At 36.2% G+C, this 72089-nt stretch overlaps 4 protein-coding genes and 1 long non-coding RNA gene across 5 annotated transcripts; 4 read left to right on the top strand and 1 right to left on the bottom strand.

Moving 5' to 3' along the window:
* Positions 1–16984: 16984 nt before the first annotated feature.
* On the top strand, positions 16985–31415 carry LOC127087184 (uncharacterized). The gene is made up of 2 exons (XR_007789793.1): positions 16985–17552; positions 31219–31415. It is a non-coding gene; the product is annotated as an uncharacterized LOC127087184 (long non-coding RNA).
* Positions 31416–34989: 3574 nt separating this feature from the next.
* LOC127087185 (scarecrow-like protein 14) lies at positions 34990–37526 on the top strand. The gene has a single exon (XM_051028052.1). It carries the CDS (start codon positions 35092–35094, stop codon positions 37276–37278), a length of 2187 nt encoding a protein of 728 aa, XP_050884009.1. The 5' UTR covers positions 34990–35091; the 3' UTR covers positions 37279–37526.
* An 8005-nt stretch (positions 37527–45531) lies between these two features.
* LOC127087187 (scarecrow-like protein 30) lies at positions 45532–47825 on the top strand. The gene has a single exon (XM_051028053.1). The coding sequence runs from the start codon at positions 45790–45792 to the stop codon at positions 47758–47760; it is 1971 nt and encodes a 656-aa protein (XP_050884010.1). The 5' UTR covers positions 45532–45789; the 3' UTR covers positions 47761–47825.
* A 188-nt stretch (positions 47826–48013) lies between these two features.
* Positions 48014–51920, top strand: LOC127087188 (scarecrow-like protein 33). The gene has a single exon (XM_051028054.1). It carries the CDS (start codon positions 49882–49884, stop codon positions 51850–51852), a length of 1971 nt encoding a protein of 656 aa, XP_050884011.1. The 5' UTR covers positions 48014–49881; the 3' UTR covers positions 51853–51920.
* A 713-nt stretch (positions 51921–52633) lies between these two features.
* LOC127087189 (uncharacterized) lies at positions 52634–54377 on the bottom strand. The gene is made up of 5 exons (XM_051028055.1): positions 54209–54377; positions 53963–54066; positions 53498–53579; positions 53301–53386; positions 52634–53115 (listed from the first exon to the last, which is right to left on the bottom strand). The coding sequence occupies exons 1-5, from the start codon at positions 54242–54244 to the stop codon at positions 52863–52865; spliced, it is 561 nt and encodes a 186-aa protein (XP_050884012.1). The 5' UTR covers positions 54245–54377; the 3' UTR covers positions 52634–52862.
* Positions 54378–72089: the final 17712 nt, after the last annotated feature.

The following is a 72089-nucleotide window of genomic DNA, read 5'->3' on the forward strand; positions in this document are numbered from 1 at the left end:
AACACAATGCAATACAAAGATGATATCGGCACAAGCAACACTATAGAGATAATAGACCAAGTAATTGCTCAAGAAAATGAAAGGCATAGACCCCAGTCACCACTAAAAAGGGTCTTAAGCTTATCCATTTTTGAAAGTGATGAAGATGAAAGAGAGTCTGAGGTGCTCGCTATGATGGAAAAATAACCTGAATGGATTAGATCTAGACCACACCGGTGGGAAGATCTAAGACCACCACCATTAGATGTCACTGAAGAACCAAAAACAGGGGTGAACCTGAAGCAGTTACAACAAATCTGAAGTATGTATTTCTAGACACTGAAAAAAATGCCCAACTATTATCAATGCTAGTCTATAGAGTGTCCAAGAAGCAGAACTCATTCAAGTGCTAAAAAATACAAGGGTGCAATCGGATGGGCAATTGAGGACTTGAAAGGTATAAGCCCGATCGTTTGCATGCACAAGATCTTAATGGAATATTATCACAAACCGGTGGTGCAACCACAACGAAGACTTAACCCAACCATGAAAGAAGTGGTACGCAAAGAAGTTGTAAAACTCTTGGATGCATGCCTAATCTACCCTATTTCTGATAGCTCTTGGGTAAGTCCAATCCACGTGGTACCAAAAAAAGGGGGCACGGCGGTGATAAAAAATGAAAAGAATGAGTTGATTCCAACCCTAACTGTTACAGGTTGGAGAGTGTGCATCGATTACAGAAGACTAAACGTGGCAACACGGAAGGATCACTTCCCGCTACCATTCATTGATCAAATGCTGGAAAGGTTAGCCGGACATGATTACTATTGTTTCTTAGATGGTTACTCGGGGTACAACTAGATTGTTGTTGCCCCTGAAGACCAAGAGAAGATTGCATTCACATGCCCCTATGGGATTTTTCTTATAGAAGAATGCCATTTGGATTGTGCAACGCAGCGGCCACCTTTCAAAGGTGTATGACTTCAATCTTTGCTGACATGCTCGAAAAGCATATGGAAGTGTTTATGGATGACTTTTCAGTATTCGGTTCTTCATTTGATAATTGTTTGACTAACTTGTCACTTGTGTTAGAAAGATGCCAGCAAACAAATTTGATCCTGAATTGGGAAAAATGTCACTTCATGGTACGGGAAGAAATAGTCTTGGGACACAAGATCTCCAATAAAGGTATCGAAGTGGACATAGCAAAAGTGGAGGTAATAGAAAATTTACCACCACCAGTAAATGAAAAAGGCATCTGAAGCTTCTTAGGACATGCGGGGTTCTACCGCAGGTTCATAAAAGATTTCTCCAAGATTGCCAAACCACTGACTAGTCTGCTGGTAAAAGATACACCATTCTTATTTGACAAGGAGTGTAGGCAAGCCTTCGAGGCCTTGAAGAATGAGCTAGTGTCTGCCCCCATAGTTATTGCCCCCGATTGATCTTTTCCTTTTGAGATAATGTGCGATGCGAGTGATAACGCAGTGGAGGCAGTACTAGGGCAACGCAAGGAGAAGCTCTTGCATGTGATCTATTATGCAAGCCACGTACTGAACCCTACTCAAATGAACTATGCAACCACAGAAAAAGAACTCCTGGAGGTGGTATACGTGTTTGACAAGTTCAGATCCTATCTGTTGGGATCAAAGGTAATTGTGTATACTGACCATGCTGGTTTAAAATATCTTTTTGTCAAACAGGAAACAAAGCCAAGGCTGATGCGATGGATCCTACTACTATAAGAATTCGACCTGGAAATCAGAGACAAAAAGGGTAGTGAAAACACTGTTGCTGATCACTTGTCTCGGATGACCCCGATTCAAGAAACAGAAGAAACGTACCCCATCAGAGATGAGTTCACAGACGAATGTATCCTAGCCGTTACGCATATCCCATGGTTTGCCGATTACGCGAACTTTGTGGTAGGTGGACTAATACCTGATGACTTTGACTCTAACAGAAGAAAAAAGTTTTTGCATGATTGCAGGTTTTATGTGCGGGACGATCGATTCCTTTACAAAAAGGGATTAGATGGCCTGGTCAGGAGATGTGTTCCAGAGGAAGAGCAGAGGGACATCCTAAAAGTCTGTCATAACTCAGAATATGGAGGACATTTTAGCGGAGACAGAACCACAACAAAAGTCCTCCAGTCGGGATTCTACTGGCCTACACTATTCAAAGATACACAAGTAGTGGTAAAAGAGTGCGACAGATGTCAAAGAACAGGAAACATATCCAAAAGAAATCAGATGCCTCAGAATGCCATGTTAGAGGTCGAACTGTTCGATGTGTGGGGGATAGATTTTATGGGACCCTTCCCACCGTCATTTGGAAAGCAGTACATTCTGGTCGCGGTTGACTATGTGTCGAAATGGATGGAAGCAGTTGCACTGCCCACAAATGATGCAAAAGTGGTAATCAATTTCCTCAAGAATTGTATCTTTGCATGGTTTGGGGTACCAAGAGCACTGATTAGTGACGAAGGTACCCACTTCCTCAATAAGCTGATGGAGAACCTACTGCGGAAATACAATGTCAAGCATAGAATCGCCACACCATACCACCCCCAGACTAGTGGACAGGTTGAGGTATCAAATCGGCAGATCAAGCAAATCCTAGAAAAGACCGTCAGTGCCTCACAAAAAGATTGGTCAATCAAGCTCGATGACGCACTCTGGGCATACCGAACAGCGTTCAAAACACCAATAGGTATGTCCCCATATCAACTGGTCTATGGTAAAGCTTGTCATCTACCACTCAAACTTGAGCATAGGGCGTTCTAGGCTACCAAATTCCTCAACTACGATCTTTCCAAAGCGGGTAAATCTCGGATCCTCCAATTACAAGAGCTGGAAGAATTCAGAAATCGAGCATATGAGAATGTCAAGATATACAAAGAGCAAACCAAAACATGGCATGACAGGCGCATTCAGAAGAAAGAACTTCAGGAAGGACAACTGGTTTTATTATTTAACTCAAGGTTGGAGCTATTCCCAGGGAAACTAAGGTCACGATGGTCGGGACCCTTTGTGAACAAAAAGTATTTGCGCATGGAGCCGTTGAACTAAGAAATCCCTCAAACGGAGACACGTTCAAGGTGAATGGGCAGAGAGTTAAACCGTACATACAAGACCAGGAGGGTGGTCCAATCGATAAAATCCCTCTCACCTAAGCAGACGGAGGACCGTCGAGCCATGCGACGTTAAACGAAGCGCTTCATGGGAGGCAACCCACGCTTTTTATATCTAATCAGTTATGTGTGTTTGTAGGTTTACACAAGAGCTCTACAAGGAGGAAAACATCACGTCAACAAAAGTCTAAGTCATGCAAAAGAATGATCAACATGGCCAGCGATACCAGCAGTTAAACCAGAGAGAAAGCCAAAAAAACGGCAAAAAGGGGCAGCCTGACACGGCCACCCGTGTCAGTAGGGCGCAAAAAAACAGACAAAATAGTGGAAAAACAGTGGCCTGACACGGGCCGTGTCAGGAGCACTGAAGGTGACAAGGATTTCCTAATCAGCAGTGGCCTGACACGGGTCGTGTCAGGAGCACTGAAGGTCATCCCTAACCATGTTTAAAAACAGTAGCCTGACAAGGCCGTGTCAGGCAGGCGAAAATTTTGAATTTTTTTTGAAAATTTGAATTTTTCGTGGGACCCACCCACTTAATCCACCATTAACCACAACTTTTTCCCTTTAACCTTATAATTATCAGATTTTCTCTTACCATCTCATCATTCTCTCTCATCATTCTTACTCTCTTTCTCTCAAAAACCTTTCCACCTCCATTAAACTCACAAACCTCACAACCTAAAACCTTCCATAACACATACTTCCACTCACCTATAGCAAAAACTCCTTTCACTAATATTACTCCACTCTCCGCCCCCGTCCTAACCATGGTTTCGGAATTTCCTAACTCAAAAGTTCAAATAATTTCTATTTTTTTGCAGGTCCAAAATGCCCCCGCGGAGAATTCTCACCAGAAAGCAACAGCTCACGGAAGCGCCCGAGTCGGAATCCAAATCCACACAACATCGTGTTTGATAATCCGGAACAAGAACGGAGATACCAAATTCACCGGAAGCGCAAACTCACGCCGACGACGTACATGTGTGAGCAGACTCTGAACACTCTGGGGCTTAAAATAGAGGTATATCGGATGTTCCATGTTTTAGGGATGCTAGAGTTCATGAGTTTGGAAGAGCCAACATACGAGCGCATTACTCTCGAATTCCTCAGCACGTTGGAATTTCAGCTTGAAAAGCGGTGGATAGACACAACCAGGTATTATTTCGGCACTTTGCGTTTCCGGTTGTTTAATAATTATCATGAGCTGTTTATTGAGGAGTTAGCAGCAATACTCTGACTCCCTCTGTACAGACCAGGAGCGGTCCCAAACGGGTTCTCACCTAAGGATTTATGGATTTCCATCACTGGGAGGACGGATTACACCTCCAAAGGTGCTAAGGCCTCGGGCATCCAGAATCCATGTTTCAGGTACGCTTAGAAGGGTTTAGCCTATACCCTGTTTGGAAGAGGCGATAGTACATGGGTAGCTACTCAGAGAGAGTTATTCTTTATGTACTCGATGGCTCAAAACAAAGCCATCAATGTAGCTGCCTTTGCAGCAGACTATCTGGGCAGAGTCGGCCGAGCCGACTCCAAAGGCATATCCGTAGGGGGAATGATCACTCAAATCGCTGAGCATTTCGAGTATCAAGCTGTTTTACTTGAAGACACGCCAATTGTAGGTAAGACCAAAATTGACATGTCTGCTCTAATTTCACAAGGTATGGTTGTTGTTGCCCCTACTTACTATTCCGTACTTATCCATAAGAGGTTTATTATCACTCTGTCGGATCCGGACAGAGTTGCTATTATTGACTGTGGTAATTGGTTGTATGTGAGCGCTGACCCTGACGCGGATGAAGGCCACAAAACTGACCATTTTACTGCAGGTGAGCAATTTATGGATGACCAGGTGGAAGGAACGGAAGCAGAAGAAGAAGAAGAAGAAGAAGATCCTTAAGCACCTCCTGAGAAGTTTGTACCACCACATCAGGAACCCACCCAATGGGAGGCTGGTTCATCATCCTGGTCCACTGACCAATGGAGCTGGGTACAAACCGAAATAGGTGACTTGAGGACGGAACAACAACGGCAAGGCATCGAGCAAGCCCGTCAGGGGGCGATGTTGGATGAGATGAGCAGCATGATGTGACAGTTGATGCTGCATTTCCCGCAACCACCTCCTCAGTAGGATACTGTGAGTGCCCTCCTTCGCTCTTGTTCGCAAACATTGTGGACACTGTTGAGTTCAAGTGTGGGGGAGATTTTATGTTTGTTATTGGTATTTTAGTATTTTATTCTCAGTATTTTGTATTTTGTTATTTTACTTTTGTGCATTCTAGATTTGATTTTTTTGTTTGAAGGTACATTATGTTGCGAATGTGTCAAGTCTGTGTTGATAGGTCGGAAATAGTAATGATCACGATTAAGAGTGGATGAAAGGATCACGCCATTCACCATTGCTTGTTGTGAAGGATCTCCCCAGGAAGTTGACACTGCTGAAAGTAAGATCGGACGCAACGTATACAGCTTAACCGACATGAGTATCATGTACATTCCGAAATAAGGAAGAAATCGCACCAAACTAAAGAGTATTGTGGATCCTGTCAAAGCTAAACCAAACAGAGTGAGTCATAAAAATCCAAACACATTGATCATTATGAGCGACATTCAGGTTTGTCTTTATCACTCTAAATTTGCGTAGACTCTCTGGGACTGTCACTGCATGATACATACACTGAGGCACGTTTGAAATTAACCTCGAGCCTTTTTAGCCATCCTAAATAATTATATCCTTCGTTAACCCCATTTGCGCCTGTATCCATTTGTTTGTTTAAACCCCATAAATATACCCCTTGGCCAAAACACTTCCTTACCCTGTTCAGGGTCATGTTAATGCATTCAAACTGTGTTGAAAAGCTAAGTTTGGGGTAAAAACCCCAAAAGCTACCAAAGGCCCAAGAAAGTGCGAGAACAAAAAAGGAAAAAATTGATGAATCGAGAGAAAGAAAGAAGAAGAAAAAAGAAGAGAAAAATTTATAACTCGAAGATTCAGAAAGAAGCACGAAAAAAGGCATTCGATGAAGAAAAGAAAATAAGAAAAGAAAACTGAGCAAATAAGAGAAACAAACACAGTATGTAACATCGACTCTGAACCAAAAATACACTTGTTTTCCATTTTTGTTTGAATAATCCATACCCTAGCCCAAGCCAAGTTACAACCCGAAAGACCTCAAAAGTGTGTGTGTTGTGTGTAGGTGATAGGAAAAGAGAGACTATTCAAACTTGTGAGTGATATTGCATACTCTGAATTATGAGTGAAAACAGTTGACCCCGAGAGAATTGGTGAGAATGTGATATAAGCTGACAGGTGAAACGGTGCTTTGAAGTGGAAGTGCGAAGGAAGACTTACAAAGAAAAGCAGGACTTGTGGAAGGAAAAGGGAAGACGTTAGCGAATGATCTCAGCAGTGGTGGGAAACATAAAGAATTCTGGGGAGTGACAATGTTGTCTGAAACATTACTTGGGACAAGCAATGAGCTAAGTTTGGGGTTGTGATCAGTCACCATTTACATTGAGTTTTCGTTACTGATCCGACACGAAACAGAGGCTTTTGACACACTGTGCAAGCATTTATGATACGTTTCGAGTTAGTTTTACTTCCGTCATTTTATTTAAGCATTTTTATCATTGTTATGTTTTACTTATATTTTAGTGATGTTATGCGTAGGATAGTTGTGTTTTTGTCCGACAGGTCCAAGCAGAAGAACCAGGGGACTCAGAACGAGACAACGTGAGATTCCGGCAAGCAGAGAGGCAGAAAACCCCGGTACAAAAGGCCTGACACGGCAAGGAAGGACGTGTGAAGAAAAACAGTAGCCTGACACGCTCACCCGTGTCAACTGACACGGGCTGTGTCAGGCGCCTCCTCCAGCCGTGTCACCCCATGCCCGGGGCGTGTCAGCCATGACAGTAGGCTGACACAGCCACCCGTGTCAGCCCAAGCCCAAAAATTCAGTTTTCTCGGGCTTTTGTTCGTCAGGCTTTTTTGGACATGTCGAACTGCTGCTTGGAAATTTCACTATAAAAGAGGGTCTTCTGCCAAAGGAAAAATCATCTTGGAATACGGAAAAATACAGTATTGTGAAGCAATCAAGTATTACAGAGATCAAGGCATTCAGAGAGCTGAAGGTTTTCATGAGCGGGAGCGATTGAAGATCAAAGTCATCCAATTACTTATAATGTCTAATTTTTATCTTGAATTTGTTTTAAACAATATGAGTAGCTAAATCCCCCAATGTTAGGGGTTGTCCCTGATTTAGAATTACAATGAATTTGAGTTTATATTTGCATTTATAATATTGTTTTTACGGTAACCTTTTGATGTGTTTATTGCTTTCTCTTTCGGATCAATCGAGATTGATTTGTGGTTATCAATTAGGCTGAACCGCCATTGATAAGGTTTTTATAAGGTTACTCTACAGTAGATATCACCTAGGACTAGGGATACCCTGTATGAACCAGAGTATTCTTGATATTATACAACTTAACTTCATCCATCACCAAGGACTTGGGAGAAAATACCCTTAAAAACTGGTAGTAATTGATATTTGTTGATGCAATAGTGACTCAGAGTTGTTACAGAGATAAATCATACACCTTCCCTGGCATTGTCCCCTTTTCCCTATAAACCCTTATTTTCATCTTTCTTTACCTTTACTTTTATTATTATATTTTTACACCTAAAAATCAAATTAATATTTTTTGTTTAATTGAATGATAATTTAAACTCAATATTAACTTGAAGTCCTTGAGATCGACATTCAGGGAATTTCCCCATTATTACTATAAAAGGCAAAATAGTACACTTGCTATTTTCCCGATCAATACAACTTGTAACAAACTCATCTTACCCATAGCCGACGAAAATACATTATTTTAACTTTGCATCCAACTTGAATCTTTCATCCTTTGGAATATACACAAAATCCTTACAACCAAAGACTCTCAAATGACCATACTTGACATTCTTTCTAAACCAAATTTTGTCTAGAACTTCACTGCTCAAAGAAACCGTGTCACACCCCGATTTTGACCCTGAATCTCGATTCAATACATTCATCATAATGCCTAGAATGTCAGTCGAAATAAATTTTCTAATCTATAGGAAAATCGGTTGAATCAATTATCAAATGTGTGTCAAAATAGCGGGCGGAAAATTTCAAAATCAAGCTTGGAGACATCAGTTTAATTAATCTACGTTTCGCGTAGTTTAACTTGGTGTGCTCGATTTATTTTTCGGCTAATTTTTCGGTCACATTTTGGTTGTCTAGGCGTTTTAACTGAGCGTTTTCCATTTCAAAATGTGACTAAAACTTGTATGTTTCTGAAGAGATTTATATCGAGCTGATCATTTTGGTGCATTCAGTTTAATTTTTCGGACACTTTTACGCCAGATTTCTATTCATTTTGTGTCATATTAGTTTTTTTTTTCAAAACGTTCGAAATAAATAAATATAATTTTGTATGTTTTTATTTCGAATAAATTTTAATTATTTAAACTAATATAATTTTATTTGATTCAATTTATTTTTAACTAATTTTAACACTATTAAAATTCATTAAGGATATTGTGGACATTTGATTTTAAAAGAAAACCTTACTGAATTGATATAAGTATCAACTTGTTTGCAACGAGGAAGCAGACCGCCAATAGAAACACTCTGCGCAACGCAGAGAGAGAGAATTCAATTTATTTTTTTAAATTTAGAAAGGAGATCGGTCTCTCTCAAAATGGAAAGTTGAGAAATGGATTTTTTTTCTCTCCCTCATTGCCTTCCATCCGCCTCAGCATAACCGTTACCACCGTACAAAGGCTTCTTGCAGTGTCATTTTTGTTTATTCTTATAGTTTTTAATTTATTATTTCTAGTTTGTTTTCTTTATGATAATGGAGGGAACCGTTATTTAAAAGACGCAGAAGAAAATTTACTACTTTCTTTTTGTTACACCGTCTTAGTCTTGTTCTTAATCATTCATTATTAAATGAAAATAATAAAAGTTGTAACACTTTTATTTTAACTTAAAACTATATATATTACTTTGTTTTGTTTATATATATACTTACTGGTTATATATATTTTAACACATTGTTTTTTTTAAAATTTATATATACTTACTATTTGTTCTAAGATATATATATATATATATATATATATATATATATATATATATATATATATATATATATATATATTAGTGTGTTAATTTTATTTTATTTTAGTTCTATTTCGATTTCGTAACAATTCAGATTTATTGTGGATAACACGTGTGTGTATTAAGTTTTAGTTTTATATTTTTCGTATTCTTTGAGTTGATGTAAAAACTATAACACTTCTAGAATAATAATATTCTTGATTATTGTTTAGTTTATTATTGCATTGCGATTTTAGAGTTAAATTGAATTTAACTTTTGAAAATCATTTGGATGCATAGATTTTCGCTCGACTTCTTATAGAGTGATTCTTACATGAATCCACTCTAAGTTAGACTTATAATTAAATTCAGTTGGCTTTCGATTTCGGTTGGTTTCTAGTTATGTGGCTTACTGTTGGGCCTTCTTACAATGAGCACTTGATCAACATCAAGTTGGTTTTTAAAATCTCGTCATTTTCAAATCATTTCTCACTTACACCAATCAAACTTCGATCAAACATCGAGTGACTTTTTCCAAATCAAATGTAATATTAAATCTCTTTTTATAAATTATCGCGGCTGAAAAATGACATAGTCGCCACCATCCTTTATTCGTTCCTAAGGAATAGGGAAATAATGATAAAACCTATAAACTAAGGGTAAGACGCGGGGTTCGGGAGTCGGTTAAGTAAGAGGAAGATGTTGGGCACCCCTTACCTCAATTGTAATCAATTGGATCCTCCTTTAATTCTAGGGTTATTGTGTTTCTGTAGCGGTGTATTCGTCGCTATATGATTTATTGATTAAACCATACGCAATGCATACAATGAATCGAGTCGCCACCGCACTTTTATTTATCCTAAGGACTGGTTAAAAAGCGAACAAAAACCTAAGAAGTTTTACACGTAGAAAATCAATGAAAAGATCAGAGAATCTGGGTAAGGGGTAAATTACGCAATGGGAAGGTGTTAGGCACCCATCACGTCCTAGGTACTCCTATGGAGCCCTTTTCACACTTGTTGTATAAAAAATGTTTATTTGTTTTGACATATTGTGCAAACATGAATGGGAAGATGAGAAAAGAATGTACAAATTAGTTATTTTTGTGTTCGAACGGATGAACCCGTTGCCTACGTACCTTCCATCAAAGGTAAGGATCAAAACGCCGTAGTTCGGCTAAAAGATTTCCAAAAATTAGTGAGTTCATTTTTTAAGACACAAGCACTAAGGCTTTTCATTACCAATGGGAGAAAACTCAACCAACATCAACAATCCACCATGCGAGGACGGCTTCAACATACTAGTGAGGGGTTAACCCTATAATAAGTATGGAAGACTTACAATCAACTCACTAAGGAGAAGGTAAGATTTACATCAACCACTATGGTAATTAAAACCTAAGGCTAATGCATGAAAACATATTAACAATGGACAAAGCCAAAACATTTGAATGGATGAAGTTAATTGATTATGATTATTCACAAAATATGGTCAAAGCATGATTAGGATTGATTCAAAGAAGTGTTATGAAAAGTGAAGTTTGAAAAGTCAAGGACTTAGGGTCCAAGTTTCTAATTTGAAAAGAGGTGAGAATGTTTGCACAACAAGTCAAGATTTTTTGAAATCAAAGTGTGAAAAGGTTTAGGACAAAGAGGGTATGGATGATGGAATGTAAAACTTCTTATAAAGGTTCACCTCTTGAAATCATATAGAAGATGATTCAAGTGTGTCCTTAGGAATGAGGCAACAAAGCAAGTAAGATAAAAGCAAGGTGATACCGGATGCCATCAATGGTCTTATACCAATCTCACAAACAAAAGCGGATATCAGATATCAATAAATGGGTTTACACCAATCTCCTAAAACAACAATGATACCGGATGCCATCAATGGTCTTATACCAATCTCACAAAGCAAAAGCGGATATCGGATACCAATAAATGGATTTACACCAATCTCCTAAAACAAAACAAAACTTGGATGTCAGATGCCAATCTATCTGGGCTTACTCTAACCTCCAAAGGATGATCATAGGAGTACAAATGCCAACAACATGGTCTTACAATTGTATCCTCACATACAACGAACAAACAAGCACCAGGCTAAGAGGATATGAGTGACCAATGAAATGGTCTTACACTCTATCCCTTCCAAATCATAGGAACAATGGCCAAAGAACATGGTCTTACAATTGTCCTCAATGGGTAAACTCAAACATGGATCACAAAGATATGCAATGATGATCATGCAATAATGAACAATCAATGATGATAAGTGCACAAAGGCAAGCAAGCATGTACAAATGCAACAAGCAATCAATCAAACAAAGTCATTTAGCACCCACTATAACCAAACAATTAGGCTCAATCAAAGGGTTAGACTTAAAAGTCCACTAGAATAGGGTACATGGCGCTCTTAACCTTGACATTGAGAGCCAAGGTGAAGCAGATGAAAGGATATGAGGGGTGTGCCTCATCACTCTTATCCCTGGTCAGGGAGAGCATTGAATATCAGAAGGTGGGGGAGTTCAGAAAGATGGAACTCTCTCCCCAAATTAGACTCGATAGATCTTGGGTTTTACTCAACATGCATCAAACACAAGTAGTGTGAGCAATGTGAGTGACTCACAGAATAGTAGGAGATAAGCTACATATCTCTTTTGTCTACCAATTGCCTCACATGAGGTCTTTACCTGCTTAGGGACAAAAATAAACAATCACAAGCATTGCCTCTTAAGGAGGACTTCAGACAGTTGCCTGGCTAAATAACAAGCCAGGTCTTCCAGACTACATGGAGACGAGAGAGTCTACCTCAATGCTTAAGCAAAGCAAAGCAATAGCTAGTTCTCAAGGAACTAAAGCGACTATGGTACCTGAAATCAATCAAATATAATCAGCATCCCAATCACAAAGTCAAAACAGACAACATAAGAATCAACAAACAACACAATCAATCATGTGTGCAAAGCACAAACTCAAAGCTCAGATGAGCTAAGCACCCTACAAAACAAACAAGTTAGTTTACAATAGTCAAATGAAACAACTCAATCAACTTGCATTAATTCCTTTAAAGCACTTTGCTTCTTAACCTGAAAAGTCAAAGTCAAACTCAAACATGAGAAGTAAGACCACTAGGACAAGCCTAGGGTCAAAAAGGAGGGAAAATCTTAAAACAGCAAGTGAAACATGATCAAAACCAAGATAATTCAATTAAGAAGAAAGTCTAATTGGTCTCATATCAAAACAATACACCAATTTCATTTCATGCACAATTTAGGTTAAAGTAAGCAAGTGTGAACCACCTATGAGTAAAGAGAATGATTACAATCAAACAAATACCAAAACAGCTCAATAAATTCCACAAAAATTCCAGCTCAACCAAAACACATTCAATGAGCAGCATATCAAATTTCATAGCATTTGGACAAGTGGAAGTAGGGGAATTAAATCAGGAAGTCATGGTATGCAAAAATCAACCTAAACAAGGTCACAAATCATGTGTCAAATTCCATCAAGTGTAAAACAGTGAAAACAAATGAGAAATGAATGGGACCAAAGCCAAAGTGAATCTAAGCATGTCAAGAAACACTCCACCAAATTTCATCTTCATATGATAAGGGATGAGCATTTTACAAGCTATGGAAGTCAATCACTCAAGAGAAGTCCAAAAAATGGTAAACAGCAAACAAAAATGCCAATCAAATAGGAAATGTATCAACAAATCCTACAAACAATCATGGTTAAACCTAACATGTATATGATATCACATGCAAAATTTCAGAGCCATAGGCATAGCATAGGTATGGAAAATAAAATCAGGAACATGGCATAACATAGTGTGACACACATTGTCACACTCAAAAAGATCACATCATATCTCTCTAACCAGGGACTTAAAAATATCAAACTATATACCAAAATCACCAGGAAAGAGTCAAGATTATGCCTGTAAAATTTCATTCATTTTGGATAATGCATCATTATTTTATGAAGGAAATGGTGAAACATATGCACATATCATACATGATCAAGATCATTAGGTAAATTAAAAAATGCACCAAGCACAACTTTAATTATCATGCCTAAAAAAACTAGAGGAAATTTGGAGTTCAACAAAAAAATCCCCATGGAATTTGGATTAGAATTGAATTAATTATGATTTTTAGAAGTTTAATGATGAAATGAAATAATTATTGAAGATTTAAATTGATTAATTAAGTGCGAATGGCATTTTTGTAATTATCAAGGCCAGAGCCAAAACGCTGCAGTTTCATTAAACTGCATGGCGCGTTGTGATTGGTCCAGGCGCGGCGGGAAACAAGATTTGAAACGGAGCCATGCACAGCGCGGATCAAATCGCGAATTGCAGCTGTTCTCGAGGCGTTCATCGTTGTTCTTCATATCCAGAATTCATGACGAACGAATTTGCACGAAAATGTACAAATTATACACCGTTGGAACCGGCATTCAATCAGGATCATAAATATGGCCACGAAATTGTCCAGAAGTTATTATACAAGAAGATCTAATCAAGAAATGTTTTGACATGCAATCTTTATTTCCAAATATCTTGACGAATAATGGACGAAATCACACGATTCAAGCACCAGTATACTCTATGTTCAAGGATCTATTCAATCCACATTTTGATTTCAAGAATTGGAGGTTTCGAAAATTTACCTCTTGATGATTACAGTGTGAAATCCGCGCGTGTTTGGCTCCAATTCAGTGAAATAGATGGCCTCCAATAGTTAGGAAGGTGATTGGAAGGTTCAGCACAGCTCAGAAACGCACGATCATGAAGAATTTTCCAGCTGCCATTGATGAGCAAGCTTTGCAACAGTTGGTTTTTGGCACGATTCTTGCTTCAATTGCTTCGAACAACACTCCCAAATTACCTGCAGATGATGAATGCTGCAAAAGAAAGCACAAAGAACAATAGATTTTTGAAGAATTGGTGAAAAAAGTGTATGTGAAAAATTGTGAAAATTGAGAGAATTTGTGAGATTTTGGATTGGATCTGAAAAAGTGATTGTTGATTTCGTTTTCTGTTATGATTAGGCTTTTATACTATCACTTAACCCATGCCTTAATCAAGATTAACCAAAAATTGGATGATTAGCAAAATGAAGCTTGTTATGGAAATTGGCCAATTTGCCCTTGGATAGCTTGAACCAATGGAACAGTGTTTTTTCACTTGGAGCAAATCTCAAATCACATTTAGAAGCTATTCCAATTGGTTTCATGTGGAAATTCCATGTATTTTAAAATTTGGCATTTTTTCCCACCAAAAAATTAAATGGTTCACTTCAAAAATGACCCTTTTATGTGAAGGTTTTTGGTGAAATGTGATGATGGATTTGGATAGTACACATCAAATGTGGTTTTCTCAAAGAAGAACCATCCAATTTGGCCTTTCCATTCAAAAGTTATGGCACTTTGAATTTCAACTTTTTCTGAAAATGATTTGATCATAACTTGCCAACCATAAATGAGAAATGAGTGTTCTTGGACTTTTTTGGAAAGGCAAGAACAAGATATTCAACTTTCATGTTGGATTTGATTTGAAGCTTGTTTGGACATGTAATTTTGAGGAGCAAGACTTTCCATTTTGGGCAGGTGAAAATTACAGGTCATTTCCATTTTGGGAAACTTTTCGCCTGACTTCAAATCCTTCAATCTTGAACTTTGAAATACCAAATGAGGTTTATATGGACATGAATGAGACCTTTCCAACCATCTCACACCTTCAAATCCCTGATTAAATGCACAGTTGACCACAGTTGACTTTGCTAGGGTTTTGGTTGACTGAGCCATGTTCTGATGAATTCCAAGCCTCTTCCACTTGAGACCTTGATCCAAAATGATTTCACAACTTAAATGAACCTCTTATGAATGATCATGGTGCCCAAATTCTTCAAGAATGACCACCATCTATTGCTCAATGACTTGCCTGACTGATTGACTGATGATTGCTTCAGCTGCAAGCAACATGGTTAGATGACAATATTTTTGTACTTTTGGTTTAGTAAACAAATGAAAAGCAATGATATACAAATGCAATACATGCTTGGTGATCAAGAACCACACTCACAAGATACCCACCCACTAGGAGGGAAGCAAAGGTGCACAATGATCCTTGAGGCAATGAATGATATGATATGATGCCTTGAGGGCCATGAGGGATCTTAGGGCAAAAATTGGGGTCTTACAGTTTCTAAGAAATGTTTGCTTTAATATTTGTTAATTTTTTTAATTATTTATTTATTTACAAAAAAAAAAAATCTTAAAAGGAAGACCTAAAAAGATTTTTTGATTATTATACTCGTTAGATTTTACAACTCTATGCCTATGTACCCTCAAATTTATTAAAGGATCGGAGCCCCGTAGTTTGTCTTAAAAAATGTTGGTTGGTTGGTTATTTTTATCCCTTAAAAATTTCTCACGCATCAGGGATGGAGAAATATTCAATTTTGAAAAATTTCTCAATGCATAAGGACAGAAGACTTACAGTTAGAGGTGTGTTGGGTTTGATTTTATCCCTTGGTTATTTGTAAAAAAAGAGTATTTAATTTATTTAAGAAAATAAATTAGTGATCATAATTAGGTATTATACGCGACCTTTTATCACGATTTTATCCTCAATTTAACCCTTGAAAACCCCATAATTTTATCTCATATTTTATCTCATGTCCTTATCTCATTTGATTTGCAAATATAGTTTAATTTAATTAATAAAATCAAATGAGATGTAATAAGATATATCTCTTATCCCTATTTTATCCTTAATTTTCATCCCTTAATTTCTAGAAGTTATCCCTAAAATTATCCCTAATTTCTATCCCTTAAAACCTTAGAAATTATCCCGAAATTTATCACATGTTTCTTGATTCAATTAACCTTAATATAAATCCCTAATTTCGTTAAATGTGAATATTATAATTAATTAAACGAATTAATCACAATTTAATTAATCAACCTCCTCCAAATAAATGAATTAAACTATTAAATCATGAATAATTAAAATTTAGAAAGAAAAAACCTAATTGCTGGTTTGAATGAATTAATCCCCATATTTTTAAATTAATAACTTCAAATTAATAGTTAATTAAGTAATTGATTAACTAAAATAAATAAAAATGGGGGTGTATTTTGAATTGGATTAGTAATGGGCCACTAAATGGGGGGTGAGGATAGCACTGAGAGAGAAAGGCTTATTCACCTCTTTGAGCCCAGCGCGCCCAGGGTCCACCCAGGAGAGTCTACGGTTGACTCTCAACCGGGTGTTGGAGGATGATCCGAGGGCTCCTGAAAACTCCCCATAATGACCCTCAGTTTGGTTGACACGTGCAAGTGCAGTGGACATATTGACTCAGCAGCAGGATTGGCTGAGAGAAAGCCAAGGTGGACTGAGGTGGCCATGGATTAAAGGAGTATATATGTGTGAGCTTTCTCAGACCTCCCTCATTTTTATTTCTTCTTTCTCTCTCTTCACCTTTCTATCTCTTTCTATTTTCTCAACTACTTCTGAACCCATGAACTCCGAGTTTCCCTTATTCTTTACCCCCACCGTCCAAACCACCGCACTCTTCAATTTTCCGGTTGAACTTCAACCGGAAAATTCAAACATTCAAGCACCTCATCCCCAGAACCCTTAACCCAACCCAGAAACCCTCGCATCCCCAAGAATCTTAACAAACCTTATGAACCCTAACCCCCCAGATGAACCTTAGGGTTCATCATATGAACCTTAACCCTAATATTATGAACCCTAACACTACCTTTTTCCATATTTCACATTCCCTCACCCAGATCCACATCAAACCGTGGTCGATCCATAAATCGACCTTCCCTAAAACCCAATCAAACCTCTAAATCCTAAAATCAACTTAATAGTTCTCTATCCTAACTCTAAATCCTTTTTCAGTTTACCTCCAAAATCAAACCATAAACAAAATTATCACAAACAAACAAGCACCGAAATTCAACAATATATGTCAGGTTATACTACGAAGCAAAACGGGGAACCAACCTATGGAATGGAGAAGTATTTCGATCAATCGAGGTAAATGATCCTTCTGTTGTCTCTTTATGCTTTAGCCTTCTCTTCTCTTTCTCTTTCTGACCGCTTCTATTTTGTTCTGTGTGAGGTGTCGATCTGTGTCGTGGTTTAGCTCAAGAGAGTTAGGGTTTAAATGTTAAACCTTAACCTCTGTTTAATGGGAGTTCTGGTGAATGTTAAGGATTGCAGAAGCAATAGATTTTTAGGTTTTTTTCCTCTCCTTAATCCATTTTTAGCATTAGGTTAATATAAGTTAGAAATTAGGCTAAAAATTAGTTAGATTATCTGTTTTAGGAAGTTTAGAATTTGATTTGTATCAGATTAATTCTAAATTTGATCTTGTATGAAAATAGATCAAATATATGTTTAACATCGTCTCGGACGACATTGTTGATTCGTGGGATCAAATATATATAATGCCATGAAATATTTACAATAACATATTAATATTAAAGTAACTTTCTATTATCATTCAAATAATGTGATATTCAATTTTTTCACTTGTTTATGTAGACGTTTAACGACATGACACTTTTCTCTCCCGATGAATTAGACGATGTCAGTAGACGTTGGACGTTTATTTTCAATGCGTTAGTCGAAAAGGGGGGTGGTACTATATGACTTCGTCTTTAATGGTTGTAAATATATTTATTGCTTAATTTGATACTTTTTTAATAATTAACTAATTAATATACAATTAAAAGATACATGTTTAAAATAAAATAAAAACAAAGTATTTAATCACTATATTTATACAACCGTTGTTATAGATAGAGCGTAAAATATTATAAACCATACAATCACTGGGTTTCAAACCCATGGCCTTTCGCTTTATATCACAATGGTTGTATACTTTGACCGTTGTGATATATATATATATATATATATATATATATATATATATATATATATATATATATATATATATATATATATATATATATATATATATATATATATATCACACTACCTAGTTTATCACAACAGTCATACGCCCGTGGTGGTAAACATCAAACATACAATCACAAATTACCTCACAACGGTTGATCGGACGTGATTGTATCATTTTTCTAACCGTTATGATAGTTGGTTTTTGTAGTAGTGATTTATACCCTCATTGCACCATAAATTTCAAACTCCAAATGCTCCGCCACACATAGCTGTGATTGTGCCCAATATTTGAATCAAGGAAATCACATTTTGGATAATACTTAGCCTTGTAGAGTCAAGTGACTAAGTTGTGAGGCTTTGTCATGAGACTCCAGGCTTGTTTACTAGGCATAACATAATTGAAGGCACTCAGATAATTTAGACTCCATCAGTTTTAGGCATAGACAAACGGTCCCAAGATAGCCAATGGATGCCTTTAGCCCGATCTCGATTGTGCCCCCACTAAAAATAACTCATCTTTCTCTCAATCTGATCACTTAAAGAGGATGGTAATAAGAAGAAACTCATGATATAAGTTGGAATAGATTAAAGGACAGATTTAATGAGGGTTTCCCTCCCTGCTTGAGATAGACTCATGTTACTCCATGAATTAATATTTTTCCAAATTCTATCTTTAATAAACTTGAAAGTAGCTTTTCTACTTCTACCAATCATAGATGGAACACCGAGGTAATTACCTGTCCAAAAACTTGTTGAACTCCTAAAGTGTTAGCCAATATATTCTTTATCTTAGGATCAATATTCCAATTACAAAAGAATTCATATTTTTGAAAATTGACGGCTTGACCCGAAGCTTCTTCATAAGTGGCAAGAATATTTTTCATCACGTATGCTTCATTTATAGTCGCTCTGAAGAATAGAAAATAGTCTCCGGTAAAGAGTAAATGTGATATAACAAGAGCATTCTTACAGATTTTTATTTCGTGAATATCTCCTCTAGATTCAGCTTGTTTGATGAGCGTTAAAATCCCTTCAGAACAAAGAATAAATAAGGGGATAAAGGGTTACTGAAATTCTGGCATAGTCAGAATTCAGATGTTCTACTCCAAGTCATGACATTTGATCCAACATTGTCACTAATACAGCAAGACAAATATACAATTTAAACCCTGTAATAATATACACATGTACACAGATGTCACGACATCTGCTTCTATGTCACCCTAGAATGGAGGAACACCTAGTTCTGTGCATCTGGTAGAAAAACTCAGTAGAGATCAACCATAGCTCTAACTTCTGTTATTTTCCTACTCAGTTATCAGCAAGATGTCTCAATAATGATTTGAACATCATCTGTTACATTATTCTAGTTGGCTGGCCTTGTACTTGTATTTCCTAAAATAAAGGTTGAACAAGTTAATCTAATTTCCACTTATTAGGGTGCTAACGAATAGGCTATTTGTTAGGTTCATTACATGTAGTTCAGTTGTTAGTTTCTTGGATTTTAGCCTGAGAAAATGACTGAAATAGAAAAACTAATCATCCTACAATTCAGCACATGCACACATCCACACATCCACACTCTGTGTCAGTCTCTCTTCTAACCAGAACAGACAACCACTTCACAAAATGTTCTAACATAAGTTAGGACATCCTTCACAACATAACAAAGGACACCATCTGATAATCTTCAGATATCACTGAGTCACCAGCTTGTCCAAAAGAAACCAGACACACATTGGGACATATACATTCTCATCCCATTACAAGAGATAATCTTCCATAGATAGCTCAGAACTCCTACCACAAGCTCCAAGAGATGAATAGAAAACACCTCCTATTGTCTTCAACTTACTACTTTTCTGCTCAAATGTAATTTGTCTCAGACTTTTCCTCAAGAATAATCAGCTGCCATATGTTGATTATCTTGATTCTTCGAACTCACTTCTGAGATAGACCAAAGGCCACTGGTTGATTACCTCCTTCATGAATCCTCATATGAAAAAAATCAAATGCCACTTTTTGACCTCTCCAAGTTTATCAGACTTCTCCCAAAGATATTCTGACCTTCCAAGTGAGACTTGAACTTCAAGCTACATGTTAAACGACACTTAGATTCTCTAAGACATGAACATGTAACATCTTCTCCATCCAGCAACTCCAAAGAACTTCAATGAGAACGATCTTGTTGAAGTACCCAATCTACACTCTGTAGACCCTTCTATCTCAAGTTGATGTGCCACTTCACCAACTAAGATTCTGATGTTGAACCAAATGTCACAACAATGTGTTTTAACATTTAGTTGTTGAATTCAGCTCCTTCTTCTGCCACTTGAAAGAACTTCCTCCCTACACAGAACAAGAGTTCAATGCTCTTATAGACTTGATTGTGGAACCAAGTTTGAGTAAACAACCTCCATCCTGCAGGTTTGCAGTTAAGTCATCCAAGCTCACACCTTGATGAATCCCTGCTTCTTCTCCAAAGACATCAGACACTCTGATGCATGAGTCTTCAGAAGGACCAGTTAGAGACTAACCCTTCAGCTATACCAAGGATTCCACTTCCTAAAGCAAGGCTGTTTCCATGATGTTAAGAATGCTGCCACTTGTTCTTAACTCCACAGTGTGCATTAGCCAATGTACTTCCTTACTTAGATCAGAGATAAACTGATCCAAGTAACCACCATCAAGACTATGATATCTTCTTCTTATTGAACACACCAAGGCTGAACATGTTTCTCACCAGGAAACCTTTTCAGAGATCATATGCTTTTGCTGCCACCAAAGAGATAGATCATAAACCAATGTACTATCCTTCCTGTGATTCTGCATAGGGTCTTGAAGAAGAGATGTTCCAACATCTTTAAGAACATCAGTTATTTGGAGCTCCAAGGATAATCAATTAAGTACTTGTACTTGGCACAAGTAGACATTGATCTTAAATCCTTTCTCAATTATCCTTTCAGATACTTCCACCATAAGAATACTTTGAAAATATTCTTCTTGTGTCAACATCTTTTGCTTGCAAGCACCTCAATAGATTTGAGAATCTTTCCAGATTAGATTCACCCTTAGGAAAGAGAGAGATGAATCCTTCCTTGCAAATGTGTCACACAACAACCAGAACCTATGTGACACAGGTCAACAGCCAACCAGACCCTAGGCTGACTAAACGTGAGGAGGTTAACTAAAACTCCCCCTCAAATTAACAATCATGGAGACTCCACACCAATATCCATGCATTGCACACATACACCATCCCTACCAGTGGCAACTAACTCTATGAGTTATACCTATACATACTCCAATCACACCAATCAGACTCCAGCTGACCATAAGTACTAGTGAAGACAACAGCACCAGTCAATAGTAGATGTGCATTGCCAGAGCATACTACCTCAACCAACCTCTGAATCTTCATATTCTCACTCCTTGAAAGAACTACCACTTCAGAGCATGGTGTTTGAATAACAAGATTCAAGGTCCCAAACCTCTTAGATGAAATAGCAATCAGGTTACCCCATTATTGACTTCTAACATCCAGGGGACTTGTCTTTCAACACAACATAGTGCTTCAGGGAACAACTCTTCAACCCTGATCAATCTACAGGAATAAGACAAACACCAGGAAATTGCACAATGTCACATCTCAACCAGCTCCACTTCTAGAGATCAGACTTCTAAGAGTGACCTTCTTGAGCACATACACAGTTGACTCTACCCTTGTCAACTTAGCACACACAGATGTCTCCTCTTCCAGGTCAGGAGTAGGTTCCAAACAAAAGTATCCCTTTGTTTGACACCTAAAAACATCTGCTCTTCAACTAGTAGCTGTATACTTGTTGAACAACATGTTCTAACATCACATAGAACATTAGTTCCACCTCCATGGAGCAAACCCTACTTGAAAGTCTTCAAGGTCTTCATATACACTACCCAAGAGAGTAACAAAATCAGTGATCAGGTGATTCTTACCATCCTGAAGTGAGAACGTCATGATGAATGGACTTGAGGAGACTCAAGTGTCTTTGACATCTTCAGTAGATTATGATGAAATCTTGAATACATCAGCCTTTCATCCACATGAGGGGAAACTACATCAGAGTTTGAGTTTTGCCAGGTATTATGCAGCGGAAGTCATAATACAACTCAACCTATGAACACACACTTCACCAGATCAGCCTCCAAGACCATACCAAGTTTGAATATGATTCAATACTGGCACAACTGTCCCACGCAAGGGCCAATTGCCAACCTCCAGAGACAGGTCCACACATTTCCTGTCTTGAATAGTCCATCCACCTACTTCAAGAGACCATTCAGGGACATCACAGAACCTTCCACAGGTTCCAACATCAGTACTAACACAACTCCTTGCAAGATACCAGAAAGTATCACCCATGGATCTCATCCAGAAACAGAACAGGATGCCTTCTCTGATACCAATTGAAATTCTGGCATAGTCAGAATTCAGATGTTCTACTCCAAGTCATGACATCTGATCCAACATTGTCACTAATACAGCAAAACAGTTATACAATTTAAACCCTGTAATAATATACACATGTACACAGATGTCACGACATCTGCTTCTATGTCACCCTAGAATGGAGGAACACCTAGTTCTGTGCATCTGGTAGAAAAACTCAGTAGAGATCAACCATAGCTCTAACTTCTGTTATTTTCCTACTCAGTTATCAGCAAGATGTCTCAATAGTGATTTGAACATCATCTGTTACATTATTCCAGTTGGCTGGCCTTGTACTTGTATTTCCTAAAATAAAGGTTGAACAAGTTAATCTAATTTCCACTTATTAGGGTGCTAACAAATAGGTTATTTGTTAGGTTCATTACATGTAGTTCAGTTGTTAGTTTCCTGGATTTTAGCCTGAGAAAATGACTGAAATAGAAAAACTAATCATCCTACAATTCAGCACATGCTGTCAAGAATGAATGTTACAACATTCAATTTGACAACCAGAACATAAACCTCATGCTGATTCAGTTATGTTCCTGAAAACCGACTGTGCTAAATTTGTTGTACTGCAAAAGACTAACCAGTCTCTACTTCAGTATCAGCATACATGACTGACTGTCAAGACATCCAGTTTGACAGTTTCACAATGATCCTTTGCCCAGGTCTGTTATCCTCTTGATAACCAGACTGAAATAAATACTGAACTGAAGCAGAAAGACCAACCTGCCTATTATTCAGTATATGTTGTTAATGATGAATGTCAAAACATTCTAATTGACATTCAAACAGAAGGCTATGTATCAGGTCTGTTATTATCTAATAAGCAGACTGAAAGACAAGCTGAGTTATGGCAGACAGGATTATAACATGCAGAAGGTAAACAAACACAGGAAATTGTTAACCCAGTTCGGTGCAACATCACCTACTCTGGGGGCATACCAAGCCAGGAAGAAGATCCACTATCAACAGTATTAATTCAGAGTTAAACTCCCCCGTTTACAACTCTTCATTTAATCCCTACCCAATGCAATCTATACCTAGGAACTCCTAGATAGAAACCTCCAGTTTCCATTTCTATCACTACAAATACAACGTAATCTTAAACAACTTGAACTTGTTTCACAACTTCATTCAAGAACAAACAACTCTTACCTACAGACTTTGAGTTACAAATACTCTCAGCTTTGAACACTGAGAAACACATGGTAACCTTCCCACAGGTTGGGAGGTTTACCTCACACACACCCCTAATTTTTCAATCTATGAGGCTTATAAAAACTAGGTTACAATATGCTATTTATAACCTAATCACCCAACTGGATTTGGGCCTTCAAAAATTGCAGCAAACTTCTTCTTTGCTGTTACAAATTTAGCAGAAAATTTCTGCTACAAATAAGGTCTTCAATCTTTTAGTTCCTAAAATCTATCCATATATATCTCCATATTTAGAGCCTATATATTCTGATTGAGTCTTTAAGACCTCCACATGGGAGTTAGGATATTCACCAAATATCCTCACTAATCCCAGAATATATACTGAATTAATTAATTCAGTTTTCTACACATGTACGATGTCACAGACATGATGTCGTGACATCGTACATGACATGTTGGTCCAGATGTTGAACTTCTTCAACCCAACATATTAAAACAACAGAGATGATTACATTATTTGTTTTACAAAATTAATGCCAATCCTAAGGTATTAACAATCTCCCCCTTTGGAAATTTTTAGCTAAAACAAATAAACCTCTGTTATTATCTCCACCACCACAAACACCAAAGTTGGTGTACATGAGGAAGTAGAGGTACAAGAATCAGTTGCATCATAACCCTTCCCCTCAATGGTAGAGCTTCCAGAAGAATATGTAATGCTGAGTACATAGATAATGTAACTTAGATCACAAGACACAACTGTCCTCTTAACTTAGATCACAAGACACAAGTGATATGCCCAGTAAGTGACTTTTGTGCCTGAAGCCAACTTCTGCTTGCTACCACATTTTACTTGCTTTTGGTACATTCTCAGGACTATATTTCTCTCCCCCGTTTTAGCTAAACATTTGTAAATGAACCCCTCACAAAACCAGATCCAGGCGCAGTTTGCCCAATCCTTAACATACCCCATGGTTTAGAGGGAATGGAGTGTTTCTCTTGTGAGAAGAAGAGTGCTATTACATCCTTTAAATAGTCCAGCCCGTGCTTAGGAATTAACGGTAGGAATAAATGCTTGGTCAAGATTCATTAATATTTGCTGAGAAACAGTTAGAGAATCACCAACAAAATCTCAGACTATCTTTGAATACCTTTTATAGCTCTTGACTGTTTCTTTTCCAAAACAACAGTTCCAGTGCATGGAGACTATTCCCTATATGCAGTCAGACACGTTGCACGCGATGTCTTAACATTCAACGTGGCTTTTGCCTGCATTCTTCAAGTATTCTTCCTATCAACATTTCCTAAGACCACTTTCGTACCTCCAATAGAAACTTGACATCTGGCACCACTAAAGCCAAAATCACAATCACTAGTAGATGGTTACTCCCCCTGTACCACACAACTGTAACAATCAGGCTTATTCTAATTTATCATAATTAGACACACCACATCCATATTTCCTCATGGCTTTAAGATTCAGAAGGAAATAACAGCATTGTCCAAGGTAATGTCATGATATCCGGTCAGACATTCTTCTGCTCACTCAGCCTTGACACACACCACATCATCCCAATAACTAACAAGGTGCCATACCTTGTTATCTGAGAACTCATAGACCACAAGCTTAATGATTACTTGTAGCGCAAAGACAGAACTCCCCCTGTCATGAACAACCAACTCTCCTCTTGAAACTTGGAGATCACACATTAACATATCCAACACCCCAAAGTTGGACCTGCACATACTTCCTGATTCAAAGAGAACCCATACTACTTGATGAATGGAGAACATAAGACGCATCTTCATGTCTTCAAGAGCACACTCTCTGTTCAACCCTCTTGGCTGAACACATCCACACTCCCCCGTTTACAACTCTTCACTTAATCCCTACCCAATGCAATCTATACCTAGGAACTCCTAGATAGAAACCTCCAGTTTCCATTCCTATCACTACAAATACAACGTAATCTTAAACAACTTGAACTTGTTTCACAACTTCATTCAAGAACAAACAACTCTTACCTACAGGCTTTGAGTTACAAATACTCTCAGCTTTGAACACTGAGAAACACATGGTAACCTTCCCACAGGTTGGGAGGTTTACCTCACACACACCCCTAATTTTTCAATCTATGAGGCTTACAAATACTAGGTTACAATATGTTATTTATAACCTAATCACCCAACTAGATTTGGGCCTTCAGAAATCGCAGCAAACTTCTTCTTTGCTGTTACAAATTTAGCAGAAAATTTCTGCTACAAATAAGGTCTTCAATCTTTTAGTTCCTAAAATCTATCCATATATATCTCCATATTTAGAGCCTATATATTCTGATTGAGTCTTTAAGACCTCCACATGGGAGTTAGGATATTCACCAAATTTCCTCACTAATCCCAGAATATATACTGAATTAATTAATTCAGTTTTCTACACATGTACGATGTCACAGACATGATGTCGTGACATCGTACATGACATGTTGGTCCAGATGTTGAACTTCTTCAACCCAACATATTAAAACAACAGAGATGATTACATTATTTGTTTTACAAAATTAATGTCAATCCTAAGGTATTAACAATTACCTTGTCTCAACCCACGACCAGGAACAATCAACCCAACCATATTACCATTCATGTCTGCTGAGTAGTCTACTATTTCCAAACACAACATGATCCACCCTATCCATTTCTGACTGAAGCCCATTATGATGAGAGCGTCCTTTAGATAATCCCTATTAATCCTGTCATAAGTTTTACTAATATCAAGTTTAAGAATTATTTCCCCATTGCTTTCCCTTAATTTTAGACTTCATATGATGTACTACCTCAACAAATGTGATAGTGTTATCCAGAACCGATCTCCAAGGACTTGGGAGAAAATACCCTTAAAAACTGGTAGTAATTGATATTTGTTTATGCAATAGTGACTCAGAGTTGTTACAGAGATAAATCATACACCTTCCCTGGCATTGTCCCTTTTTCTCTATAAACCCTTATTTTCATCTTTCTTTACCTTTACTTTTATTATTATATTTTTACACCTAAAAACCAAATTAATACTTTTTGTTTAATTGAATGATAATTTAAACTCAATATTAACTTGCAGTCCTTGAGATCGACATTCAGGGAATTTTCCCATTATTACTATAAAAGGCAAAATAGTACACTTGCTATTTTCCCGATCAATACAACTTGTAACAAACTCATCTTACCCATAGCCGATGAAAATACATTATTTTAACTTTGCATCCAACTTGAATCTTTCATCCTTTGGAATATACACAAAATCCTTACAACCAAAGACTCTCAAATGACCATACTTGACATTCTTTCTAAACCAAATTTTGTCTAGAACTTCACTGCTCAAAGCAACAGTGTCACACCCCAATTTTGACCCTGAATCTCGATTCAATACATTCATCATAGCTATTGCACATCTGCATAGCATAACATGCATTACGTACCGCATAACGCCTAGAATGTCACTCGAAATAAATTTTCTAATCTATAGGAAAATCGGTTGAATCAATTATCAAATGTGTGTCAAAATAGCGGGCGGAAAATTTCAAAATCAAGCTTGGAGACATCAGTTTAATTAATCTACGTTTCGCGTAGTTTAACTTGGTGTGCTCGATTTATTTTTTGGCTAATTTTTCGGTCACATTTTGGTTGTCTAGGCGTTTTAACTGAGCGTTTCCCATTTCAAAATTTGACCAAAACTTGTATGTTTCTGAAGAGATTTATATCGAGCTGATCATTTTGGTGCATTCAATTTAATTTTTCGGACACTTTTACGCCAGATTTCTATTCATTTTGTGTCATATTAGTTTTTTTTTTCAAAACGTTCGAAATAAATAAATATAATTTTGTATGTTTTTATTTCGAATAAATTTTAATTATTTAAACTAATATAATTTTATTTGATTCAATTTACTTTTAACTAATTTTAACACTATTAAAACTCATTAAAGATATTGTGGACATTTGATTTTAAAAGAAAACCTTACTGAATTGATATAAGTATCAACTTGTTTGCAACGAGGGAGCAGACCGCCAATAGAAACACTCTGCGTAGCGCAGCGCAGAGAGAGAATTCAATTTATTTTTTTAAATTTAGAAAGGAGATCGGTCTCTCTCAAAATGGAAAGTTGAGAAATGGATTTTTTTTCTCTCCCTCATTGCCTTCCATCCGCCTCAGCATAACCGTTACCACCGTACAAAGGCTTCTTGCAGTGTCATTTTTGTTTATTCTTATAGTTTTTAATTTATTATTTCTAATTTGTTTTCTTTATGATAATGGAGGGAAAGACGCAGCAGAAAATTTACTACTTTCTTTTTGTTACACCGTCTTAGTCTTGTTCTTAATCATTCATTATTAAATGAAAATAATAAAAGTTCTAACACTTTTATTTTAACTTAAAACTATATATATTACTTTGTTTTGTTTATATATATACTTACTGTGGTTATATATATTTTAACACATTGTTTTTTTTTTAAATTTATATATACTTACTATTTGTTCTAAGATATATATATATATATATATATATATATATATATATATATATATATATATATATATATATATATATATATATATATATATATATTAGTGTGTTAATTTTATTTTATTTTAGTTCTATTTCGATTTCGTAACAATTCAGATTTATTGTGGATAACACGTGTGTGTGTGTTAAGTTTTAGTTTTATATTTTTCGTATTCTTTGAGTTGATGTAAAAACTATAACACTTCTAGAATACTAATATTGTTGATTATTGTTTAGTTTATTATTGCATTGCGATTTTAGAGTTGAAATTGAATTTAACTTTTGAAAATCATTTGGATGCATAGATTTTCGCTCGACTTCTTATAGAGTGATTCGTACATGAATCCACTCTAAGTTAGACTTATAATTAAATTCAGTTGGCTTTCGATTTCGGTTGGTTTCTGGTTATGTGGCTTACTGTTGGGTCTTCTTACAATGAGCACTTGATCAACATCAAGTTGGTTTTTAAAATCTCGTCATTTTCAAATCATTTCTCACTTACACCAATCAAACTTCGATCAAACATCGAGTGACTTTTTCCAAATCAAATGTAATATTAAATCTCTTTTTATAAATTATCGCGGCTGAAAAATGACATAGTCGCCACCATCCTTTATTCGTTCCTAAGGAATAGGGAAATAATGATAAAACCTATAAACTAAGGGTAAGACGCGAGGTTCGGGAGTCGGTTAAGTAAGGGGAAGATGTTGGGCACCCCTTACCTCAATTGTAATCAATTGGATCCTCCTTTAATTCTAGGGTTATTGTGTTTCTAAGAAATATTTGCTTTAATATTTGTTAATTTTTTTAATTATTTATTTATTTACAAAAAAAAATTCTTAAAAGGAAGACCTAAAAAGATTTTTTGATTATTATACTCGTTAGATTTTACAACTCTATGTCTATGTACCCTCAAATTTATTGAAGGATCGGAGCCCCGTAGTTTGTCTTAAAAAATGTTGGTTGGTTGGTTATTTTTATCCCTTAAAAATTTCTCACGCATCGGGGATGGAGAAATATTCAATTTTGAAAAAATTCTCAATGCATAAGGGCAGAAGACTTACAGTTAGAGGTGTGTTGGGTTTGATTTTATCACTTGGTTGTTTGTAAAAAAAGAGTATTTAATTTATTTAAGAAAATAAATTAGTGATCATAATTAGGTATTATACGCGACCTTTTATCACGATTTTATCCTCAATTTAACCCTTGAAAACCCCATAATTTTATCTCATATTTTATCTCATGTCCTTATCTCATTTGATTTGAAAATATAGTTTAATTTAATTAATAAAATCAAATGAGATGTAATAAGATATATCTCTTATCCCTATTTTATCCTTAATTTTCATCCCTTAATTCCTAGAAGTTATCCCTAATTTCTATCCCTTAAAACCTTAGAAATTATCCCGAAATTTATCACATGTTTCTTGATTCAATTAACCTTAATATAAATCCCTAATTTCGTTAAATGTGAATATTATAATTAATTAAACGAATTAATCACAATTTAATTAATCAACCTCCTCCAAATAAATGAAGTAAACTATTAAATCATGAATAATTAAAATTTAGAAAGAAAAAACCTAATTGCTGGTTTGAATGAATTAATCCCCATATTTTTAAATTAATAACTTCAAATTAATAGTTAATTAAGTAATTGATTAACTAAAATAAATAAAAATGGGGGTGTATTTTGAATTGGATTAGTAATGGGCCACTAAATGGGGGGTGAGGATAGCACTGAGAGAGAAAGGCTTATTTACCTCTTTGAGCCCAGTGCGCCCAGGGTCCACCCAGGAGAGTCTACGGTTGACTCTCAACCGGGTGTTGGAGGATGATCCGAGGGCTCCTGAAAACTCCCCATCATGACCCTCAGTTTGGTTGACACGTGCAAGTGCAGTGGACATATTGACTCAGCAGCAGGATTGGCTGAGAGAAAGCCAAGGTGGACTGAGGTGGCCATGGATTAAAGGAGTATATATGTGTGAGCTTTCTCAGACCTCCCTCATTTTTATTTCTTCTTTCTCTCTCTTTCTATTTTCTCAACTACTTCTGAACCCATGAACTCCGAGTTTCCCTTATTCTTTACCCCCACCGTCCAAACCACCGCACTCTTCAATTTTCTGGTTGAACTTCAACCGGAAAATTCAAACATTCAAGCACCTCATCCCCAGAACCCTTAACCCAACCCAGAAACCCTCGCATCCCCAAGAATCTTAACAAACCTTATGAACCCTAACCCCTCAGATGAACCCTAGGGTTCATCATATGAACCTTAACCCTAATATTATGAACCCTAACACTACCTTTTTCCATATTTCACATTCCCTCACCCAGATCCACATCAAACCGTGGTCAATCCGTAGATCGACCTTCCCTAAAACCCAATCAAACCTCTAAATCCTAAAATCAACTTAATAGTTTTCTATCCTAACTCTAAATCCTTTTTCAGTTTACCTCCAAAATCAAACCATAAACAAAATTATCACAAACAAACAAGCACCGAAATTCAACAATATATGTCAGGTTATACTACGAAGCAAAACGGGGAACCAACCTATGGAATGGAGAAGTATTTCGATCAATCGAGGTAAATGATCCTTCTGTTGTCTCTTTATGCTTTAGCCTTCTCTTCTCTTTCTCTTTCTGACCGCTTCTTTTTTGTTCTATGTGAGGTGTCGATCTGTGTCGTGGTTTAGCTCAAGAGAGTTAGGGTTTAAATGCTAAACCTTAACCTCTGTTTAATGGGAGTTCTGGTGAATGTTAAGGATTGCAGAAGCAATAGATTTTTATGTTTTTTTCCTCTCCTTAATCCATTTTTAGCATTAGGTTAATATAAGTTAGAAATTAGGCTAAAAATTAGTTAGATTATCTGTTTTAGAAAGTTTAGAATTTGATTTGTATCAGATTGATTCTAAATTTGATCTTGTATGAAAATAGATCAAATATATGTTTAACATCGTCTCGGACGACATTGTTGATTCGTGGGATCAAATATATATAATGCCATGAAATATTTACAATAACATATTAATGTTAAAGTAACTTTCTATTATAATTCAAATAATGTGATATTCAATTTTTTCACTTGTTTATGTAGACGTTTAACGACATGACACTTTTCTCTCCCGATGAATTAGACGATGTCAGTAGACGTTGGACGTTTATTTTTAATGCGTTAGTTGAAAAGGAGGGTGGTACTATATGACTTCGTCTTTGATGGTTGTAAATATATTTATTGCTTAATTTGATATTTTTTTAATATTTAACTAATTAATATACAATTAAAAGATACAGGTTTAAAATAAAATAAAAACAAAGTATTTAATCACTATATTTATACAACCGTTGTTATAGATAGAGCATAAAATATTATAAACCATACAATCACTGGGTTTCAAACCCATGGCCTTTCGCTTTATATCACAATGGTTGTATACTTTGACCGTTGTGATATATATATATATATATATATATATATATATATATATATATATATATATATATATATATATTATATATATATATATATATATATATATATATATATATCACTATCTAGTTTATCACAACAGTCATACGCCCGTGGTGGTAAACATCAAACATACAATCACAAATTACCTCACAACGGTTGATCGGACGTGATTGTATCATTTTTCTAACCGTTATGATAGTTGGTTTTTGTAGTAGTGATTTATACCCTCATTGCACCATAAATTTCAAACTCCAAATGCTCCGCCACACATAGCTGTGATTGTGCCCAATATTTGAATCAAGGAAATCACATTTTGGATAATACTTAGCCTTGTAGAGTCAAGTGACTAAGTTGTGAGGCTTTGTCATGAGACTCCAGGCTTGTTTACTAGGCATAACATAATTGAAGGCACTCAGATAATTTAGACTCCATCAATTTTAGGCATAGACAAACAGTCCCAAGATAGCCAATGGATGCCTTTAGCCCGATCTCGATTGTGCCCCCACTAAAAATAATTCATCTTTCTCTCAATCTTATCACTTAAAGAGGATGGTAATAAGAAGAAACTCATGATATAAGTTGGAATAGATTAAAGGACAGATTTAATGAGGGTTTCCCTCCCTGCTTGAGATAGACTCATGTTACTACATGAATTAATATTTTTCCAAATTCTATCTTTAATAAACTTGAAAGTAGCTTTTCTACTTCTACCAATCATAGATGGAACACCGAGGTACTTACCTGTCCAAAAACTTGTTGAACTCCTAAAGTGTTAGCCAATATATTCTTTATCTTAGGATCAATATTCCAATTACAAAAGAATTCATATTTTTGAAAATTGATGGCTTGACCCGAAGCTTCTTCATAAGTGGCAAGAATATTTTTCATCACGTATGCTTCATTTATAGTCGCTCTGAAGAATAGAAAATAGTCTCCGGTAAAGAGTAAATGTGATATAACAAGAGCATTCTTACAGGTTTTTATTTCGTGAATATCTCCTCTAGATTCAGCTTGTTTGATGAGCGTTAAAATCCCTTCAGAACAAAGAATAAATAAGGGGATAAAGGGTTACCTTGTCTCAACCCACGACCAGGAACAATCAACCCAACCATATTACCATTCATGTCTGCTGAGTAGTCTACTATTTCCAAACACAACATGATCCACCCTATCCATTTCTGACTGAAGCCCATTATGATGAGAGCGTCCTTTAGATAATCCCTATTAATCCTGTCATAAGTTTTACTAATATCAAGTTTAAGAATTATTTCCCCATTGCTTTCCCTTAATTTTAGACTTCATATGATGTACTACCTCAACAAATGTGATAGTGTTATCCAGAACCGATCTCCCAGGAACTAAAGTCGGTTGGTTATCTAAAATACACTTGTCGATAAACCTTTTAAGACAATTTGCTAGAACTTTGGCTATCACTTTATACAAGACATTTCATAGTGCAATCGATCTCCAATCTTTCAAGGAAGTTTGAATTTCTCCTTTTGTAATTAGAGTGATATTAGTCCTATTAAGGCTTGGAGTAAAAACATCACTCTCCTACCAAGAGCAACTTGCATTAAAAAAATTTATCCCACAAGTATCCCAAAACTGATGATAAAAACTCGGATTAAAACTGTCAGGACCACGACTCTTGTCCGCTTGCATAGAAAAAATAGCTTCTTTAAATTCCTCAATAACAAATGATATCGTCAACATATTATTATCCTCATCAAAAATGGAGGTTCCAATAACATGTAAGACCCGATCTCGAGAACTTGGCTTCTTTTGAAATAAATCAGTAAAATAATCATGAGCAACTCTACACATCCCTTTGGTCAAAGTACCAACCTCCCAATTTTTATTTGTAGGGGAAAAAATAGTATTGACTTTCTTCCTAGCAGTTGTTGTAATATGAAAAAATCGAGTATCAAGATCGTCATCCTTGTACTAGTGAATTTTGCTCTTTGCTTCCAAAGCAAATCATATTTTACCAAGAGAGAGTTCATATAACGTATTTTGAGAGCTATGAAATAATTAATATTTCATTCATCAATATGATGACGAACTCTTTCAATCTTCCTACAAAGACTCTCAATTTCCTTTCTAATACCGTGACAATCATCTTTGCTCCACGTCATCATATTCTCACCATATTTTTCCAGTTTACCCACAATATTATCATTCTAATATTTGTGCCATTGTTCCATAACAAAGTCGTTAAACTCTGATTCAATTAACCAAGCATTCTCGAATTTGAACCCCTTACGAGGCCTATGCTGCATCGAGCTCGCTTCAAAACATAACAAAATTGAGCGGTAATCTAAAGTAGTAACCGTTATTGTTAAACATTTCACATTTGCTTCTGGGATTAACATACACCCATCACAGTTAGACATAGCTCTATCTAATTTTTCTTTATCTATGCTCTTGAACCATGTAAAAGAATACCCTTCCATGGACATCCTTTAAACTTGTCTAAATCCACTTATTAACTAATTTGGCCTTTTCACTCTCTCTTTTTTTTCTCTAAAAATATGTTAAAGTGTCCCAAAATACACTATTAAATAACAAAAATTTATTATACAACGTGATATCTCAACTCCCCTTAATTAAAATTAATTTAAATGATCAAAAGTGTGAAGAAAAACGTCAGAGAGAATAATATTGGAAAAATATATTTTATAAAATTAAAATTAAAAATTAATATATTTAGGGGGCTAAAAATTCATATTATCCTTATTTTTAAAAATAGGATTTGAGTAAAAAATGGAAATTAAGAAAAATAGTTAATATTTTTTGAAAAAGAATTAATTAATATTTTTTTGAAAAAGGATTAATTAATTAATTTTAAAAAATATTTATTACGACTGCAGAAAAATATATATAATAATTAAGAGTATATCGACAATATCTTCTAGTTGAATTTATGTTTATGGTCAAAATTGGCTGATAAAAAATGTATATTTAATATTCTTACAAAGTTGAATCTGTTACTAGTTTAAAATTGATTTTAGTAATTAAGCATTAAAGTGATTTTCAAATCAATATCGGATTAAGAGAGTTGTTTACGGCCACATATTTTCACGAAAATATTCCTACATTAAAAATCAATCAATTTTTTTTACCGACAACTTTTGCATTAATTTATAGTCACAGTACCTTCATATGACTTTTGTTTTTCTCATACATATGATTATGTTTTCTTTTCCCTGAAACACACCAACCAAGCCATGGATCCAAACTTTGAAACCACCTTCAAATTCGACGACAATGGTAACTTACTCTTTCTCGATGATCCAATTCCAACCACTGATTCTTTTTTCTATCAACCTCATGTGCCTCCGAGTTCTTCCAATTCTAACTCGGACCCACTCGTTTCACCCACCACTCATTCTTCCATTGAAGACACCGATTTTTCAGAAACAGTAAAATACATAAGTCAGATTCTCATGGAAGAGGACTTTCAACAAAAACCTTGCATGTGTTATGATCCACTTAGTCTCCAGCATACTGAGAAAATTTTCTTTGATGCTTTGGATTCTAAACTGCCTCTTTCACCTAATCAACACCCTCTTGATGTTATTGAAATTCCTGATATGAATTGTTCGGCTACTGATTCTGGTAACAGTTCTGGCTCTAGTGAGTTGAAGCCTCTTTCTCCTGATACACCGGTTTCAGGTGATTCTGCTTTTGATTCAGTTTCTTATGTGAAGTCTCAATTTGTTGGTTTGAAAAGTGATAGCAATAATAATATTAGTGATGGTGTTTTTGATTTGGATTTTTCTGAGACAAAGCTTATGGCTCAGAATATTTTTAGTGATGCTGATTCTATGTTACAGTTTAGAAAAGGGTTGGAGGAAGCTAGTAAGTTTCTTCCTCAAAAGCCTCAGCTTTTTACTGGTTTTGAGAGTGCTAAGACTAGTTTAGCCTCACAAGAGGCTAAGGGGAGAGTGGGAGTTATAAAGATGGAGGATAGTGTTAGGGAGAATTCGAGTTCGAGTTATTCGAGTAATTTGAGTTCATATGGTTTGTTGAAGAGTAGGAAGAATCACGAGCGTCAAGGTAGCGATGATGAAGAAGGGAGGAGTAACAAACAATCTGCGGTTCGTGTTGAGGAAAGTGAAATATCTGAGATGTTTGATAGGGTTTTGCTTAGTGTTGAAAATGTGCCGCTGTGTGCTGAACAAAAGGATGGATCGGTGATGGAGAGTAGCACACAGGTTGGTGAGCTTGATGGAGGGAAGTCGCGTTCGAAGAAACAAGGGAGGAAGAGGGAAAATGTGGATTTGAGGACTCTTTTGGTTCTTTGCGCACAAGCTGTGTCTGGAAATGATAACCGGACTGCGAATGAATTGTTTAAGCAGATTAGGCAGCATTCTTCTCCTTCAGGTGATGCTTCTCAGAGGTTGGCTCATTACTATGCGAATGCGATTGAAGCACGCATGGTTGGTGCCGGTACTGGTACACAAATATTATATATGAGCCAAAAGATGATTAATGCTGCTGATTACTTGAAAGCATACCAAGTTTTTATATCTGTTTGTCCTTATAAAAAATTTGCGCATTTCTTTGCAAATAAGATGATACTGAAAACAGCTGAAACGGCGGAAACACTTCACATTATTGATTTTGGTATCTTATATGGTTTCCAGTGGCCAATTCTTATCAAGTTTCTGTCAGAAAGAGTTGGTGGACCTCCCAAGCTTCGCATCACCGGAATAGAGTATCCCCAAGCTGGCTTTCGACCGGCTGAAAGAATCGAGGAAACTGGCCGGCGTTTAGCTAACTATTGTCAGCGTTTCAATGTTTCCTTTGAATACAAGGCCGTACCATCGCGAAACTGGGAAACCATTCAAGTTCAAGACCTTAATATTAAGAGCAACGAGGTAGTTGCGGTGAACTGTCTGATAAGGTTTAAGAATTTACATGATGAGACAATTGAAGTGAACAGTCCTAAAGACGCAGTTCTGAAGTTAATCAGGAAGATAAACCCAAGTATATTTGTTCAGTCTATAGTAAATGGATCTTACAATGCCCCTTTCTTTGCCACGCGTTTCAAGGAGTCGCTTTTCCATTATTCTGCAATGTATGATATGTTTGACACTCTCATACCCCGTAAAAACGAATGGAGGCTGACGATTGAGAGAGAGCTTTTGGGTCGGGAGATTATGAACGTTGTAGCATGTGAAGGTTTTGAGAGGGTTGAGAGGCCCGAGTCATACAAACAGTGGCAGGTTAGGAATCTACGGGCCGGTCTTAGGCAGCTCCCACTTGATAAGGAGATAATGGTCAAATTTAGAGGTAAGCTAAGAGAATGGTACCATAAAGATTTTGTCTTTGATGAAGATAACAACTGGATGCTTCAAGGTTGGAAAGGCCGCATTTTATATGCATCGGCTTGTTGGGTGCCAGCATAATGATACGATACTTCGGGTTGAAGGTATGATTTCACGATGACGATTCTTGCTACTTGGATACTGATGCTGACATATAAACTTAATTCAGTTCCCACTTCATTGGATTATGTACTTTGCTGGAATGCTGTTTGGTTGAAAAATAGATACTTTTCAATTAAAAGATATATTCCTGTAGGATTTAGCATTGACCTATGGATCTGGTGTCAATACATGCTTGTTTTCTTCTCAACAGAAATTTTCAATTTTAATTAACCGTGTATGATTTTTTTCTTATATAATTTCTGCTTCGAAAGTGTTGAAGTACAATATCACCTTGGTCTGGACCATGAAACTTAGCTCAGGGATATGGTCTATGGCTTTGGTTGGACCAGAAAGCCTTTTTTCTTTCTTGCATACTTTTTAGTCTGTGCTGTGTTCATATTGTGAAATCTGCAATTCTTTCCTTGTTTCTCTCTCTGTAGAGTCTAGACATGATAGCAAACTACATAGATTCTTACATATTGATTGATCACAATAGAATCACGGTGAGTCATGTGATTTTCAAAATCTATATTTTGAGTTTCAACGAATCTAGTCGGCAAGATCTATAAACTAACTTTTAGTCTTTTGTTTGTTTTTAACTCACACCAATAAAAAATATTGTTTGATAACTATTTTTTAAATAATTTTTTTGAGCTTATAATTTCTATCTTGTCATTTTTCCAACATTTTTATCTTTACGATTTTAATTAAAATTTGTTTTTATCTTTTACTGATTTATTATAATTTAAAATAAAATTAATATGTTTTAAATATAGGAATAGAAAAAAAAATTAAGATTTGTATCTAAAAAAATCATAAATTTTTTTAGTGCAACAATTCCACCCTTACTCTTTAGATTGTGAAATTTTTATTGGATCATAAAGAGACAAGCCATGGTAAAGTAGGTCAAATGTAATGCTCAAACATTAGGCGGGTGCACTCAGGATTGTCCGGTTGGGCATAAGTCGTGGTTTAAGAGGTGTCCAAGAAATAACGGTATGAGGGATGATAATCAAAGAAAAAGATCGTCACTCCAAGATTTGAGGAAAAATCGGCTTTCCCTTACTCCCATGTATTCATCGGGGAGGCAGGGAAAATTGTTTCTCTTGCTCTTTCTCGACCCAAGTAGTCCTCAATAAATACACCAACGTCAGGGTTTTGAGATTCATTCACCAATTTCATCAAATCCTAACATAGAAAGTCTTTTGTTATTAAATTATGAGCAAACTCTCTTTCTCTTATTGTATTTTACAAGTATACTTGACGTTCACTATAGGGTCTCGGTAAAACTAACCTAGACCACACTCAATCTAACATTTAATTGTTTCTGCCATCTTCTTTAGTATGGTGACATGACGAAGTGTCACCATCATTATGATGCCATTCACGAGGACCAAGAAACCTTAGCAGATATGCGGCCTAATATGGAGAAATTAGGGGGGGTTTACGGTGCGATTTGAGCAGTTTTGACGTTAAAAATAATCCTAACCGCAAGAAAAAAAGCATGTTGTTCGGTTTGGTTTTAGAAATAAAACCAAAGCAAATCAAACTAATGTGGTTTGGATTAGTTCGGTTTTTTACAAGATTTTTATTGAGTTATACATACACTTATAGAGAACATCATAACTTTGTGTTTAGTCATCCATACAAGACGAAATAACAATAAAATTCATCACACCTAGACAAAAACTTCTCATTTTAATATACAAAAAAATGATTAGATAAAAGTGGAATAAAAAAACATAAAATAGTAGTATAAAATAATATAAACAACATTTAAATAAAAAAAGAGAAAATGAAGAAGATGAGAGATTAGAGAAGATGAAACAGAAAGAACACAAGAGACGCAAGTTTAGAGAAGAAATGTGCGATAAAAACGTAATTGGAAGAGAAATCAATAACATAAAGACGACAATATGAAAAAGAAATAACATAACAGATGAGAGATTAGAGTAGAAGAGGTGAGACGTACAGGGCAAATGATATGAGAAGAATGTGTGATACTATTAGGAAAGATTTGAGAAGGTTGACACTCAAACCCTAAGTGTGAGTAAGAGAATATTTGTAAGGTTAATGTACAATAGGTTTGGGTTTTGGATTGGATGTGAGATAAGTGAAGTTTGGGTTGTAACATAATGCGATTTGGTTTGGTTCAGTTCAGTTTGCAAAATACAAACTGCAAACCAAATCGAACCGCGTGATTTTGATAAAAAATGAGTTAAACACATCTGAACCAAATGCAGTTTTTTGCGGTTTCGATTTGGTTTGGCTTTGGTTTGCGGTTTTTTATTAGGATGGTTTGGTTTTGAACACCCCTAGGTGGAACTATGATGTTCTAATTATATTTTGGAGGCAAATGTCATTCCCCTTAGGGAGCGATACCATGAAGATTTCTAGATAGAAGATGAGGTCATGGTCCCTCTCCTGATCTCTCTTATATGAGATTTGGGGCTCTCTAGTATCAAAGATATTCAAAACATTACGACTGATGAAGTTCAATGGGAAGAGCAACCCCTGAGAACACATTGTCGTCATAAACACTAGTGCATTTGATTCTTTGAAGTGCAAGTTTTTGTCCAACATTTTAAAGGAGGCGGACATGAGGTGGTTCAGGAACCTCCGTCGCCTCTCAGTGACCAGTTACCAGGATCTCTTCAGGAAATTGGTCCACTAATTCTTGGCGAGTAAGCACCGAAAGTTGTCCACCACTAGTTGTCTAATGTTTGCTAGGGATATTTCAAATTGCTGGGAGAGTACCCCGCTCGTTTCAATGAGGCGGTCATCAAGGTAATTCACCCAAACCAGAAGATGTTTGTTGGAGCATTCCAGAACTCATTGAGAGATAGGTATTTCAACGAGCATCTCGCCCATAAGTTTGTTGGCTCTGCTAAGATGAAGGCCAAAGACTTCAATAAGCGCACCTCTGGTGCATCCGCCTCATTGTAGAAGCATCATAAAAGTCATTATACCTTGACTTTTAGAGGCAGAACGACTTACAAGCAGAGTGGGATATGGTGTGAAGTGCTTCACACTCATGATATTCCGCCTCCTCAATCCCTAAAGGCATGTACGGTGGGATCAAAACTTGACAGATGGTGCAAATACCACAAGATGAGGGATCATCACACTGATTATTGTTATTAGCTTAAGAAAGAGATCAAATAGCCTATTCAAGAGGATCAAATGAATAAATATGCCAGAGGAAGCTCTCAACAAATTGGGGGCAGTTCTAAGAATCAGGGATGGGATCATCCCAGAATCCCCAGATTCAAGAAAGACAAGGAACCTGAGAGGAAATAGGGGGAAAGACCAGTTTGCTACACTCTAAACACTATTGCTAGAGGTTTCGCTGGTGGAGGGGAATCTAGTTCCTCCCACAGGTGATATACCTACCAAGTCATGGCAGTAGAAATCTCGCCTACTTAGCCTAGGACGAACACGGAGGAGGATCTAGATTCTGAAATATTCTTCTCCTTAAAAGACTGAAGCAACCGCAAGTGCACGACTGCCACGAAGTAATAAAATAGATATCGAACCACAAGGATCAATGGTTTAAGTATCAAATTCTTATCAAATCGGTGTTAATCTAGAGAATTCAAAAAGATAAATTTTAGTAAACAACTTTAATGCTAATGTCAGAGAGAGAGAGAGAGAGAGAGAGAGAGAGAGAGAGAGAGAGAGAGAGAGAGAGAGATGCATCCTTATTAAAATAATTTAAATCAATAATATACAAAGAATTTTCTCATCATCTCCAACCTTTTTCTATGCACACACAAAATAATTATACATAATCATTTTTGTTGGGTGTCATCTAGATACAAGCTTTATAAGATCCAATTTATGATAAGTGTAATCAAATTGGATTGAGATTTCTTTGGGGGTTTCGTTGATAAAATCAGTTGGGGTTTTCCCTCCAAGATCAAGGGTAATTTTGGGGGTTTTGGCATAAAACTTTAGAATTTGGATTCAACCGAGTGAAAGCTTTGAATAAAGAAGTTTATGTCAAAGGAGTAGCAGAACCGGAGGATCAATTCAAAATCTTGGGACACTTGATTTTGCTTAAGATCAAGGAAAGAGAAGAAGATAGAATCAACATGAAATTTAGTATTTAAGGATTTGGATTTCTATTTCTCTCTTGTATACAACATTTGTAAAGGTTAATTGAATATCTCAATTTCATTTGGAATTGGGGGATAGATGTACTCATAGTGAGGACAATTGGGGAACTGCCTAAACAAATCATTATACTCTCTCTCTCTCTCTCTCTCTCTCTCTCTCTCTCTCTCTCTCTCTCTCTCTCTCTCTCTCTCTCTCTATATATATATATATATATATATATATATATATATATATATATATATATATATATATATATATATATATATATATATATATATATATATAATTTGTGACATTAAATATGATGCGGCCCAAAAATATACTTGTAACTTTAAGACACTTATACATCTCAAATATCAAGCATGTATACAATATTTGTGTCCTTAACAACAAGATGAAGGGGAGATAGAACTGAAATTAAATAACTATTAAAACTTCTAGATGATAAGAATTATGTATCTAAATACCGAACATGCAAGGATGAACTAACCATTCGAGATATATTTTGGACTCATCCTGATTTCATAAAAGTATTCAACATATTTTCTATTGTACTCATCATTGATTCAACATAAGACCAATAAGTATACACTTACACTATTGGAAATTATTGGTGTTACCTGTATCGTGAAGACTTATTTTGTCGGATTTGCATTTCTGAAGAGCGGAAAAAAGGAAAATATTACTTGGGCTTTAGAAGTGTGTTGGACAATATTGAAGGACAAAAAAGACTCGTTGAAAGTCATTGTTACCGACCACGATACCGTATTTATGAATTTGGTTGCAAATGTGTATCCTACTTCATATGTATTACTTTGTAGGTATCAGATCACAAAGAATCTGCGAAGTCGATTTAAAACTACGGTTGGGACCAAACAAATTAAGGGTGAATACAAAATAATTGCCAAAGCTAACATGATAGTGGAAAGAATAATTGATACATGGAATGTTATAATAAATTCTTCTACGAAAGAATTATATGTTGATGTTGTTATACATTTTAGGAAGGTGTGTGAGAAATATTCAGATTTATTAAAATATATTAAAAGTACAATTTTGGACCAAGTGAAAGAGAAGATTGATTATGCTTGGACCGATCAGGTTAGACACCTTCGAAATACAACAACTAATCGAGTGATTTGTGTAGATATTTGGACTATATGAACCAAATTATCCAAAGTGTTTGAACACATATTCAAAGACAACAACAATCTATATTCTCAGTTAGTCGGCCGCATATCTCGAGAAGAACTAGATTTTATTTTTCACGAAGCCAAACAAGCTGAGAATGTAGGTTCCGATAGCTTAAAGTGTGGTTGCACACTTAGAAAAACGTATGGTCTCTCATGTCCTTGTCTAATTTCAAAGAAGGTGAAACATGATAGTCCGATATGATTGGATGAGGTTTGTAGTCACTGAAAAAAGCTCAGGTTTGATAATGATGGTGTGATGAAGTACACGTAATCAAATATCTCTATTTTGATCGAATAGAAAGTGATATAAAAGAGATTTTTGAAAGTCAATGATATTATGAAACTCTTCATCAAAGTAAGGAAATTACTTATTTAGAAACCACTATCTCAACCAATAAAAATAAAAAATGCTCCTAAGAAGGTTAAACCAACATCGGGTGACAATTCAACGATGTGGTATTGTTTGAACGTGCTTACAAGTTTTTTTCGGATTCTCCAAATTCAAAATCTCAAAAATTATTTCAAGGGAGCTTGCATTAGCAACACATTTACCAAAAATTCAACTCATCAATGATATGTTGATTTTTATGCACAAATACATTGAACATATTGTCAATGTTAAAGGTGACAGTAGTTGCGGTTTTGGAGTTGTTTCTGCTTTTCTCGGTAAAGGAGATGAGCATCATCCATTACTCCTCCAATAACTTACCAAAGATTTGGAGGGCCATAAATAATCATACACACACTATACGGAATTTTTTTTGATGAAATTCATGAATCTCTTGTTCCTTACATTAGTGGACACGCATCGGAGGAAAAAAGGATGCACTTTCCTGAAATGGATCATCTTATTGCAAATGCGTATAAAAGAGTGTGTATTAATTTGATAAGATACAGTTTCTCGAAAATATTTTTTCTACTGCATACTGCCCCACCTCAAAATCCAAATAATTGTATTATGTGTATTGGATGGTTTTCAAAAACGCGACACTTTGTTCAAGTTTATTTAAAATCGAGATATCATATATCACTAACATTACCGGAGTGGACAACTCATTCAACAATGGAAGCTGAAATTTGGTCATATCATTTTATAGATAGGACGCAAGAATTTACTAAGTTAAGCAAGATTGAAAGAGAAACAAATAAATAAAAGTTAAAGACGCAATCACCTATACATATAGATTTAAACGGTAACATATGTTTATATTCATTTTATTTTTTATTCAACAATGTATTTATGTGGTTAAAGATGTTCTCTATTTAATAATATTGTCTTAATATTAATGATGTCAAATATATACATTTTCAAAGTTTTCAATAAGTTTCTAAAATATTTCTCCATTTCGCATTCTAAAAAAATTCTGTTTTTGAAATTGATTATATGTTGGGTGGTTTCGAAAATGCATTTCTGTAAGATTAGGATATGGTTTACTTGTAAATACATCTTTGGAATTTCCCCATGTACGCGATTGAATTTCTAAGGTCCATATCGGCCTATGACATATATAAATAGGGGTGTCTCATCTCATATTTTTTACAAAATCACATTACACCATAATGAACATTAATTGACATGTCGCATTTGTCTACTTTACGGTGCAGAGTCCTCAATTGAATTTAAGTTCAATGAATACACGTCTTTTGTAGATTTGAAATTCATAATGGAGAATCTCCTACAATAAGCAGACAATCGAAAAATTATGAAACTCGAGTATCGTTCATCCTCGATTGACAACGAAGGAAAGATTCAATTCAACAATATTGAGCTGAAGACGGATGCAGATTAAGGGTTATGTGGAATACATTTAACCAATACTAAACAAAAGATTTTATCGAGTCAGATGCCACGATTGCGAGATTAATCGAAGATATTATGAAGTTGTTGAAACGTTTATCTTGATGTTGAAATGTAATGTTTAAGTTATGTTAACGATTATCTATGTAATATTTTAATTTTTGTGTTATCAATGTTCATTTATCTTTGTTTTTGCATCTATTTTGTTTCTGCATTTGTTTTTGATTCAGTAGTTTTCAAAAATGCACATTCGTAAGGTAGACGGAGTTGCATTTTCGAATTAAATTTAATCATATAATTAAAGTGTCACTAAAAAACAACTGAAATATATGTGTTTGAAGTGTGTTCGAAGATGTATTTCTAAATTCTAAATTCCATGAGTAATTATGATTTTTCACTAGAATGCCAGTACAATCATTTGAGTGCTATTAAGTAATGCTCGAGATTTTCCGGAATTGATGCAAGAAAGGTATAATTTTGTTTTTAGTCTCATGATAAGTAAACTTTCATCTCCTAATTTTCAAATGTCCTTTGTATCATCAAGATGTGAATTTTCAAATGTCCTTTATTGTCCGCCCCTAGTTTAATAGATATTTTTTCAAAGCCTTATCTTCCATTCAAATGACAGTTACATTGGAAAACTAGTCAAGATGAGTAATCATTGTTCTTGGCATAAAAAAAAGGATTATCAAAACAAACAAAACAGAGCAATCCCCGACATAAAACTTTACTAGTGACATGTATTTGGACGGATCATACAATGAATTAATCCATAAAAGGAACATTATTGTTTCAAATTTCAAACATGGTAGTCAATCCAACACAAATGAAGTCATAAACACTACTTTTCTGATTAGAAAAATACAAAAAGTTTCTTCCATTCAAATTTCTTTTTAACTAGATTAGACATCATGGGACCCCAAAAAACATCCATCACATTCTAATGCATTCACATTGAATTCAATATTAAAGTTACTATACTCCACTCCACATGATATATGAATATAGTAATAGGTTGTGACCAATAGCTTGGGGAACAAGGCTTCACCTGCCTCTGACACGTGTACACCTTTGACTTCTGCATATCTTATCGTTTACAATAGGAGGGTTTGGCGGCTATGATCCTCCTTCCCAGCAGCTTCCTAAGTGCAAAGAAAGAATCATTTATGAATTCTTTATAACCAACAATGCTACTTCCTCTTCACTTGTCACATAGCATCTTTTCCTAGATACTATCATTTCCTGTTTCTGTTTTTGTTCTCTTGTTTTGTTTTCTTTTTCTTTCTTCTTGTTCTTGTTATAAGGAACAATCTTCAAAAACATCTACTGTAAAAGTCTGAAATTTTTTGTTCAGTTTTGGTAATATTTCTTTGTTTCAATATGCTTTCTCAAAACTCCTTTCTGAAAGATTTCTGTGTTCCTAACACAGTAAACCCGGAAACAAATGGTTTGGAGTTGGAAGATTCATCACCCTCAACTTCTTCTGACACAACCTCAAATGGAGGAGGGTCCTCAGAATCGACAAGATACTCCAATCACATCCTCAGATACATAAGTGACATACTCATGGATGAAGAAAATGAATTGGAGCACAAACCCTGCATGTTGCAGGAATGTTTAAGACTCCAAGCTGCTGAAAAATCATTCTATGATGTTCTGGATCACAACCATCCTTCATCAAATGATAGGACTGAACAAGATGGAAACTTCGGCCGCACCGCTAGTTTTGAGAGCAATAGCGGTAGCTGCACCACTGATAACTCAAATGAATCTGATTGGGTCAACCTTGTTGGAGAAATTGACTCTTCTTCATTACAGCTACAAACCCCTCTAGTAGAACAAAACTACTATGATTTGATAGAACCAGATCCAGTTAACATTGAGTCACAAACTGCAAGCCGTTTTCACGATGGAACTTGGAGTTGGAATGATATTCAGCCAGTGATTGCGGTTGAAGAGGTTCCGGCTTCGTTTGTTACAAGAGAAAAGAGAAGTCATGTGATGGATGGTGATGATGATAATTGTATTAATGAACAAGAGGGAAGGGGTAGGAAGGTTTCAGCTAACTTCTCTGATGAATTAGAGGCACCAGAGATTTTAGATGAGGTACTACTTTATCAAACAGGACGGCATCAACACCAACAACCATCAAAGAATATTGATTCAGGAGGAAAGGCAACAGCAAGACGTTCGCGTTTGAAGAAAGGATCTACTGATAATGCGGCAGCTGTGGATTTGTGGACCATGCTAACACAATGTGCACAGGCAGTGGCGAGCTACGATCAAAGGAATACAAATGAGCTACTCAAGCAGATTAGGCAACACTCTTCGCCTTTTGGCGATGGACTCCAGCGTTTAGCTTATTACTTTGCTGATGGTCTTGAGATAAGATTGGCTGCCGAGACGCCATCGTATATGCCTATTGATATGCCAACCGCGGGAGATATGTTGAAAGCTTACAAACTCTTCTTTACCGCGTCTCCTTTGCAGAGAATGACGAATGTGTTGTTAACCGAAACAATTTTCAGTATAGTGGAGAGCGAGCCCAGCGTTCACATTATCGATTTTGGAATTTGCTATGGTTTCCAGTGGCCCTGCCTCATCAAAAAACTTTCAACAATGCCTGGTGGCCCTGCAAAGCTTCGAATTACTGGAATTGAGCTTCCTCAGCCAGGATTTAGACCTGCAGAGTGGGTGGAAGAAACCGGACGCCGTTTAGAAAACTACTGCAAGAAGTTCAATGTTCCGTTTGAATACAACTGCATTGCACAGAAATGGGAAACTATCCGACTCGAGGATCTAAAGATAGACAGGAATGAAATAACTTTTGTTAGCTGTTTGTACAGACTGAAAAATTTGCCTGACGAAACTGTGGCAGTGAATTGTCCAAGAGAAGCTGTGTTGAAGTTGGTCAGGAAGATTAATCCAAAAATATTCTTTCATGGAGTTGTAAACGGAAGTTATAGTGCACCGTTTTTCCTGACTCGGTTTAGAGAAGCACTATACCACTTCTCATCATTGTTTGATATGTTTGAGGCTAACGTGCCTCGCGAAGACACACAAAGGCTGGTGCTTGAGAAAGGGTTGTTTGGAAGGGATGCTATAAATGTAATAGCTTGTGAGGGTGCAGAGAGAGTTGAAAGGCCTGAGACCTACAAGCAGTGGCAAATCAGGAACAGGAGAGCAGGGCTCAAGCAAATCAGGTTGGATTCTAAGTTAGTGAATGAAACCAAAGCAATGTTAAAGAGGGAATACCATAAAGATTTTGTAGTTGATGAGGATGGTAAGTGGGTTTTGCAGGGATGGAAAGGGCGTATTTTGAATGCTTTTTCTGCTTGGGTTCCTGCTTAACTTAATGTCCAAAAGGTGTCTTGTAGTATCTATCTTGAAAAAATGTATGAACTTCTCCTTTTCTATTTGAGTTTTTATATCAGATATTGATGTATAATTCATTACCTAGGGGATATAGATTATAGCATGAAAATCTGCTTTTTATGAAACATAAATCTACTACTAATCATCAAAAACGACAATAGTAACAAAAAGGAAAAGAACACCAGAATGACTACAAAAACTAAGATATGGCAGAAGTAACAACACATTAAAGGCAAAACAGCACTAAGGAACAATATTCTTCTTATATGTTACTTGATAGATAAGCAACATACATACCTTGATTGCGGTACCATGTTTTGCTCTGCAGAAACAAGTTAGTGCTTATAATTTGAACTAAAAAACTGTATCTCCGCCTTTTTCTTGTTGTTAATGATCAGATATTTTCAAGTAAATATATCAGTAGCAGGAACTATCTCAAAAGGCCTTCAAAAAAATTCAAATACAACAAGTTTAGTAATGGCAAGATCTAATTCTCAAACCATCGTAAATTTGCCGGGATCTTCCTCTTTGCTTTGAATAGTTTGATAAGTACTATCCGCTGCTGGAGGACGATTTAAGTCAAAGTTGAAGTACGGTCTGATGAATAGAACCAATACTATATCAGTGACTAAATCTAACCGGCCTTAGAGAACCGGACCCACATATGTGGCAAAATATGTGGATGCCTTGCTAAATTCCTCCTCCTCTCGAGCATTTGCTGGTTTCTTTCTCGACAAAAGAACTGAAAGTGTTGAAGAAAAAGAAGTTTCATTTCGAGGCACGTAGTTACCTGCGCGCGAGAAATGGTTAAAGGGAAGGGTTTCATGAATAGACTTTTTGGTAACTACTCTTTTTTATCAATCGATCCACTAGCCTCTTCGCGAACTTGCACAATTATGCAACAAAGATTTACATTCGCTTTTAGTGTCCGTGTGCACACCCTCGGCTCAACTTTCGCCCCAGGTTTAATAGACATTTTTGTCATCGCTGTCTTTGTTCAAATGACTGTTACATGGGAGGACAAGTCAAGATGGAAAACCACTTTTATTAGCATAAAAAAGGAGAAACAAAACAAAAAGAGCAAGCCCCGACAAACAACTTTATTAGGAGTATGCATCTGGATGGATCATACAATGAATTAAAATCATAAAAGGGACAATGGTTGGTTGAAGTTTCAAACATGATAGACTGATAGTCAATCCAAACCAACAAAGTCATAACACTATTCTGAATAGAAAAATACAAAAAAGTTTCCATTGAAATTTCTATTTATGTTGTCTAAGATAAGTTGTTGGTGTCAAGTGTTAAAAAGATGACAAGTCTAACTACTCCATCATGGAATGGACCCAAGAAAACATCAATCATATTCAAATGCACTCACATTAAATTTAAAATTGAAGTTAGTACTGCACATGGTATATGATTTAGTAATAGGCTGTGACAAATGACTTGGGGAACAAGGCTTCACCTGCATCTGGCACGTGTTCACCTTTGACTATTTATATAGGACACAGAAAAATCAAAGACTAGAGCACAGAATACTTATCTCTCGTGTGTGTGTGACAGTAACAGCTAGTCATGTACATGCATTCATAAAACAATACTTGATTCTGTATTATTATTACTTTATCATAAAATAATACAAAAAGAGGAGTTGGCGGCTATAATCCTCCTTCCTAGTAGCTTCCTTAATACATAGAAAGAATCATTTATGAATTCTATATAACAAAGGGTTGACCCCAAATCATCCAACAATAATGCTACTTCCTCTTCACTTGTCACATAGCATCTTTTCCTAGATTTGTCCACCCTTATATTCACTAGAGTCTATACTATTTTCACTCTAATTGATTCTTCTTCTATCTATTCTAGATATGATTATGGTATTATCTTAAACAGAAGCAGCTATTTAGTTTTCTGAATCTTGCTTTCTTGCTAGCATCAATTATCGATAATATCTTTTCATGTTTCTGTTCTTGTTTTGTCTTTGGTTTTGTTGATTCATCCAAGTTTTCCTAGTCATAAACAATCTTCCAAAATATCCTTTACAAAAGTCTAAACTTTTCAGTTTGGTTTTGGTAATAGTCTTGCTTCAACATGCTTTCTTCAAACACCTTTTTGCCAGATTTTTATGTTCCTGACACGGTAAACCAAGTAACAAATGGTTTTGAGTTGGAAGGTTCGACATCTTCACCTTCATCTTTCACAAGCTCAAATGAAGAATCCACAGAAGGGACAAGATATTCCAATAACTTTCTGAGATACATAAATGACATCCTCATGGACGAAGAAGATGAATTAGAGCGCCAACCCTGCATGTTGCAGGAATGTCTAAGACTCCAAGCTGCTGAAAAATCATTCTACGATGTTCTGGGCCAGAGCTATCCTAATTCATCATGTGATGATACCACTGACCCTGATGGAAGTTTCGGTCCCGCCGCTAGTTTTGACAGCAATAGCAGCAGCTGCACCACTGATAACTCGTATGAATATGATTGGGTCAATCTTGTTGGAGAAATCAACTCTTCTTCATTACCACTACAAACCCCTTTAGTAGAACAAAACTACTATGAGGTGACAGAACTTGATCCAGTAGTTATTGAGTCACAAGCTGCTAAGTATTTTCACAATGGAACTAGGAGTTGGAATGATATTCAACCAGTGATGGTTGCAGAGGTTTCAGCTTCATTGGTACCAAGACAAAAGAGAAGTCATATGACAGATAATAATGGTGATACTTGTAATGAAGAAGAGGGAAGAGGTAGCAAGGTTTCGGCTATCTTCTCTGATGAATTAGAGGCACCAGAGATTTTAGATGAGGTGCTGCTTTGTCAGATAGGAAGGACTCAAAACCAACAAGCATCACAGACTGTTGATTCAGGAGGAAAGGCTACGTCAACTACTTTGCGTTCAAAGAAAGTATCTAGAAATAACAATGCCGCAGCTGTGGATTTGTGGACCATGCTAACTCAATGTGCACAGGCTGTGGCGAGCTACGATCAGAAGAATACAAATGAGCTACTTAAGCAGATTAGGCAACATTCTTCGCCATTTGGGGATGGGCTCCAGCGCTTAGCGCATTACTTTGCTAATGGTCTTGAGATCAGATTGGCTGCTGGGACGCCATCATATAAGGCGCTTGATGTGGCAACTGCTGGAGATATGTTGAAAGCTTACAAACTATTTGTTACCTCGTCTCCTTTGCAGAGAATGACAAATTTGTTATTAACCAAAACGATTCTCAGTGTAGTGAAGAACGAGAGCAGCGTTCATATTATCGATTTTGGAATTTGCTATGGTTTCCAGTGGCCATGCCTTATCAAAACACTTTCATCACGACATGGAGGTCCTCCAAAGCTTCGCATTACGGGAATTGAACTTCCTCAGCCAGGATTTAGGCCTGCAGAGAGGGTGGAGGAAACCGGACGGCGGTTAGAAAACTTCTGCAAGAAGTTCAATGTCCCGTTTGAATATAACTGCATTGCACAGAAATGGGAAACTATACGGCTCGAGGATCTAAAGATAGACAGGAATGAAATAACTCTTGTTAGCTGTTTGTACAGACTGAAAAACCTTCCTGATGAAACTGTGGCAGTGAATTGTCCAAGAGAAGCTGTGTTGAAGTTGATCAAAAAGATTAATCCAAAAATCTTCTTCCATGGAGTTGTCAATGGAAGTTACAGCGCACCGTTTTTCCTGACTCGGTTTAAGGAAGCACTCTACCACTTCTCATCGTTGTTTGATATGTTTGAGGCTAACGTGCCTCGCGAAGACACGCAAAGGTTGACGCTTGAAAAGGGGTTGTTTGGAAGGGACGCTATAAATGTAATAGCTTGTGAGGGTGCAGCGAGAGTTGAAAGGCCTGAGACCTACAAGCAGTGGCAAATCAGGAACAGGAGAGCAGGGCTCAAGCAAATCAGGTTGGATTCTAAGTTAGTGAATGAAACCAAAGCAATGTTGAAGAGGGAATACCATAAAGATTTTGTAGTTGATGAGGATGGTAAGTGGGTTTTGCAGGGATGGAAAGGGCGTATTTTGAATGCTTTTTCTGCTTGGGTTCCTGCTTAACTTAATGTCCAAAAGGTGTCTTGTAGTATCATATGTTGAAAAAAATGTAATGAACTTCTCGTTTTCTATTTGAGTTTTTATATCAGATATTGATGTTCAATTCACTACCTAGATGATAACATGAAAATGTTTTTTATTTTTTTGTGAAACACAAATTTACTACTAATCATCAAAATAATAATAAATGGAAAATAACAGTCCAATGAAAAAGTAAACTAGGAAATGTCTAAAATCCATTACAAGTCAAAACAGAACCAATGGACAGTATTCTTCTTAAAAGTTACTTGATAGATAAGCATACCTTCATTGAGGAACCATGTTTTGCTCTGCATAAACAAGTCAGCACTTACAATTTGGACTATAAAACTGCATTACCCCCTTTATTCTTCTTCATAAGGAGTCTTGTAAGATTTTAACGTGTTCAATAATCCCAAAAAGCATTGTGAACTATGTACATATTTAGAACTAGCATAGAAGATTATGACTATATGAAGAAAATTATACCAGGATTTATGGTGTTTAGGAGAACTTGTGAACCTGTAGTTAGGTTGTGGTGGTGTTGGGAGGGGAGGGTGTCGATGGAGGGCTAAGAAGAAAAGTTCAAAAATGGATTATATTATACTTTTAGACACTAGGATTTAAGTATGATTATAGCTACAATCAAATTTCTATAAATTTAACATAATGGTATTGAAAAACACACAGGACAAATAAAAATTATTGTAACTAAAATAGGTTTAGGTAAACCCCAAATCTTACAGATAAACAGTGGATGCGATAATAACGAATAAAATGATTTGATTCCTCATTTGAAATAAATGTTCAAACCTTTAGATGTTGACAAAATACTTCAAACCTTACATTTTTACCTTTTAAATTACACTCCTAGCTAAAGAAGTCAAATCTCGGAGAATAGGCTAATAGAACAAACAAATACAGACATAAAAGCCCAGGGCCTTAGACAAAACAAAACCTAGCTTAATTTGTATGAAACACATTAATCAACAAACTCATCTATTTTGCTTGACACCAGATGATCTAAGAACATTCCAGTCTAGCTTATCTACAGATGGTTTTTTGAAAGAGCCCAAACGATTGCTTGACGATGACTGTTTGTTTCCTTGATCATTCTTGGGTGATTTGTTAGGATAATGTGGTTCATTAATTACTTCAGACTGCTTCCTTTTAACATTGCCATTAACCTCGTGATTCTCTTCGCTCATGTTATCATGTTCTGTACCTTCTTCTGAAGAGTTATTTTCTCTGAAACAACACAAAGAAATGAACTTACACTTAGTAAGTGGAAATATTCTCAAAAGGTGTTCTATGTATGTTAAAAAAATCCATAAAATATATTAGAAACTAAAATAAACAGATGATTTTCTGACCCTTGTTGGGTGGAAAAGAATTAAATCTGATATCTACATAGCTTAGAACAAGAAACCCACCTAACAGACACATTCGCATTTTTATTTTTAGAAATGCTAGTTTTGGCTACGGGCTGATTAACTCCTACTTCTTCCTCATTTAATTTCTACAAAGGCAAGGCTACGGCATTAGAATTAAATCAATAGAAAAAATACACTAAATAAATTGACTAGGAGTATAGAGAAAAGGCGTTTAAATTCTTGATCTTCAAACTCACATCAATAGTTGGATTAAAACTTTGAAATGACATTCGACCTTTAAATGCTCCGGGACGAGGATCACCTTCCACTAAGACCACACTACATATATGTCGAAAGCAATGAGACATAAAATAAATCCAAAGATGAACATTAGAAGCCCATATTCAAACAGTGATTTCTTTCAGTTAGCAGCAATCAAGCAAGCCTATAAGCCATACCGGATATAATAAAAAATATTACAAATTATAACATAGTCAACAACAAATCTCAACATTCAAAATCATTATTATTCTACTAAAAAGACTATGTTATCAATAGAAAACCAAAATCATCATGTAAATGGATATTCAGAGATAAATTTTTTCACATGAGAAATAAATAATAAAGTATCAATTAACAAAATTTATAATATAATTATCATCATCATCATCTGCATATCATCATCATCATCAACAACAACAACAAAATTTAAAGAAAAGTACCATCTTCTAGAAATCGTTGAGGTTGAACCAAAACTGACATCAGGTTTGACCTCATCTTCAACTTTCTCGATTTTCTCCTCTCTTGCAGCTGCCCTTTGCATGAACTATACAACATCAAAACAAGAAACAACATTATTAATAACTGCATCAATTTGAACTTTCAATCTTGAATCAAACAACTGTGAGAAAATTCGTAAGAGTAAAGGAATGAAAATTCAACAATAACGATTGGGTTTGGTTCCTTACCTTCAAGTTCGTCAACGTGCTCGAAAGCTTTGACATTGTAACGATTTCGAAGTTGCTATCAAATCTCTCACTTCCTCTACCAACCTTAACCTAGCTCCGCCAAATCTGATTTCTGAACCAATTTTTTTTTTCTTTTTCTTGTTTTGTTCTGTTTCAATTTATACCGCGAAATTACTAAGGTATCCTTCATATTAAATATAAAAAGTAGGCCATTGGTGATGGTTACATATGCATAATTGGATCGGCCCAATTAAACAAAAATAGATTAGGAGAAGGTTCTTTTCATTTTAAGGTTGCGCCAGACATTTCTAGAAATTTGAAAGAGAATTGCTCTTTTCATTTAGGAATTCTCTTCCACCATTGTAAAAGGATTAAAATATTTTCAACGTTTCGGAGATATATCTTTGGACGCATCTTTTCTACATATAACTAAGAAGAAAATGGTGAAAAATTCTTAATTATGTTAAAATTTAATTCAGAGATGTATTTTTGTATACACAAAAGATTGTTTTGAAGATGCATCTCTGTAAATCCCCTTAATTCATTACTTTGTGAACGTTCTAAAGATACATCTTTGTAACCCCCTCATTTCATTAGAATGTGATCTTTTCGGAAATGTATCTCTGCTCTGGAATATTCTCTGTTAGTTCAAAACAGAAACATGCAAAAACAATAGCAGAATGGAAAACCAACATTGTAACACCCCGATAATAATAAAATAATTATTTAAATTGAGTTAATAATTTATTTATTAATTTAATTAAATAATTGGAAATTTTATTATTATTATTTTTGGATTATTATTATTATTCGGAAAATATATATATTTTGGAAATAAGAGAAAGGATCCCATTTGGTAAAAATAAGGTTTTACGTGAAAACAGAGAAACGACGTGAAAGAGGAAAAGGGCACAGAGACAGAGCAAGGGCTGAAGGTTGAAGAGAGAAAAGCTTGGAGCTCAAAGATTTGCCGGATTAATCAGGTAAGGGGGGTTTATCGTCGATTAATGGGTATTATGGGATAATATGTGATGGGTAGTGATAAGCCTTTAATTTGACCCTAATTGGGATTGTTGATGCTAAAGAATTATGTTGGATAAATTGTATTTAGACTGTAATTGATTCTGTGTTTGGGTTAGTTGTGAAATTCCGAACGTATAGCTTTTTACGGAATCGGAATCGGAGGTCCGGAAGTCCTCCAACGGCGGAAAATGCGGAGAATTCTGCATTCTGCCTTGTGTTAGCGCAGGAACTGCTGTTTTGTCTGCGTTAACCGGTTAACCCAGGGCGTTAACCGGTTAACACTGTTGCGAATTGTGAAATTGGTGCTGTTTTGCCTGCGTTAACCGGTTAACCCAGGGCGTTAACCGGTTAACACTGTTAAGCTTTGGGCAGTGAGCGTGTTTTGCCTGCGTTAACCGGTTAACCCAGGGCGTTAACCGGTTAACACTGTTGCAGAGTGGAAAAATTGGCTTTTTAATGTTGTGTATATAATTGAGAGTTGGCCTATGTTGGCGTATGATGTAATAGGGATTATTTCCCGCTGTTTTGAGCAGTATAGGTATTAGTAAAGTGAGCTAATACTGTGTTTAATTGAATTGCATGATAATGATGTGTTGACACATGTGTTGATGATGTATGATGGCATGCATAATAATGTGAATGTATATATTATGCCTGTATTTGTGAATGGACTGTTGTATGGCTTAGAGTGTGAGCTTATGTCCAGTGTGAATTGTTGTTGATGCTGCATTTGCTAGATGATTAGCGTGCATAGCATAGCCTTTGGGGTTGTAGCTAATTCCCATGGTGAGGAATTAGTGAGTGAACCATTGTGGGTTTGTTGTTGATGTTTGCATGCTAGATGATTAGTGTGCATAGTCTAGCCTTCGGGGCTGTAGCTAATTCCCATGGTGAGGAATTAGTGAGTGAGTCACTAGGTCTCAAATGAGTGGGACTGGTGAGCTTAGTAGCCGTATCTGGAGGGATCGGTGAGCTTGAACCATATGTTCAAGAATAGTCGGTACCGCATGTGTGGAGTCTCATTGCATAAAATTATGTATGGCGTATAATATGAATGGATGTATTCCAATATTATACGTGTGGTTGTGTTGTTATGGAGTATGATTTGAGATTATACTTGTGTTTTATGTTGGTGTTGAGTATGATACTGAGCTGATGTGCTGTTACTGGTTGTATGTTGTGATTAGGGTGATTAATGTGTTAAATTACTTAACATGACATTATATTTTATAATGCTTATTAAATCGATTGAGGAACTCACCCTTACAACTATTTTTCAGGTAACGAGAAATGAGTTGAGTAGAAGCGAATGCTTGGAGTCTAGTGTAGTCTCCTTAGTGGGTCGTGCTCTGATAGATGTAACATCGGGATGGGATGTTTTATGTTGTTGAATAATTTACATATGAATGTTACATGTTTTACATGATTGAGGAGATCTCTATCCGCTGCGTTTTATGCAAATGTTTATGTTTTGAATTAATAAAAGAGCATGACCGTTATATTGTTGAATGTTGTGAATAATTGTGTGACACCCTTGAATGGCATAATTACTCTGAATTGTTATATGTTTATTATTTTAATTAAATATTTGGGGTATTTTAGAAGGGTGTTACATTAGTGGTATCAGAGCATAGTCGGTCGAGTCGAGTCGTAATTATTCTGTTTCCCCTGTACGGTATAGGTGTTGTGTAACCCTATCAGTACTCATTGTTTTAGTTGTTTGGGTTTTCAGAATAGAGATGGCTGGAAGAGGTAGAGATGATGCTGCAATTGCTGAGGCTCTGGGTATGCTAGCTGGAGTACTTGGAGGAAATCCGAATGTTGTGGGAATGGGAGCTGCTCGTCAATTGAGTGAGTTCCAGAAGAACAATCCTCCAATGTTCAAAGGAGCATACGATCCAGATGGCGCTCAGAAGTGGTTGAAGGAGATAGAGAGAATCTTCCGAGTGACTGAGTGTGCCGATAACCAGAAGGTCCGGTTCGGTACGCATATGCTGTCAGAGGAAGCAGATGATTGGTGGGTTGCTACCCGCACTGAGTTGGAATCTGCTGGGAATGCTGAGATCACTTGGGCTGTATTCAGAGAGAGATTTCTGAGGAAGTACTTTCCAGAGGATGTCAGAGGAAAGAAAGAGATAGAGTTCTTGGAATTGAAACAGGGTAACAGGTCTGTTACTGAGTATGCTGCTAAGTTCACAGAGCTGTCAAAGTATTATACTCCCTATAATGAGGCTGCTGGAGAATTATCGAAATGTGTGAAGTTTGAGAACGGGTTGCGTCCCGAGATCAAACAGGCTATTGGATATCAGCGGATCAGAGTGTTTTCTGACTTGGTTGACTGTTGCAGGATTTTTGAACAGGATTCCAAAGCCAGAGCAGAGAGCTATCAGCAAAGGGTTGATAGGAAAGGCAAGAATCAGAGTGATCGGGGAAAACCGTATGCAGCTGGCAAAGGTTTCCAGAAGCAGAGTGGGATGAAGAGGCCTAGTGGGGGAGACTCTAGTGCCCCTGCTAAGTGTTATAGATGTGGTCGGGCTGGACATCGTGTTCATGAGTGTACCAGTGCTGAGATGAAGTGTTTCAAGTGTGGAAAAGGTGGTCATTTGGCTGCAGAGTGTCGGTTGAAGACTGTAACTTGTTTCAACTGTGGAGAGTTGGGTCATATCAGTCCACAGTGTCCTAAGCCGAAGAAAGAGAATCAGTCAGGAGGCAAGGTCTTTGCCTTATCGGGTTCTGAGACTTCTGCAGATGATCGTTTGATCCGAGGTACGTGTTATATTAATGGCTTTCCTCTTGTAGCTATTGTTGACACCGGTGCTACTCATTCCTTTATATCTTTGGATTGTGCTGTGAAACTTAAGTTAGAGATATCTGAGATGCTTGGAGGTATGGTGATTGATACTCCTGCGAAGGGTTCAGTGACTACTACTTCGGTTTGTTTGAGTTGTCCTTTGAGTATTTTTGGTAGAGACTTTGGGATAGACCTTGTGTGTCTTCCGTTAGTGCAGATTGATGTTATCTTGGGTATGAACTGGTTGGTGTTCAACCGAGTTTCTATTAATTGTTTTGATAAGACTGTGATATTTCCTGAGATGGAAGAAGGAAAGAGTTTATTTCTATCAGCCAGACAGGTGGATGAGGAAGTAGCAGATGGGGCAAAGTTATTTATGCTGTTAGCGACTTTAGAGGCTAAAGATAAACTGGTGATTGGAGATCTAGCAGTGGTGTGTGATTTTCCTGATGTGTTTCCTGAAGAAGTGAATGAATTGCCGCCAGAACGTGAAGTTGAGTTCTCGATTGATTTGGTACCTGGTACTAGACCGATATCGATGGCTCCGTATCGTATGTCTGCTGTTGAGTTGGCTGAATTGAAGAGTCAGTTGGAAGATCTGTTGGATAAGAAGTTTATTCGTCCGAGCGTGTCACCGTGGGGTGCGCCAGTGTTATTGGTTAAGAAGAAAGAAGGTACTATGAGGTTGTGTGTGGACTACAGGCAACTGAATAAAGTGACGATCAAGAATCGGTATCCTTTGCCGAGGATTGATGATTTGATGGATCAGTTGGTTGGTGCGAGTGTGTTCAGCAAAATAGATTTGAGATCTGGGTATCATCAGATACGTGTGAAAACTGAGGATATTCAGAAGACTGCTTTCAGAACAAGGTATGGACATTATGAGTATTCTGTAATGCCTTTTGGTGTGACTAATGCGCCTGGAGTATTTATGGAGTATATGAATAGGATTTTCCATCCGTACCTAGATCAGTTTGTTATGGTGTTTATTGATGACATTTTGGTGTATTCGAAATCTGAAGAAGAGCATGCTGAGCATTTGAGAGTGGTTTTAGAAGTTCTACGAGAAAAGAAGTTATTTGCTAAACTCTCTAAATGTGAATTTTGGTTAGAAGAGGTTAGTTTTCTTGGTCATGTGATTTCAAGAGGTGGTGTTGCTGTTGATCCTTCTAAGATAGAAGCGGTGTCTAAGTGGGAAGCTCCGAAGTCTGTTGCTGAGATTCGAAGTTTCCTTGGTTTGGCTGGTTATTATAGGAAGTTCATTGAGGGATTTTCTAAGTTGGCGTTACCGTTGACGATGTTGACTAGAAAGGGGCAAGCGTTTGTTTGGGACTCAAGATGTGAAGAAGGTTTCCAAGAGTTAAAGAGAAGGTTGACTACTGCTCCTATTCTGATATTACCGAGTTCGTCGGAATCATTTGAGGTTTACTGTGATGCTTCATTGTTGGGTTTGGGTGGTGTGTTGATGCAGAATAAGCAGGTTATAGCTTATGCTTCGAGACAGCTGAGGGTTCATGAGAGGAACTATCCAACACACGATTTAGAGTTGGCAGCTGTGGTGTTTGTTCTGAAGTTATGGAGGCATTACTTGTATGGGTCAAGATTTGAGGTTTTCAGCGACCATAGAAGTTTAAAGTATTTGTTTGATCAGAAAGAGCTGAATATGAGACAGAGGAGATGGTTAGAATTTCTGAAGGATTATGACTTTGGTTTGAATTACCATCCGGGTAAAGCAAATGTAGTAGCTGATGCGTTGAGCCGGAAATCATTACATATGTCTATGTTAATGGTTAAGGAATTGGATTTGATTGAGCAGTTTAGAGACTTGAGTTTGGTGTGTGAGAGTACTCACAATAGTGTTAAATTGGGAATGTTGAAGTTAACCAGTGGTATTCTAGACGAGATCAGAGAGGGTCAGAAATCCGATGTGTTTTTGGTTGATAAGTTGACTTTAGTGAATCAAGGCCAGGGTGGTGAATTCAGAGTTGATGAGAATGGTGTTTTGAAATTTGGTAATCGGGTGTGTATTCCGGATGTTACCGAGCTTAAGAAGAGTATTCTTGAGGAAGGACATCGTAGTGGCCTGAGTATTCATCCTGGAGCTACGAAGATGTATCATGATTTGAAAAAGTTATTTTGGTGGCCGGGAATGAAGAAAGAAATTGCGAGTTTTGTTTATTCCTGTTTGACTTGTCAGAAGTCAAAGATTGAGCATCAGAAGCCGTCTGGGCTAATGCAACCGTTGGCTATTCCAGAGTGGAAGTGGGATAGTATCAGTATGGATTTTGTTTCTGGTTTACCGAGGACAAGTAAGAATTTCGAAGCTATTTGGGTGATTGTGGATAGATTGACGAAGTCGGCTCATTTCATTCCGATCAGAATGGATTATCCGTTAGAGAGACTAGCCGAGTTGTATATTGAGAAGATTGTAAGTTTGCATGGTATTCCGTCTAGTATTGTTTCGGACCGAGATCCCAGATTTACATCGAAGTTCTGGGAAGGTTTGCAGAGAGCTTTGGGAACTAAGCTGAGGTTGAGTTCTGCATATCATCCGCAGACTGATGGTCAGACTGAGAGGACGATTCAGTCACTGGAGGACCTTTTGAGGGCTTGTGTTTTGGAAAAAGGAGGCGCTTGGGATTGTTATTTGCCTTTGATTGAGTTTACCTACAACAATAGTTTTCATTCGAGCATTGGTATGGCACCGTTTGAAGCTTTGTATGGTAGGAGATGTTGGACACCGTTATGTTGGTATGAGTCCGGTGAGAGTGCTGTGGTTGGACCGGAGATTGTTCAACAAACTACGGAAAAGATTAAGATGATTCAGGAGAAGATGAGAATTGCTCAGAGTCGTCAGAAGAGTTATCATGACAAGAGGAGGAAGTCACTTGAGTTCCAAGAGGGAGATCATGTGTTTCTTCGTGTTACTCCGATAACTGGTGTTGGTCGAGCTTTGAAGTCGAAGAAGTTGACACCTCGATTTATTGGTCCTTATCAGATTTTAGAGAGGATAGGAGAAGTAGCCTATCGTGTCGCTTTACCGCCGTCACTTGCGAATTTGCATGAGGTTTTTCATGTGTCTCAGTTGAGGAGGTACATTCATGATCCGTCGCATGTAGTCCAAGTAGATGATGTACAGGTGAGAGATAACCTGACTGTTGAAACATCACCTATGAGGATCGAGGATCGAGAGTTGAAGCAGTTGCGGGGTAAAGAGATTGCCTTGGTGAAGGTAGCTTGGGGAGGACCAGCAGGTGGCAACGTGACTTGGGAACTGGAGAGTAAGATGAAGGAGTCTTACCCAGAGTTGTTTGCTTGAGGTATGTTTTCGAGGACGAAAACTCTTTTAGTGGGGGAGAGTTGTAACACCCCGATAATAATAAAATAATTATTTAAATTGAGTTAATAATTTATTTATTAATTTAATTAAATAATTGGAAATTTTATTATTATTATTTTTGGATTATTATTATTATTCGGAAAATATATATATTTTGGAAATAAGAGAAAGGATCCCATTTGGTAAAAATAAGGTTTTACGTGAAAACAGAGAAACGACGTGAAAGAGGAAAAGGGCACAGAGACAGAGCAAGGGCTGAAGGTTGAAGAGAGAAAAGCTTGGAGCTCAAAGATTTGCCGGATTAATCAGGTAAGGGGGGTTTATCGTCGATTAATGGGTATTATGGGATAATATGTGATGGGTAGTGATAAGCCTTTAATTTGACCCTAATTGGGATTGTTGATGTTGAAGAATTATGTTGGATAAATTGTATTTAGACTGTAATTGATTCTGTGTTTGGGTTAGTTGTGAAATTCCGAACGTATAGCTTTTTACGGAATCGGAATCGGAGGTCCGGAAGTCCTCCAACGGCGGAAAATGCGGAGAATTCTGCATTCTGCCTTGTGTTAGCGCAGGAACTGCTGTTTTGTCTGCGTTAACCGGTTAACCCAGGGCGTTAACCGGTTAACACTGTTGCGAATTGTGAAATTGGTGCTGTTTTGCCTGCGTTAACCGGTTAACCCAGGGCGTTAACCGGTTAACACTGTTAAGCTTTGGGCAGTGAGCGTGTTTTGCCTGCGTTAACCGGTTAACCCAGGGCGTTAACCGGTTAACACTGTTGCAGAGTGGAAAAATTGGCTTTTTAATGTTGTGTATATAATTGAGAGTTGGCCTATGTTGGCGTATGATGTAATAGGGATTATTTCCCACTGTTTTTGAGCAGTATAGGTATTAGTAGAGTGAGCTAATACTGTGTTTAATTGAATTGCATGATAATGATGTGTTGACACATGTGTTGATGATGTATGATGGCATGCATAATAATGTGAATGTATATATTATGCCTGTATTTGTGAATGGACTGTTGTATGGCTTAGAGTGTGAGCTTATGTCCAGTGTGAATTGTTGTTGATGCTGCATTTGCTAGATGATTAGCGTGCATAGCATAGCCTTTGGGGCTGTAGCTAATTCCCATGGTAAGGAATTAGTGAGTGAACCATTGTGGGTTTGTTGTTGATGTTTGCATGCTAGATGATTAGTGTGCATAGTCTAGCCTTCGGGGCTGTAGCTAATTCCCATGGTGAGGAATTAGTGAGTGAGTCACTAGGTCTCAAATGAGTGGGACTGGTGAGCTTAGTAGCCGTATCTGGAGGGATCGGTGAGCTTGAACCATATGTTCAAGAATAGTCGGTACCGCATGTGTGGAGTCTCATTGCATAAAATTATGTATGGCGTATAATATGAATGAATGTATTCCAATATTATACGTGTGGTTGTGTTGTTATGGAGTATGATTTGAGATTATACTTGTGTTTTATGTTGGTGTTGAGTATGATACTGAGCTGATGTGCTGTTACTGGTTGTATGTTGTGATTAGGGTGATTAATGTGTTAAATTACTTAACATGACATTATATTTTATAATGCTTATTATATCGATTGAGGAACTCACCCTTACAACTATTTTTCAGGTAACGAGAAATGAGTTGAGTAGAAGCGAATGCTTGGAGTCTAGTGTAGTCTCCTTAGTGGGTCGTGCTCTGATAGATGTAACATCGGGATGGGATGTTTTATGTTGTTGAATAATTTACATATGAATGTTACATGTTTTACATGATTGAGGAGATCTCTATCCGCTGCGTTTTATGCAAATGTTTATGTTTTGAATTAATAAAAGAGCATGACCGTTATATTGTTGAATGTTGTGAATAATTGTGTGACACCCTTGAATGGCATAATTACTCTGAATTGTTATATGTTTATTATTTTAATTAAATATTTGGGGTATTTTAGAAGGGTGTTACAAACATAAATTAACATCAAAATAAACATTAAATTTAATATTACATGTCATTAAAAACAGGTGGTTCAGAACGTTGCAATACTCTTATAATATCTTAGGTTGATCTTTGAATTGTCATATCCACTTCAATCTAACTTTTGTTGAGTAACGGTAAAAGGTACTCCACATAACTTTTAAATCATCACTCATCTTTCGTTCAAGTATGATGAACAGTATCTTCCTTCTGTTGTCTATCGAGGATTAAACGGTACTCGAGCTTGATAACTCTCTGATTTTCTGGATATTGCAAAAGAGTATTCAGTTTGATTTTCAGATTGACGACAAGTATGTCCACGTAGATCTGAAATTGAAATGAGGGTTTTGCGCCATTGAAATACACAAATGCAAGATTGAGGATATGTAGTCATTCTGGTTTGTTTAAAGAAAATGGAATGAGAGATCCTATTTATAGAAGTTATAGAGAAATAAAGATCTTACAAACATGATCATATATGCATGTCATACTTCAGAGATACATATTTGGATATACTTTTTTTTTAAATAATGGTGTATCTGAAGATGAACCTCTGGATTATCCCTTGCTTTATTTTTTTAATAATTAGAAGTTGTGTACGGAGATGTATCTCTGGAACCATCCAAAACTATGCAGAACAGGATCAATTGATAATGCGGAGCAGAATTAATCCATGTAGAGCAAAATTTCAAAAACAAAATTTGTCCAAAAAATACCACCCAATTTTATAACATATGCAATGCATTACTTACAAAAAAAAATGTGTTACATTGCTAGATTACAAATAAAACGCATCAAAACAAATGACACTACCTAAATATATTGGTGGTTCATTCTTTAACCTTTCCTTATTTGTTTCTCTTTCAATGTCACTCAACTTGGTGAACTCTTCCATCCTTTCAAGAAAGTGATTCGACCATATTTCAACATCTTGTGTGAAATGTGTCGTCCACTCCGGTGATATATTTGGTATATGATATCTTGGTTTCAAATAAACTTGAACAAAATGTTTTTTCTTATAGCCAACTGATACACATGATGCGTTCAGATGGATTTTTAGGTGCTTACTCCGAAGTGGAAAGAATATTTACGAAAAACCATATCGTGTTAAATCAATGCACACCTTACCATAATCACTTGTTATAAGATGTCTCATTTCCTAAAAGTGCATCTATTTGTCAAACGGAACATGACAACTAAGACAAGGAATAATATCATTGACAATTGTATCATAATTTTCTTTGTTCCCATATAGATTTATGTATGATTCCCTATGCATCGTCATCTCTTATATAAGATGACGACTGACAAATTGGTGGTCCCCCTCTCCTTTACTAAGTAAACCCGAAACAACTCAAAAACCACAGTTGTTGTCACTTTCAACATTTACAATTCGCTCAATGTATTTGTGCATAAAAAATGGCATCTCTTCAATGAATTTGATTTTTGGTAACGGCGGTGGAGGAGATGATTTACTAATGTGAGCACCCTTGAAAACACTTTCATGGGATTTAGGAGTCGAAGAATCTGGAAAATCTGAGTCAACATGTTCAAAGTATGAAGGAGATTGTCTTGTGGAGTTGTGACTTTGTGTTTGCCTGACCTTTTTAGGGGCATCCTTTGTTTTAACCGGTTCTGAAGGTGGTTTCAAATCTGTAGTTTCTAGATAGGAATCTTCCTCAATTTCTCTCTGATGTGCAGTTTTATTATATCATAAGCTTTCATGAATCTCTCTTGGATCACTTTCCACTCGATCATGATAGATATGTTTGATTTATCATCCTTTGTCACACCTTCATCATCAAAATGGAGCTTTTTCCAATGAGTAAAAACTGCATCTATACTTATTGATTTTTCAAGCTTTATCTTCTTTAAAATTAAACAAGCACATTGAAGATTGTAAGCCTTCCTAAGTATACATTCACACTTTGACCTATTGAACATGTTTTATTCGCTCACTTGGCTTCGTGAAAGGTGTTGAACAACTTCACGGAATCAGAATGACTCCAAAATATATCTCGAGCGTTGATTTTATCCTCACAAACTCTATACCTCGAAACATAGTCTTCATCTTCCAAAAGCTTTAATAGTTATTGCATCTCAGATCTTGGTCCTCTTACCACCTTGCTGTCTTGAGCACACACGTTGTATATTTGTTTGATATTTAAACATTTAGAGGTCTTTTTTGTTTCAAAGATGTGTGAAAGTTTTTCGGCTCCACCATGTTTAATGTCCTATTTGAAACAAGTTCCCTCTCCTTCAGAACAAGGCGACATACAATGGGATAACCGTCTAGCTTGTCATGCAAGGCATGATTATGTATACAGTAAATCACATTAAATTTCCATGTCTCATCCACCATATAATATCCGTGCAATTTAAATAGACACTCACATTTCCTTGATCCCGTGTCATCTCGTTTCAAGTTCTTAATCCTTGGTTGGTACGTGCCACTTCTTTCGCTGATCATTGTCACAAATGTTTGTATTTTATCCGAACCATTGTCGGACTTTCTAATTACAACGCCAAACCCCAATTTTCCAGCTTCCCTACAGACCCGTTATAGAATATGTTCACGAAAACCATACATTTCTTGATTCGTAAATTGTGCACAAACATCTACCTCGACAAAATTTGGTCGAGTACTCGGTTTAACATCATCACTCGCTTCATCTGGTTGAACATTATCATTCACTTCATTTGGTTTAACATCTTGCTTCACTTTGATCGGTTTTAACATCCACACTCACAATAGATTTGGGAAACATATTTGGGTGCCTCATATCTATTACCACCAATAATAGAAAAAATAGTGTTATATTTCAAACTATCATGACAATCCGGAGATGCACATCCAGAAGTCACCTATCTTAGTCCGGAAATGCATCTCCGGACTCAATGCTCATTTTTCAACTGGAAACTAAGATTAATGCAAGGAATGAGAGATGAAATTAATTATGTTTTCCTGTAATTTTAGCTTATTTTTCTCCCTTTAAAGTGATGGAATGCAAGAATGACGTTTTGGTGTTTAAAAGTTGGTTGAGAATGAGAGAAATATTTTCAAAGGTTTTGGAATGGTTTCTTGTTTCAGCATTAAGAAGAAGCTCATGCAAGGTGGTGTTTTGTCAACTTTCCCACTGGATCTCCGAAAATACCACTGAGTTGTTTACTTAAATCATTTGCATGAATAACAAAACCCTATAAATGAGTGCATAGGATATTTCAGAGATTCATCTTCAGATACACCCTGTCACGCCCCAAATTTTACCCCTAGATTTCATAATCATTTTCATCCTAGACATCATTCATGCATAGCTAACCTCAAGATCAAGGTATGCCTGGTTTGTTTCATATGTGAATTAGGTTTTCCCTCAAAGAGGTCAAAGGATTGATCAGTCAAAGTTTTGGATTGATCATCAATAAATCAAGTTCTCATACACTCAATAGATCTCTCTCCATCAACAAATAAGGGTATTGTGGCCTATTCAGAAGTGCATCAAGCTTCACTTTCATCTGGTTCACTAATTAGGGTTTCTCAACAATATTCAATTTCATCTGAGAATTTTGATCAAGACATGATCTCAAGCTTTGATACATCACTCAACATACTAAAGTACATCTTAGGGCACATCCATGATGTTCAATTGTCTCAAGAGTTTGAATTCGTTGAAGATCAAGAAATTCAAATTCATCTGATACACAATCAGTGCACTACAAAGTCAAACCTTTGACTTTTGAGATTTATGATCAAATATGAACTTATCAAGTTAAATTTCATGAGTATATGATTAATTGATGAATTTGATCAATAAAAATCAAGATAAATGAGGTTACTTGCAAAAAAGGGCAATCTTGAAAACATTGAAAATTTCACTAAGTATCCAAATTTCATGTTCAAGTGCACTACTTTCTCAAGCCATAACATCCAATCCGAGCAACCATTTGTTTTTCTCCAAAGCTCAAATGAAGCTCTTGTTCCATACTTCAACTTTGTCCTATAGGGTTGATTCCCTAAAACTGCAAGGATTTTGAGTTATGAGGCTATAAAGTTGGTGTCTCAAGTTGAAACACTTAAAAAAATTCAAGTCAACTTTGATCTCTAAAAAGTGATAAACTTTACAGTCAGTTTTCATCATGATCCACTTTGATTCAGAAAAAACTCAAAACATGAAAGTTGTAGAGCATATATGGGGATTTTTAAAAAGTACAAGTACATTTTTTTCCCATGGATGAGCTATGAGTTTCGAAAATGGGAGGTTGGGGTTCCAAACTTGAATTTCAAGTCATGTTCATGATGAATTTTTGGAGGGAAAACCATTTCAAATGTGAAAATCTCTTGATTGCAGGTCCTCTTGTGTATAAATCTCTCTATAATCAGATGTTTATATAAATCTTAAGTGCATTACATAAGGAATTGAGGTTTTACCCATTGCATTATACCATTTATGGGTGAATTTGCAAAAGGTCACATTACTACTTTGATAAAGCAAGCTTTATGTCAACAACTCATTCTTTCACCCTTGAAACTTATCCCTAAAGATCATAAACAACCTTAAGAGATCAGAAGCAACCTTGTAGAGGCTAGGAAAATATGACAAACTCCTTGAAACTCAACTATTCATGCAAACTTCACATTCATTCTCAACCAAAACCATAACTTCACAACTTTTGTTTCTAATCAGTTCCAATCCTCACTCTTTTTCTATAAATAGAGGGATCCCTTAAGCCTCAAAATACACAACAATAACCCCTCAACACTTCATCAAACTCCCATTCCATTAGAATTTGCAAAAACACACTATTTTTGCAAGTTCTCTAACCAAACTTATTGTCCACGTGTATCTTCCAAACAAACACCATAAATCATTTGTAGACATCATTTAGAGCTTGTTTAATCACTTGAACAAGTTCTGTAGCCTCTATTTTATCATTCACCATTTCACTTCTTCACTTTGCAAGAACATTTGTGTGAGATAATACAAGTTGTTTCTGGCCATTCTCATTGTTCAAACACTATCCTCAAGGATCAACAAGGTTGCTAGAATCTCTCTCTTATCTCTGTAATAGCTAAGAAGAAGCATTGGACTTTCTCTAATAGGTAAGTGCACTTACACTTGAAAACTCTTGTGCATGCATCATTCGTGAATATTTATTGAAGCAAAAATGTAGTACATAGTGTGTTTGTTGTGTGTTTACTACTGTATGCATTATACCATGCTCATGCATTGAGATTTTATTGTTTAGAAATTAAAAGTGCAGTTCTGGTTTTTGCCTTGGCACGCTTTATACATTGAGTTTTAGGATGGGATAATGATACCATTAGATTCCTTGCGAAAAATAGAGCAATTTAGGTTCTTATGATTTTTAATTTCATGGAAAATTGAGAGAGTTATGGTTGTTGAAAGTTTGAAGGAAAAAAAATGAAAAGAAACATGCAAGAACACAAGGAAGAAGATGATGAGTTGGTGTCATTTTCCAATTTCTTGAACCTTTTTATTATGTATATTAGTGTTTGCATTTTGTTTAAGGGTTGTATCACCATCCCAGCGGTTAGGGTGTGTGTGTTAAAGTTTTGTGTGTGCAAGAGGTCTGAGATTCGATTTTTGCTTGCCCCAAACCCATTTTTATTCATTTTTTTTTTGCCTATTTATTTTTGTTATTTTTCATAACTTCAAATGCTCATAACTTGATGATCCCTAAGCCTTTTTGACCCACTCTTTTTGCTATGTGTTCATAATGTTGTCTATTTTATGATGGTAGAAAGAAATTCCAGAATTGATTTATTTTTCACATACTTATACTGATCTAAAGTTAATACATTTTTAGGATTTTTTTAGGGTTTCAAATGAATTTCTTTGGTTGATACTTCAATTTTTCTTGATCACCATGACTTGTATGAATGTTATGCATCATATATGAACTTTTTTGATCTTGTTAATATATGCCTCTTGGTTTTTACCTAATTTTGACTTACTTTAATCTATGTTTATATGTTTATGTGCTTTGAACTTTTGTTAATATGCCATGAACTTTTGTGTGCTTATTTTTCCATTGATCCATGATTCACATGTAATTATTTCATGTCTTGTTGAACCTTTGTGTGCATGTGTTCCCTTGTGTTTGTCTTTGTTTATGTGTTTACAAATACTTTAAACTTGTAATAACATGTCTTTGTATGACTTGTATGCTTACATGTTAAAACTTTTTGTATGATGTTGAACCTTTGTTTGTGATCATATTGAACCTTAACATGCATGTCTTTAATACCTTAAATTGCTTTCATGATTAAGTTGATGTTATGTCCAAACCATGTCTTACTTCATGCATACACATGTTCATTCATACTTATTATGACATCCATATACATGTTCATGTTTTGTTATGTCATTCATTTTTGTTTCTTCATGATGATATATCCATGTCATTCATGTTCATATTAACTTTATACATCTTTGATTGATGTTATTGTATATTTGTTCATGTTCACATGTTGTACATATGTGTTTAGATACCATGCTTGATATGGTTATGATCATGCTTCCATATATTTGTTGATGTTATGCTTGAACACCTTCTTCATTTAATTATCTTTGTGGATGTCATGTTTGAACATCTTCTTCATCCTTGTTTGTCATTGTTTATGTCATCCTTGAACATCTTCTTTACCATTTATTTATCTTTGTTGATGTCATGCTTGAACATCTTCTTTATCATGTGCTTATATTTGTTGATGTCATGTATGAACATCTTCTTTATTTGCTTATCTTTGTGGATGTAATGTTTGAACATCTTCTTCATATTTGTTTGTCCTTGTTGATGTCATGCTTGAACATCTTCTTTACCATTTGTTTATCTTTGTTGATGTCATGCTTGAACATCTTCTTTATCATGTGCTTATATTTGTTGATGTCATGTATGAACATCTTCTTCATTTGCTTATCTTTGTGGATGTAATGTTGGAACATCTTCTTCATATTTGTTTGTCCTTGTTGATGTCATGCTTGAACATCTTCTTTACCATTTGATTATCTTTGTTGATGTCATGCTTGAACATCTTCTTTATCATGTGCTTATATTTGTTGATGTCATGCTTGAACATCTTCTTCATCTTGCTTATCGTTTGTTTAACTTTTTGCCTAAATCCAAGGGTAAAACCTCTTTATTGACTTAATTTCATAGGTAGTTTAACAATCCCTAGTTCCCCTTTGACCTTGTTAGATTCATTCTCACTTTCATCTTAGATTTAAGTAAGAGTTTGTAACTCTTGTAAGTATGTTTGTTATGAACACTTACTTACCCCTTTGGAACCTTGATCACTACCAAGTGTTCTTTCACCATTAGTTAGGTGAATTACGGTTGCTCTGATTCCATCCTTATAAGGATACGTAGGCACATGACCGCGAAGTTTTGGCGAGCAAACTTAATAAAACCTTTAGGTCCTTCCCAATAAAACATTTCCAAACAATAGCAAACAAACAGTAACATAACACAAATACTTTCAAAAGGTTCCTATAGGATACTAATATCTTCCCTTAGTATAACCAACCCCCGAACTTTAGATCTCTTCGCATTGTTTTTACATTGCACAATTAGGGTTTTATTCAATCTTTTCCCTTTCCCTTGGATAAATTAAAGTTCGGTGGTGAACATTTAATGTTTTGTGATTCAAGTTAAGCTTGATATCCGATTCTCACCGCGACACACCCAAACAACATACGAAGATGCATCTTCGAACCATAATTTTTTTTAAACTAGGTGAAACTTAGAAAAGAGAAGTTTGGCGCAATTTTTTATGCGTCCAAAGATGCATCTCCGGACGCATGAAGGGAAATTTTGGATTTTCAAAGGTGTGGTATGTACATATAAGGGTGGAAAGAGTAACTTCCAATTCAAAAATGTTCTTGCGTGTCCGGAGACGTATCTCCGGACGCAGCTAAAATCCGACTAACAAAGACATTGCAAGTGAGACACCCATATTTTGTCGAAAAAATATGCCTGAAGATGCATCTTCTTATAAAATTAAAGTTAGCTTACTAATTCTGCTAGATGATATACGTAAGTTATTTGATTGAATCAAAGTCGTGCTAATATTGTATTAGTGATGCATTGTATTTTTAGTTTTTATGCATTTTTTTAATCTAATGTTTCTTAAAATTTTAAATTAATTGTAATATTGTGAAAAATTACAGCAATACTAGTATGGGAGTCTAAGAGTGCCATTAATAAAAACAAATGGATGGTAGAGAATTTGCAGCAGCCTTATGGAAAAATCAAATCTAGAAAAGTGGTTGAAGTTAAGGGTAGACAGATACCCACCTGAAACTACATAAACCAGAGACAAAAAACAACAATTGTGCGGGTGAAAACGGATTTGCGGGTCGTTAAATTAATTTATTCATTTTGGTTTAGTTTCAAACGGGCGGGACGGTTTTATTAAATTCACCCATCGATGACCGAGCCCACCCGAAGTTTAATGCACTCTATTAGTTCTAATTAATTATGAGTTATAAAGTGGGTATACTATGAGAAATGCATCAGAAAATTCAGACAGTCCAATTCCTATCACACTGGCTATATGCCTAATTGTCTATATCTTTGCTACAAACGTGTATATGTTATTATTATATTTATTATAATTTAAATGTAGTCAATTAATTTTCACAACCAAATGTCTCTCTCTTTCTCTTCTTACAAACAAACTAAACTATTATTATCATTTGGATCTTTGGATCTCATAAGATTATTGTAGAGA

This window comes from Lathyrus oleraceus, chromosome 5 (genome assembly GCF_024323335.1).
Source record: "Lathyrus oleraceus cultivar Zhongwan6 chromosome 5, CAAS_Psat_ZW6_1.0, whole genome shotgun sequence".
Taxonomy (NCBI): domain Eukaryota; kingdom Viridiplantae; phylum Streptophyta; class Magnoliopsida; order Fabales; family Fabaceae; genus Lathyrus; species Lathyrus oleraceus.

Excerpts from the sequence above, each read along its gene's own strand:
- LOC127087188 (XM_051028054.1), top strand. The coding sequence starts at position 49,882 with ATGCTTTCTTCAAACACCTTTTTGCCAGATTTTTATGTTCCTGACACG.
- LOC127087185 (XM_051028052.1), top strand. The coding sequence starts at position 35,092 with ATGGATCCAAACTTTGAAACCACCTTCAAATTCGACGACAATGGTAAC.
- LOC127087187 (XM_051028053.1), top strand. The coding sequence starts at position 45,790 with ATGCTTTCTCAAAACTCCTTTCTGAAAGATTTCTGTGTTCCTAACACA.
- LOC127087189 (XM_051028055.1), bottom strand. The coding sequence starts at position 54,244 with ATGTCAAAGCTTTCGAGCACGTTGACGAACTTGAAG. Across the intron at positions 53,387-53,497 it reads GTTTTAATCCAACTATTGAT|AAATTAAATGAGGAAGAAGT; the intron begins GTGAGTTTGAAG and ends TTGCCTTTGTAG. Across the intron at positions 53,116-53,300 it reads AATGCGAATGTGTCTGTTAG|AGAAAATAACTCTTCAGAAG; the intron begins GTGGGTTTCTTG and ends GTGTTGTTTCAG.